At 40.2% G+C, this 69,542-nt stretch overlaps 7 protein-coding genes across 14 annotated transcripts in view; 4 read left to right on the top strand and 3 right to left on the bottom strand.

The window, feature by feature from the left end:
* Window positions 1–1,486, bottom strand: part of LOC139196498 (uncharacterized) — a 4,659-nt gene extending 3,173 nt beyond the window's left edge. Inside the window, exons 1-4 of one of the 2 annotated variants that reach the window (XR_011581486.1) lie at window positions 1,157–1,475; window positions 937–1,035; window positions 414–841; window positions 1–94 (exon numbers count right to left, since the gene is read on the bottom strand). The exon at window positions 1–94 is cut by the window's left edge and continues 114 nt beyond it. Coding sequence is in view for 1 of the 2 variants with exons in the window: in XM_070822574.1 (XP_070678675.1) it covers window positions 1–94; window positions 414–841; window positions 937–1,035; window positions 1,157–1,324 (789 nt within the window). In the remaining variant the exon portion in view is untranslated. Of the gene's footprint in view, window positions 95–413; window positions 842–936; window positions 1,036–1,156 lie in introns of both variants that reach the window. The other variant, XM_070822574.1, reaches the window with a different exon arrangement.
* A 141-nt stretch (window positions 1,487–1,627) lies between these two features.
* LOC139196499 (uncharacterized) lies at window positions 1,628–3,298 on the top strand. The gene is made up of 3 exons (XM_070822575.1): window positions 1,628–2,424; window positions 2,677–2,926; window positions 3,014–3,298. Exons 1-3 carry the CDS (start codon window positions 1,628–1,630, stop codon window positions 3,206–3,208), a joined length of 1,242 nt encoding a protein of 413 aa, XP_070678676.1. The 3' UTR covers window positions 3,209–3,298.
* Window positions 3,264–9,267, bottom strand: LOC139196497 (probable inactive histone-lysine N-methyltransferase SUVR2). 2 transcript variants are annotated; one of them, XM_070822570.1, is made up of 12 exons: window positions 9,116–9,267; window positions 8,752–8,791; window positions 7,930–8,165; window positions 7,769–7,813; window positions 7,529–7,645; window positions 7,055–7,436; window positions 5,610–6,814; window positions 5,146–5,411; window positions 4,956–5,022; window positions 4,798–4,848; window positions 3,879–3,975; window positions 3,264–3,657 (listed from the first exon to the last, which is right to left on the bottom strand). In XM_070822570.1, the coding sequence occupies exons 3-12, from the start codon at window positions 8,110–8,112 to the stop codon at window positions 3,629–3,631; spliced, it is 2,442 nt and encodes an 813-aa protein (XP_070678671.1). In that variant the 5' UTR covers window positions 8,113–8,165; window positions 8,752–8,791; window positions 9,116–9,267; the 3' UTR covers window positions 3,264–3,628. The 2 variants fall into 2 exon arrangements, with proteins under 2 accessions (XP_070678671.1, XP_070678672.1); XM_070822571.1 differs by lacking the exon at window positions 9,116–9,267 and adding an exon at window positions 8,929–9,104.
* A 28,812-nt stretch (window positions 9,268–38,079) lies between these two features.
* Window positions 38,080–40,254, top strand: LOC139195738 (plasmodesmata-located protein 1). Its single transcript, XM_070821111.1, has 2 exons — window positions 38,080–39,263; window positions 40,013–40,254. Exons 1-2 carry the CDS (start codon window positions 38,492–38,494, stop codon window positions 40,156–40,158), a joined length of 918 nt encoding a protein of 305 aa, XP_070677212.1. The 5' UTR covers window positions 38,080–38,491; the 3' UTR covers window positions 40,159–40,254.
* An 8,177-nt stretch (window positions 40,255–48,431) lies between these two features.
* Window positions 48,432–57,574, top strand: LOC103435758 (pre-mRNA-processing factor 39-1-like). Of its 5 annotated transcripts, none has more exons than XM_070821108.1 (14): window positions 48,432–48,606; window positions 49,511–50,001; window positions 50,678–50,781; window positions 51,508–51,737; window positions 52,351–52,518; window positions 53,152–53,515; window positions 53,994–54,137; window positions 54,837–54,989; window positions 55,077–55,193; window positions 55,528–55,608; window positions 55,726–55,875; window positions 56,556–56,864; window positions 57,001–57,111; window positions 57,204–57,574. In XM_070821108.1, exons 2-14 carry the CDS (start codon window positions 49,548–49,550, stop codon window positions 57,321–57,323), a joined length of 2,505 nt encoding a protein of 834 aa, XP_070677209.1. In that variant the 5' UTR covers window positions 48,432–48,606; window positions 49,511–49,547; the 3' UTR covers window positions 57,324–57,574. The 5 variants fall into 5 exon arrangements, with proteins under 5 accessions (XP_070677209.1, XP_070677207.1, XP_070677210.1 ...); XM_070821106.1 differs by having other exon boundaries at window positions 57,201–57,574; XM_070821109.1 differs by lacking the exon at window positions 48,432–48,606 and adding an exon at window positions 48,629–48,770.
* A 2,199-nt stretch (window positions 57,575–59,773) lies between these two features.
* LOC103435760 (nuclear transport factor 2) lies at window positions 59,774–64,661 on the top strand. 2 transcript variants are annotated; one of them, XM_008374170.4, is made up of 9 exons: window positions 59,774–60,241; window positions 60,347–60,481; window positions 61,176–61,485; window positions 61,584–61,840; window positions 62,054–62,240; window positions 62,612–62,736; window positions 62,809–62,874; window positions 63,383–63,464; window positions 64,180–64,661. In XM_008374170.4, exons 1-9 carry the CDS (start codon window positions 60,203–60,205, stop codon window positions 64,323–64,325), a joined length of 1,347 nt encoding a protein of 448 aa, XP_008372392.1. In that variant the 5' UTR covers window positions 59,774–60,202; the 3' UTR covers window positions 64,326–64,661. The 2 variants fall into 2 exon arrangements, with proteins under 2 accessions (XP_008372392.1, XP_028958399.1); XM_029102566.2 differs by having other exon boundaries at window positions 63,586–64,661.
* A 136-nt stretch (window positions 64,662–64,797) lies between these two features.
* LOC103435761 (uncharacterized) lies at window positions 64,798–67,188 on the bottom strand. The gene is made up of 4 exons (XM_008374171.4): window positions 66,963–67,188; window positions 65,614–66,490; window positions 65,245–65,417; window positions 64,798–65,110 (listed from the first exon to the last, which is right to left on the bottom strand). The coding sequence occupies exons 2-4, from the start codon at window positions 66,436–66,438 to the stop codon at window positions 64,978–64,980; spliced, it is 1,131 nt and encodes a 376-aa protein (XP_008372393.2). The 5' UTR covers window positions 66,439–66,490; window positions 66,963–67,188; the 3' UTR covers window positions 64,798–64,977.
* Window positions 67,189–69,542: the final 2,354 nt, after the last annotated feature.

Raw genomic sequence — 69,542 nt, 5'->3', positions numbered from 1 at the left:
CACCAACCGAATAGTTCTCTTATCAAGAAAATAAGAGAGATTCTTTGATTTCCAGCGGTTCCATGTCATGGAACCAAGCAACCACTCTACAATCCTGAATAAGGAGCCACAAGATATTAAGTTCAGGCCCCAGCATTGAGACATCCAACAGTAAATTTTGATTTTGGGTGCAAACTTTTCTAAAAATATAAAAGAAAAAAACGTAACTCAACTAATTGCATCTTAGAAAACAAATTTATGGCAGACACACTACCTTTACCAAGAAACTAGCCACTTACTCCTTAAACCAGACATACGACTCTACCATAACTCCTCACACCATACGGTACACAAAGGGAACAATTCACTTCACTCACACACATTACTAACTCTTCCACAAAATACAAGTTTGTGCACACACATATCCCACTTACTCTGGAGCATTTTCATGCTTTAGTTGTTCCTTAAGCAAGTTATCATCAAACTCGCTCCAATTGCTATGTCTGACACTTTGAGAAAGAACATCTAAGCCTGCTTCAACCGATGTTATGAAAGACGCAGCAGACCACCTCCTCAAGAGCTCTTGGACCACGTACCTTGTGAAACCATCACTGCCACAATTTTCAGTCGTTGTAGCTGGTGCAATTCTTTGATCAAGCAATGTGTTCTGCGATTTCAATTTGTTGAAGTACGCATTCAGAAAGTCATGCTCAGTTTCCGATAGCTCCTCGAGATCCAACTCCACGGTTGCCGTCAGCAAAGCTCGTAGATGTACATCCCTCAAAGGCAATGTATGAATGAGATGTTCTAATACAAAGCGCCGTGCCTTAGCAAGAGTATCAGACGACAGATGAGCAAGACCCTGGTTTATCGCATATAACTATGACTTAACAAACAAGTTCACTGAAAAAATTTAAGGTGTCAAAACAAAAATTTTTACAAATTTACAAAACAAACCTTAGGGAAAGAGGCAGCTGATGTCATTTCAGATAGAGCTGCATCAAGTTCCTCCACAGAACTCGCATAATCATCTGAGCAGCTAAAACTTCCGAAAACCTGATAATAACACCGAAACAAGATCTCATCTTTCAGTACCCAAATGAACGGACAATGGAATTCAGAGATACCCTTATCGCTTAAACGAAATAAAATTGGGAAAAAGTAGTGAAAATTTGACCTGCTCAAAGAAGAGACCCCATTGGAATGCTTTCTTGACGTTTTGAGAGTCCCAGTGCGCAATTCGACCAGACGATTGGTACCCAGAAAGCAGAATCAGTATATCTACGAACCCTTTGATCAGATTCACGACTTCTTCCATGGAGATTTGTGGGTGCCTCCAACCCATAGTCTTCTTCCTTCCGCCTCTGAAGTCCAAAAGACTCAACTGCCCAAGCTCTTTCAATGTAAATGTTCAATGGGAGATACGAATTGGAGGATACGATTGTCAATTTCATCAAAGAGGCAGTGCGGCGGCCTCTGGCTGTTTGGGTTTCTGATTTTCCCGCCCTCTAAATGTCAATTTTTCTCCATATGGACCGCACGCCGCCGTTTTACCCAGTTCGCGCGCTGACAATGACGCTGATTCCGAACGACGTGTCGTATAGAGGGGACTTATCCTCGATCAGAACTGGAAACCCAGCAGTCGAAGATGTCCCTGATCAGCACCCCCCAGCTCCCAACTCCGCCGCTCCACAGACCCAGCACCTCCAGACGGACCAACCACAAACCCAGCATCTGCCACGTCAGCGCTAAAATGTCCAGCAACAGCCAACCGCCCCAACCGCCGGACCCGACTTCCCTCCTCTCCTCCGTCACCAAGCTCCTGTGGGGTCCGTCCCTCCCGCCAGGCCTCCTCATCTCCACCGTCCGAACCGCCTGGCACTCCACGTGGCGCATCATGATGTCCCAGCTCGCCCCCTCCGACCCCACCCTCGGCTACACCAGACCCCCCTCCAAATTCCGCGCCGTGCCCAACCAAATCCCCCTGCAGTCCCAAACCTCCCTCCAGCTCTACGTGGGCCTCCCCTGCCCCTGGGCCCACCGCACCCTCATAGTCCGGGCACTCAAGGGCCTCGAAGACGCCGTTCCGGTCTCGATCGCCGCCCCGGGCCTCGACGGCTCTTGGCAATTCAACAACTCCGCTATTTCCAACCCGAATACCATTACTCCCGGCCCGGATAAAGCAAATGGTTGCAAAACTCTAAAGGAGGTGTATAAATCCAGGGCGGGAGGGTACGACGGAAGGTCCACCGTGCCGATGCTTTGGGACTCGAAGAGGAAAGAAGTGGTCTGCAACGAGAGCTATGATATAATCCAATTGTTCAACTCGGGACTCAATGAGTTAGCTCGTAATCCGGGTTTGGATCTTTCGCCACCTCCATTGAAGCAGAACATTGAGAAGTGGAATAGCATAATCTACCCCAATGTCAACAATGGAGTTTATAGGTAATTAATTACCAATTAATCCTCTAATTCTTTATTATTTCGACTATAAACTACTCTTCTAAACTACTGTGATCGTATATGGTGATCCGAATTTGGTGAAAGAAAAAACCAACTGACTTAACTCACGTCCGAATTGAACCGGTTATCAAACGTCTAGTGTCGCTAAGTTATATTTTTTATTGAAAGTTTGAAACCGGTTCTATTTGCGTTTGCATCCGTTTTTGCTCTTACAGTTTGTGCCGATTTGTGCAGATGTGGGTTTGCTCAGTCTCAACAAGCATACGACACAGCGGTGAACGAGTTGTTCGATACACTGGACACGATCGAAGATCATTTAACCAGTTCGAGATACTTGTGCGGAGGCGAACTCACACTTGCAGATGTTTGCTTGTTCACCACGTTAATCCGGTTCGATCTCGTCTACAACGTGTTGTTCAAATGCACCAAGAAGAAGCTAATCGAGTATCCCAACCTTCATGCTTACATACGTGAGATTTATCAGGTACTGCTGCCTTCTGAACCTTCACTCCGACGAAGTTACTGGTTTTGTTTTATCAAGCACCGATGAGAGTTTGGTGTTTTTCTACAGATTCCGGAGGTTGCAGAAACTTGCAATTTTACTGCAATTATGGAAGGGTACTACAAAACCCTATTTCCGCTTAATCCGGGCAGCATTCAACCCGTCATGCCCGCCGGATCGGAGCATGAAGTCCTCTTAAGACCTCACAACAGGGACTCGCTGTTGCTTCAAGGCAAAAGCAAATCGGCGCTCTATGTTTCTTGAGCCATACAACAACTCAGTTCGGATGTGTATTTTGTATATTTTGGTGAACCAGACAGGATTATAAAGATAGCATAGGCATTTCCGAGTACATAGTTTTCTATTTACACAACGCAAAACGCAACCGAGGACAACGCATTATATAGCATCGCCATATCGGCAGCCATATATAGAACTAGTCATTTAAGCAGTACCGCTAGCCTCTGCAAACACCGCACGCAGGCGGTGTCTGACCAAAAATTTACCATCAATGGCATAGGGCACCAAATGGGACATATATGTATAAAACCCTGTACAAAAAATCGAAAAGATCCATCCTCGGCTTGATTCTGCACCTACGCTTGATGTTCGACGAAAGACAAAACTACCAACTGTCGACGCACTGACCCCTGACATAAACTACTTGAGGTACATTCCCGGCGTTCACCTTGCAATTGATGCAGATCTAGATCCTATTGCGAGTAGAAGAGAAAAAGGTTAGCATCAGAAGCAACATGTCATTACAAGAACAATCAAAGAGTGCCCCAATTATTGATTAAATCGGATGAAACTTTGAACTCGGACTAATAAATATCAACCATGTATAGAGATAAGTTGGGCTGGAAAATCATCATCGCAGACAAACAAGGGATGTGCAACTTTGGTGCAAGGGACAAATGGAAAATACACTTACTATTTGAACGTTTCATGTTCCTGCAGAATTTGCTGCCACATAGGCACTGGAACACCTTAACAGGATGATCATGGTCGTCGAAGTCAATGCCATAATCCTGCAAAAGCATCCCGAATAGTGCAGTTAAGAGGGGCACTTAAATCCAAAAGAGTCATTTATACAATACTATACACGTAATGCAGTCTAAATAGGAAATTGATCTGCCCATACTAAGGTATCATTTTGTGCTTGAACATTTTTAAAGGATGAAGCTAAGTGTTGTCTTCGGGATAAGCGCAAGTCAGCAGACCATATTTGGATACATTGATCTGTTGTGTGGTGGTAGGTTCAAAGTAGGTACTCGCGCATCAGGTATGTTTAACTAAACCATATCAATCAACCGTTCTCCTTTATGCATTTTTTTTTCAATGAGAATGAGACCTTTCACAATCAATAGATAAATGATTCTACCGAAAATCAATTCACCGTACAACTTCTAAGAAGTAGAACTGGCTTCGTGAAGTCAATTGAACTATAAAAAGTAGTAATGAAGATCACTTGTAGATATGGCATTGTACGTACATATTCCCATAACCAATCGAGCACCCTTACCAAAATTAGTTATGAAACTAAAATCAGAAAAATACTTTTACAACTCATCAATTTGGTGAAATTTAAAATGAAAACATTTGATTGAAATGGAATTACAGTGGGTTTTATCTTGATAAAAGATCGTGGTCAGACTTGGCTCAATAAATACTAGACTAAACCAAGAAATAAACTTCCTAAGCCGCCTAAGGGTTTCAGCATTTTAACTTGCCACAGAATAAAATAAATAAATAAATAAATAACTGTTTCATTGATAATTCATTCGTGTTTAAAATGATTCATAAAAAATTCATTAAGATTATGCTAAAACTTATAAGATAAAATTTCTCACCCAAGTAAGTTCTTCCAAGGCATTTACTTTTCTTGTTGTGAAGAAGGCAAGCTGCACAAGACGACATAACAATATTTATACTTGGTACGTTGAAGAATTATGCGTGCAACAAAGTAGATAGCTATAACTACGCAAACGAAGGATCAAAGGTTCCATACATGATAATAGCAATGATCTGGGGTTTCCACTTCAACTGGGATTTCAGCCAAGTTTGCATCCAGACATCTAGCATAATATGCAAAAGAGATCCCATAGTAGTAAATATCTTAGTAAAAGAAGCATAAAGTATCACATGAATGGAGGGCATGACTAAACCAAAAGTACAGGCAAAGAAAGAAGTGGCATTACCTGTGATTAATAAACCTGGCAACATTTCCATAGTTTGTAGCATCCAAACAGAGAGCTTCTTCATCCCTCAAATCTGCTTTGGAAGCCCAATTTGCATCCAGTAGCACTGGATAGGGTCGCTTGCCACTTCTGGAGCTTTTAATGTTCCTCTCATGTAACTCTTTGCTGGTTAAAACTTCTCCAACATACTCGCACACAAAGGCACCTTTCGGCAGGTCCTCCAAGGTTCGGAGACCCCATCCTTTTCCTTCAGAAGTGAAAAATACCTGGAATACAGCGCAAATCAAACAAAGTGTTACAAAAAGTATTATAGATGAAAACTTTGTATTGACATGTTATCTTTCGAGAATATAACCACTAAAACTCATGAACAATATATGCACAGATTTACATCAATAAGAAAACAAATACCCCACTCCATCAACTAACAGTAATCAGAAAGAGCATTTTGAATAGATTCCAACCTGCAACTTCCAATTTAAGCCTCTCTGGACTACTCGATTTCCACACTGTCTATGGCAGCCACACTTGCTCCAGCATTCTTTAATAAATTGCCTCCTTAAGTGGCCCTTGCATGGTTCTAAACAATCATCATTCTTGACTCTTTCAAGTGGGCAGCTTTTACAATAGAAAGGACGGTGTTGTTGAGGGTTGCGAGTCATAGAGATACACTCTTCCAAGAAATCATCGTTTAGAAGGCCTTCTCGGGTGTAAGCAAAATCCCCCTCAGTCTGAGATGCACAAACACACGGTACAGATGCCAATAGGCAATCACCAAAGCAAGTTGGGCAGCAATTTGCGTCCCCAATACCAGAAAGGCGGAAGTTAATAGCAGCATCTTGGAAAACAAGGCTTTGGGAGATATAGAAGAAGGATGGTGGACATTCATTGTTTTTTTCATTTACCCATGGTATTTTGACTCTTTCTTCTCCTTTGGTTATGTCATTTATGTCATGATAACTCCTTAAATCATCAGAAGGTAGATCACAATGTTGTACAACAACCAGACCACGAGAGTCTTCCAGTTCACCTTCCTTATCAACCTCAGCAAAACCATTAGAATCAGCTCTCTCACCTGCTTGTCTGCATTCACCAACACCATTCAAAGACAAGGGTAGTCTTGGAACTTGAGAAGCAGTAACAGCAGTAGGGCATTCAATACTAACAGGCCCATTCAAAGATTCCTTAGTTCCATGCACAAAATCGCTAGCGGTAGTTTTTTTCAATGCATCAAGATTTGGTGATACACTTACAGATCCATCCTGTGATTCACCATTGGAATTAGTTCCCAGTTCCAAGAAGCTCTCACACATGTGCCCCAACAGATTCTTTAGAGAAAAGTTTGGGTCAATGATTTTGTATGAATGCAGATATTTTTCCTCCGTCAATTTTATGACGGCATCTAGCTTAGGCATATGAAAATCTAGTCGTCCAACAGCTGAGCTGCAACTGAACGAAAGCTTTACCTCTCCCAAGGGTGAAGACGCAACTTCTAAGTTTGAAGATTCCTCTTCAACGGTTGCAAACTCAAAGTTCGTATTCCTTTCATTACTTGAAGCTATGATATCACTTCTTGTACTTTCTCTCTCCTGGAATGCCACAGGTTCTTGATCATTTTGTTCCCGAGTTGCACCATTTTGGATTGGAGGGTTTTCTTTACTTGAGGGATCTGCAAAAGACCAAAACAAAAATTATTGTACAAAAAGATTATTGAAGGTAATAATCTAGAAAAGTTTATGCCAGTGTTATAATACCCAAAAAAGTTTATTCCACAATGTATTATTTATGTTAAAATTGGCATTCATAGATATATTTAATTCATGGTTAAAGTAGTTTATTTTGGTTCCTGGTTCCAACTATCCATCACGTGAGATATCAATGACAGCATACTATAAGGCGAACAAAGTACCTGGAAGGATGACTGCTATAGGAACCTCATCTTGTGCCATGTCATCAGTGAAGGGCTCATCTTTAGGCTTCATTAATTGATGAGTGTCAACCCTCTGTTTCGGCAAAAAAATGATGCCTGACTCGGTACTTCGCTTTCCATGCTGTGCCAAGGGATTAGACACAACTGGTTGCTTGCCCTTATTTTTGTTACCCAGATGGGGTGAAACTGGTTGCTGCAATTCAGCCCTTGAGTCAGGTGACCGTGTAATATCCCGTGGCAACATAGGGTTGCAGGTACTTGGGGATGGTGAAAGTACACCCCCATGAGTTTTTCGCAACCTTTTCAGGGGACGTTCAGGTTGATGAGGCTGTGTCAATGCTTCCCCCATATTATCCTCCGGCTAGAATATAATAGACCAAAAGGTAAGTTAGCAGATATAGGTAAAAGGGTGAGAATGTGTGAAACACAAGCAAGGGAGTTAGGTGTACATACATCAGCATTTGTAGATTTCTTCTTCTGTGATGAACCCTCATCACCACTTGAATGTATTCTTTTCGAGGGACGGGCAGGTTCACGACGCAGCTGAGGCTCTTCTTCCATATCTTCCTCCTGATAGGTAACAGGACATAATATGTCAGGAAATGCAGCAACAGATATGTCAGAAACTATAGCCACAAGGTTGAGAAAAACAAGAAATGGAGCAACAGAACCAACGTAATTCAAATTACATACATCATAGTTCTTGCTTTTCTTCTTCTCCTCCTTCTCTTCCACCCCCTAACAGAATAAATCAAAATCAAACAGACATAAATAGAGAGACAGAGAGAGGACAAACAGATAAAGAGAATGGAAATGGAATAAAGAATGCCTGACCAAAGGGAAAAGAAATGCACCTGAGTATCCTCCGCGTCAAATATAGCATCTAGAAGAACTCTATAATTTTCTTCTTCAATCAGCTCCCAGTTTCTGTCAAATAATCTTAAGAGATTTTTCAACACTGGTTTGACCTGTTTTTCATTAATACCAAGCTCTGCCATTGCTTTAAAGGCTGCGCTCACTCTTGGATTCGGCGCCATCACTGTCCGCTCACCACTTATTTCAACTGTGAGCTTCCCAATGCAAAATGTACCTACATTTTCCAACATAAGTGAGAAATGATGCCCAAATAGGAGTTTAAAAAAATAGATATGCCAGTTCATTACACAATAGAAAGTCTACCACCATGAAACCCTTGAAACCAAAAATGCAATCGACATAAGAGTATTAGAGGTTTCACCTTGACACTCAACAACAATCAGATGTTCCAATATCTTTAAAACACTACACACGCAACAGTCTTTCAAAATCCAGACGGACGATAACAGATTTAACTGATAGTTCCTAGCTGTATATATGCTAATTTCATCTTTCACTTCCCACCCTTCCAGCATAAACTAAAGTGCCCCAATTTGGAAATTCGAAAACAACAGCACGTTTCTACTAGAAAAGCACCAGAGGAAGACAATATGAAACCGAATCGTACATACACATGCATCAAAAGGGCCAAAAGACTAACATTAGTTCAGGTATCTATAGAATGAACACAGAAAACTCTCCCTCCTCCTCTCTCCCATACGAGGGGGGAGAGAGAACGAAAGAGCTCACAAAAACAGAACTTGTAGCAACAAAATCTACATGTATGCAAAGTACAGCACTAATAATAACAAAAATCTTACCAAGAAAACCGCTTTGGAGCTTGATTCAGTCTACCAACACCTGAAAATCACCCAAAAACAACAAGTGTAAGAAACCACAAGATATTTTCTTTGACCTGCATTTTCTCAGTAATCAAACAGAATTTCCACAAATATACTCCCAAAACCAAAAGCGCAAACAAGCTTCAATCAATGTACCCAGAAATTAGCGAAATGAAAACCCAGAACCCAGAACTTGAAAAGGTTTCCGGAACGCACTGTACAGAGCAGAAAAATGTTTCGGAAAACCCCCCAAAAAGAAACGCGAAATTGGAAAACGGAGAGGTTTCAAGGATCGAAATAGTTTTTGAAAACCAAAAATTTGAAATATGGGTAGCGAGCTTACCAGCATTTCTGAAGAAATTGGGGGGAGTGAGAGTGTTTAGAATTAGGGTTTTCGAAATTTGATCCGATTTTACCCACTATTCGCTCTCAGTGGACGTGTAACTGCGTGAACACTTGTCATGTCCTGGGGGCGAGTACACGAACGTCTGGAATATTTTGTTCAGAATTTAGTAACTTAGTTTATGTGTTGTGGCAGCTGTGCTATCATGCGCCTGAATGGTAAAATTCTAAATTTCTTTTTATTTTGTCAAATGATAAATTTGTTAAATCAGAGAACTGATGGATTCGGATTCGAACTTAGTTCGTAGTGCAAGGCCAACACTTTTCTTTTTGTACATCAATTTCTTAGATGGTAGATTCTCACAGAAAACAGGTTAGAAGGTAACTAACTACTAACTAAATCAAACATTTTATCTCTAATTAGAAAGAATAGTCTTTTCCAAACAGGAGTTTTGTTGATGATTGCATTCGCGTAATTACAGTTTTATATGCATTCTCATAAAAAAGTCGAAAAAAGAGCGTGTAAAGCCTTTTTAAAATTATCCTTAAATTTACGTGTTATACAATCGTTTTAATTTAATGCAATTTCTCACCTTTGTTACATGAAGGAATACAATTAAATGAAATATACATCAGTCACCGTTTTATTCTAATTGAAAAGATGTTCGTTTATATCAACATATCAACGTTTGGGAAATTGATCATTTTCGGATCCATTCCTCCTAATCTACCAAATTAAGGAATTCGTATCATTGAAAATTGATCCAACGGTTACAAACAGGAGCCCACTTTAAAAGTTATAATAATTTTAGCCATTGAACCAAATTTCAACTACATGGATTCCGTAATTTGATAATTAGGAGGAAGAGATCCGAAGAGGATCCCTTTCCATTTATTTGCTCGCTAAAACAATTGAGTGCTACAACATCAAATTCTAAAAATAACTCACAAAATTCCATTTGTGGCCAATTAGTAATGTCATGTTTAGATATTAAAGCAGAGTTTATGGAAGTCTATATATTACCATGATAAAATATAAAAAACAAGGTGACTTAATGGTTGGGAACGAATTCCACACCTATATTTCACATGACACATCTTGAGATCGATTTCTGGTGTTGGTGAATCGTGTGATGATGGTCAGGGAATGTTGAAATGCCTCTGTAAGTCTTTTCACCCTGAATTGATGAACTGCCATGGCGAAGCTACCAACTGGTTCTCTTAAAAAAAATAAAGGGTTACTACCCACATGTTTCGTGGTATTCAACATTTAGTACATCAATTTTTTTTCGTCCCAGAGTCATACTTAAAGTGTAAATTTTGGGAAAGTCTCATACATCTGTTAGTCAAACTGTTAAGTCTCCTGTTAAGTAATGACGTGGCGCCAATGTGGACAATGACTGGGCGTCACGTGTCATTTTATTTTATTTTTTCTTTCTTTCTTTCTTCTCTTCAGAGGTGATGTGGAATTTTTTTTTCTCTCTCTCTTTTTCTTCTTCTTCTTCTTCATTTCTTCTCTTCCTTTCTCCCAGAATCCCTACCTTCCACCCGCCGATTTGCCTTTCTAAACCAACCAATTTCCGAAACCCTACCAACACACCATCACTCCACCTCGTCGTCGCTCGACCTCTACCCATATGTTCAAATCCTAAATGTCAGTTGACTCTTCACCCTCTGCTGCAGCCACCACACCTCCATCATCAAGCTCCTACCTTCCCTCAACCTTTTCCCTTCCCTTTTTCCTTTGCAACCCCCACCATCCCTCATCTCCTCTGCATTCATCATCATCTATCATCCATTGTCAAATAATAATTTTCTTTTTTAAACCTGGGCCTCGCCTACCCTCACCCATGCTCCCACACAACCTTCCATCCCGACCCTTCTCTACGCCACCCAACCTTCCCTCCATCCTTTCATCCCTCTCTTTCCATGGCCGCTGCCGACGTCACTTCTTACCGTCCCCAATAACCCGATTATCACCCCTCAGATCTAACATAATGTTCAAAAATACACCGCTACACATCAAGCACCCACCATCGTAGGCGGTTTGCGCGGTGCCCGAAACTACACCGTTGCATTTCCATGGCGGTCGTTGCTAGGCTGTTGGACAGCGTCGAGTTCCCGAACCGCCGGAGCAACGACGATTTTAGCAAATCTGAGGCTGGCTTCGAATTTTCTAGGTTTTGTCTTCTTAAAACCAAATGTGAAGGTTTCAAGTGGAGGATCTGAAGGTGTCGGGGTTCGATTTAAGGGATACGCAGGTGGGGTATTCGATGACGTACAAGTTCGACGTGTAGGTGGACAACAAGGTCCTGCCTTTCAAACTTCTGAAGGACGTCGACCGTTGGGACTACGCCCACTTGCCCATTTTTAGGGTCGAGGACGAAAATGGGTTGGTCTAGAAAGGCAAATCGGCTATTGGGAGGTGGGGATTTTGGGGAGAAAGGAAGAGAAGAAAGGAAGAAGAAGAAGAAGAAGAGAGAGAGAGAGAGAGAAAAAAAAAATTCCACATCACATCTAAAGAGAAGAAAGAAAAGAAAGGAAAAAAAATGCACGTGGACCCCTTAATGACATGTGGCACCCAATCATTGTCCACATGGGTGACACGTCATCACTTAACGGGATACTTAACAGTTTGACTAATGGATGTATGAGACTGTCCTAAAATTTACACTTTATGTATGACTCTGGGACGAAAAAAACTTGATATACTAAATGTTGAAAACCACGAAACATGAGGGTAGTATACAGAGTTTAACCCTAAAATAAAATAAAAAAGATATAAAAGAAATTTTACGCTTGGCACATGTTCTCCTGCAAATCGATGACAAAATATTAACATAATGCTTCGTGGTGAATGCTGGGTTTGAATTCATTGTTCCTGACTGAATGTCATCATCGTCGTCAACTTTGCAATCTTTTACTTCAACATTTTCAACCCATATAACCTGCATTGCATGGACGCACATAAATGGTCAAAACCCTTGCGCTTTATATCCTCATTTTTCGTAATCTATTCAACTATTATTACAAGCTTTGATTTCCTTCTAAACACTTCAACTTCTTCTTTTATGTAATTTGGATAGTTTCATACATCTTCCAATGTAATTAATAAATACCATTACAGATCCTAGTCATGTGTTCATTGCCATGCGGATAATCGTCCCAAAACACCAGTTGGGTCTTGGCCGGATCCTTGATCAACAATGTGGGAAAAGGTTAAAGTCCATTTGTTCTGGAGAGAATGGGGGATGGGGGGACAACCGACAACATAAGCATGGATATGAAGGTGATGAAAAAGAAAGTTTTTTTTTTGCCAAACTTGGTTTTTTTCTTTTGTCAGATTTACCAAGCGTTTTCAGTCTTTCTACAAGCAATTTGATGTGATATAAACTAGCACACAAATTAAATCCTCTTATTGACAATTGTAGTAAAGATGTAAGTAGGGATCATTTTAAGCCGGGGATTAGGATGGATTGCTAATCTACTTAAAACTGACTCAAAAACATAAAACTAGGCTTGAAAACACTTAACTAGACTCAAAGAACTCAAAACAAATTAAAAAGACTCAAAACAACACAAAACAATCAAATATACTCAAAATAGACACTAGAGGGTGATTTGGACGAAAATTGATTTTAACTTGACTCAAAACACTTAAAAACACAAATTAGACAGATTCTAACTAACTTGACACAGCAAAGTAAATGGGGATTGGGTTTTTGACAAATTTAAAGTAAAGACAAGTAAATTAAAGGCTTAGACAAATTTGCACGAATTTGGGGGAAAAGTATGGGTGATTGGCTAGCTAGAGGGTCCTTCTCCACACATGACACACTTGCACACAAATCGACTTCCAGTTGCTTTTTCAATAAACCATGAACCTCAACACCCAGATTAACCGTGTCATCACTAATTAACCTAACATTTTCCTTAAGTCATTAAATTGGACGGACAACGCATCGACAACCAAATTATTCTTCCTAAGTTCCCTACATGAACTGCATAATAGAGACATAAACAAAGATCATTAAGCTATGTGAAAATCATAAGCATTGACAAGGCATTCGTAACTATGACATCATGATATTTATGCCAGAAATTTAACTTAACACGATCGTGACCAGCGACCTTCACTACTTGTGAATATAAATTTGTAACGATTATGTGAAACTCCCTTATATTCTAGCATCAAATTCATGCATGCAAACTAAGTGTGCACCCTTAATTAACAAACAAGAATAAGTTCTGAATCAAACAGTTAAGTAAATTGCATTCACGATTTATAGAATCACAACTGGAAGTAATCTATTCATATTGCAAATATATTCATGGCTTTGAATTTCCCCTGGCTAAAACGAGTTTAGCTCCTCATGTTCACAAAACAAAGATAAATTAAATTAAACATTGGAACAAAGGATGGATTACACCTAAAAACGTTCCAGCAATCCTACTTGAATGGCAAGCACGTCCAAGGGCCCTCCTTCTTCTTCTTTGCTACGGCACAAGGTATGGGTGTAGGGTTGGGATGGATTGTATGAAGAGATGTGTGTTTAGAATGGGATGCATTGATGGATGCGGCAATGGCCTTTATTTATAGGGGAAGTTAGCTAAACCCTAATTAATTTTGGAGACAGATTTGTACACCAAATCCTCAAAGAAAAAGGTAATTAAATGTCAGAATTCAAGGGATAAAGGGAAAGAAAGGTGCGGTAAGATCTTAGAAGAAAAAGGGAATGCCTTGCACAACAAGGGAAAGGGAAAGGGAAAGGGGTTTGTGCGGCAAGGAAGAGGAAATGGGGAAATAGGCGACAATGCAGCAAGGGCTTTTAGGAATGTAATTAGGTTTGAATTTAAGTCTCCTAATTTAATTAAAGATCCTCCTTGCAGCTGGAAATTAAGTGGTGAAGGATTAGGAAAGTTTAGGACAAAATAAGGTAACTTTGGCTAACATTCCTTCTTTCTTGCTTGCATCCTTTACTTCATTTTCTTGAATTAATTTCTTCATAACTTTAGCACAATCCTAGCCTCTTTTGGTCTTCAAATTCGTCCATCCACCATGCTCCATGCATGTGTTATCCATTCTAAGCTCAAAACTGCTCCAAAAGGCACTAAAATGCACTTTCTTGCTACTTTAGCCCTTTGAACCTACAAACACAAGAAAATAGCTTAAAATACTAAAATAACTAGGAACTAATAATATAAATGAAAGAAAACAAACTAACTAAGTCGCATAAATATGCTCCTATGACAATCTCAAACAGGACTTAAATGACATGGCAGGCTTAAGAAATCTCACCGTGTCAATCATAGTAGTAATCAAAAACCTTGGAGAGGAAGAAGAAGAATGGCGCACTCAACGAAGATTCAACTTTCATTCCGGGTGAAGGCAGAGTCTTGAACATTTGTTCGATATCCTCGATTGAATCGAGTGGTGGAAGGCTCATCTTGCAAGCTTTTTCGTTGATAGCCAATGTCATAACCTCTTTGTAAGCTGCAAGACAGAGATAACAAGAAAAGGAAAAATAGAAAATTTGAAGGAATCAGGTTGAGATGAAGATTAATGCTTCAAAGTTTATACCTGATAATTAGCTATCGAATTCGCTATTTGTGGATCATGTAAGTCAAACTTGAGACATACAAGTAAAAGGAATATTATTAAATTATAGTGCTAGTAACATCATCTGTTGTTAATTACTAGCATAGTTTTTTGAGACAAGGAAAAGGTTTATGATGAGATGTACTTGTCACTCTTTTATAACTCAAATATTTGGTGAGCAAAAGGCAAATAGTGTAAATGAGTTTTTCTATCTCTATAATTACGTGATGTGCAGAAACAAATAAATAAATAAAAACTGATATAACCTTCATTGTATGGTATCAAAAATGCATTTTCAAACTTTTAGTCAAAGCAGCGACGGATTCTGTTCATAATCATGGATATGCTAGTAATCCCTAAAAAGGAGTAAAGAGAAAAGGAAACAAAAAAATCTCAAAAATTTGTTTCTTGTTGGCTAAGCAAAAGATGTCAGCTTTAGTGAATCATTAATCGATCTGTACAATACTAAAGGGTACGATCATTAACCATGCATCGATGCTTCTGAATATTTCCTCTTTTGCTTCTTCTAGGAAGCCTGTCGAGTTTCTTCATATGTTAAAACCTTCAAACGAATTAGAGTGCCACCTTGTCGCTGCAGCCTGTCTTTTTTTTTTTTTCGTGTGTGTTTCGCGAATTCTCGCAATGTCTTCTTTAACATGCTTATCAATTTCATTTTCTCTTTGTAAATTTTATTTTCAAAATTTTAATAAACACATGCATAGCATATGTACAATTGCTAGTTCTTAATTAGAGAAAGACAATCTTAGGTATTTTGAATGATTTATCAAATTGAGGTGCTCTTTTTATATATAGAGAATAAAAATACTCAAAATATTAAAATATGATTTGAACCGCTAAAGTCTAAACTGTGGATGCAAATTTTTTCCTCCTTGATCTTGGACAAAATTGCACCTACAAAACAAATAACACCTTAGGTCAAGGCCAAGAGTCTCACGCACCACGATGAAGGGGGCTTTGGCCAAAGAACCTCTGATGCCAAAGTTAGAATATAGAGAGAAAATTGTTTAAAGAGGAGAATTTTAGCAAGAGTCAAGACCTAGGTTTTTAGAGAAAAGTGGGTCATATTTATAAGGCATGGTCGGTCCTCTTTGGAGAAAGAGTGGCCGACCCTTTATGTGTATTTTGGGTGTTATTTGGTGATTTAATTAGCAAATTAATATATTGATTAGGAATAAATATATTAATTGGCTAATTAACTTAATAAAAGGAATGTTTTTTGGGAGGTTATGTAGTGAATAAATAGCTAATTGATTAGCTAAAAAAGGGAAAATGAGGTAAAAGATATATGAAAAGAAATAGGTTTTGGGAGTTACCTTGTAGAAAGGATTTGATGAGATAGGTTTTGAATTGTTACCTATTTTGGACATTTTTGATTTAGTTGACTCGCGCGTAGGAGCCCGTTGTACCTCAAGGGTATTTTTGTCCTCTTTTATCCAAAAATCCACGTGTCACCTTGTGATTATTTTTTGCTCCAAAAATGCCCCCACACATGTTGGGCTGCTTGTAAGAAATGTCAACAAGTGTAAAGATCTTCTTGCTTTAGGAAACATAGGACTGCTTCATTTTTTGATGTAGATTCTCTCTTTAATAGGAAATTAAATCATTCTAGGAAAAGAAAATAAATTTCTCTCAAAGTCTATTTAAGTCCACCTTAAGTGGGTTATTAAATCAACTTTGGAGAGCGATTTACTCTACCTTACAAGAGAGAGAGTTTAGAGGATATTGTTCCCCATCCTCTAGCAATCTTCTACATCTTACCCGTGCAAATGACCGTCTTTCGTTGATTTCTTCGTCTTCTCCATGCCACACCGATGTAAGAAAAATTTAATTTTTCTTGTCTTCTTCTTAGGTAGTGGTGTCGCGGGGCAACCGTCGGGGTGGTGCAGCGCGTCGGCTGGCAGGGGCCAGGAATCAGCTTGGCATGAGCCGATAAGGTGTTGTGGCAGGGACCACTGCTTTAGGCTGCTCAACTTCGCTAGAGCCATGGGCAGCTTGTGTGGTTGGGATCGCGGATTAAAGCGCTGAAATGTAGTGCTAGGTGAGCCGCATGACTCATGTCCTTTGGGCTCTTGGAACTGATGTGGGCCAGGCCGACGATTGAGAGAAATAAGGAGGTCGTAGTCCTCATGAGCTGCTGGAATGTTGGGCATGCAGGCCTCCTGCCTGCTGGAATGCTAGGTTGAGCTCCCTTGCTGAGTACCGTGAATGGCATTGGTTGTTTAGTTCTCTTCGCCAGAAGAAATGTGGACTCCTCCCGAAATATGAGGTAAAGAGGATCAAGGTGGATGCATTGGCTCGTCTGATCGCTGTCGTAGAGCCTACTATGAATGAATGTGGAATGAAGAGATTTTCCCTGTCTGCTCAAGAGATGTCAATTGAGAAAAATTGAAGACTTCCTCCGCTGCTCATGAAGGTCTGTTGCTGCCAAGATGCATGTGATTGACATAACTTCTTCCAATAAGAAGAAAAAATGAGGTTGTTATATCTGAGTATGTGGCGCTTGCCATGTCGAGAATAGCTAGTACGATTGTTGATAAGATTGCTTAGCGTAAAGGTCATGTCATGCCCCCAGTGCCGAAGTCTATGCCAAGATATCTATTGGGAGCTAAGTCATGTTCATCTTTGGAGAGGCTTACTACTATGAATAACGATAAGGTGGACTTTGTTGCTAAAGTGGCGCCAAGGCCTACTTCCTTTGCTGTTGAGACTGATTCGCCTGCTAGGAAGGAAGAGACTGCTCATGTGGGTAACTATGAGAAATCCACTAAGCCTGCTTCTGGGTGGCTGCTGAGATCTGTGTGCTTTTGAGACTAGATCTGCTTGAAGACATGGACGTTTATGCTAAGTTTGTTGATGGCGGTAGAAAGGTTGTTTGCCCAAGTTCCTTTGCAAAGCATACGGCCCAATATAGAATGGTTGCTCTGCTTGCTATAATGCATATATAGCAAGGCTGCCAAGAAGGTGGCGAAGACTATGGCAACTGAAGCTTATTCCTCAGCCGAGGAGATCAAAATGTTGGATTCTAAGCTTGTTGCTTTGAAGGGGTCTAATATTTCTGCCTCCACTTCTCCGCAGCTTGAGATTGCTCGCCACGAGATCATTGACTTGAAGACTAGGCTTGACGCGATCCAAGTTAAGTATGAAAGTGCCTAGAATGAGATTGGATGTTACATACCTCACATTCAAGATCTTGAGTTTGCAGTTTCTGAGCTTCGTTCGATACTTATACAAAGGATGAAGAGTTGATTGCTACTTATAATCAAGTGATTCACTTTGTTTGTACCATACTTGACCAATCCCGAAACTACCGAGCACCGGCCAACGCTATACTGTCAAGGACCCAGAAGAGTTCCCCTCCAACCAGGAGGCCAATCACTACTCGACACGTGTCAAGATTAGAAGCCAATCAGAGCGCAGCACGTGTCAACATCAAGAACCAATCATAACATGACACATGTCAATGTGACAAAGCTACAAGTTTTTCTATAAATAGGGGTCATCCCCCCACAATATTGCCTAATGCCATTTTGTGTTAAATCATTCACAAGAACTCACTAAATTGAGAGCTTGATCCTTTGTACTTGTATAAGCCCTTCACTACTAATAAGAACTCCTCTACTCCGTGGACGTAGCCAATCTGGGTGAACCACGTACATCCTGTGTTTGCTTCTCTGTCTCTATTCATTTACGTACTTATCTTCACTAGTGACTGAAGCAACCAAGCAACCAAGCGAAGGTCACAAAACCTGACACTTTCTGTTGTACCAAAGTCTTCGCTGATTTTGTGCATCAACATTTTTTGGCGCCGTCTGTGGGAAACAACACTTATTCCCACTCTCTTCAGCTGTGTCAAGCTGGTTTCTATCATTCGTACACTTTCTTTTGACCAGGCATCCCTCTCCAACATGGGAAGCGAAGGAAGCCACAGCACACAGAATGACACCCCCCTTGCACATAGTGCGAAGCAACGAAAGAAGGAAGGAAAACGAGTTCTTCTTCAAGCTAAAGTCGATGAGTTGGAAGCTCAGAACAACAAGATAGCAATGAGGAATGAGGTCCTCCAGGAGCAATATGAGAAGCTCTTCGAGACACTTCACGAAGCTAGGCAAGCTCAGACACGCGAGCTTGTTGCCCCCGTGGAAGTCAACCATCAACTGGGTGCCCTCCAACATGGAGGGTCACATGCATTCGACATAGATATCCCTGATAGGGAACAAATTACCCCTCGATTTGATAATCAACATGAGGCTTCTCTTAACCCAGTTATTTCGACCCGAACCATGAGAAGTGGAGGGAGACACCTCTTTGCTGAAGGGGCAGAAGGATCGAAAGCCGTCTTTCGCGATTGTCGGGATTTCCTGAAGCAACGTCGAGAGAATTCCATCCATATAAGCTCAAAGATCAATGACCCAAGGATTTCTGAGAGACTCGGTCCCCTGCCACGGCCCGAGCCGGCCACCAATTTGGGGAAGGGGCAACAAGTCCTAGAGAGACATGAGGGTACAGGGGACTCAGAGGTGTTCCGACAGACATACCCTGGAAGCCAGTACAGCGAGTCCAGGGAAAAATCACATGCCCTTGATCAAACCTTCCTAATTCCAAGAGGAGATGGAGATTTACGAAAGAAAGCTCCAGTGGCACATAACTCCGCTCAGGACCCCCTTGTCCTACAACTTCTTGAGGAAGTAAACAAGTTGAAGGCTGAACGTCAGGCTGAAATACCTGACTGGAACCAACCCAGGCCTGGCCCTCTTACAAGGAGGATCCTCAACACCCCCCTTCAAGCAAAGACAAAGCAGAAGCTTGGCTTGCAACTTTATATTGGAAAAGAGGACCCGATTGAGCACCTTAACCTCTTTGAGTCCACCATGGCATACCGGATGCACACCGACGAAGAGCGATGTCTTCTCTTCCCCTCCACCCTCTCTGGCGGAGCTCTAAATTGGTATTGTCGTCTTACACCTGAGACGGTAGACTCATTTGAGGAATTGAGGAAACTATTTGTTTCCCAACACATTTTCCAAACCGATCGCTTGCACTCTGCAGATGACCTGTACACTATCCGCCAGAAGCCAGACGAGTCATTACGTATGTATGCTGGCCGCTTCAGCCATGAATACTCCCGGTGTGCCGAGGCAGACGACAAGACTGCCCTCAAAGCCTTCACGGCAGGCCTACGTGATTGTTTCTTTAAATACATGATCAATGCCAATACTTGGAAGACTTACTCTGAGGTGATGGCGCAGGCTTATAACCATGCCTCCGCCGAGGCAAAGACATATCAGGAGAAACCCCCTACAACCATCATTTATCAACAAGTGGGAGGTGGAAGCCAGACTCACCTAAATGAGAAGACCTCGACTTTCCAAACAGCAGTGGCACCTCCCCATGCCTTGCATAATGCTTCGCCGAATCAACAGACATATCAATTTCAAGGCAAGAGGAAGGATTTCCATCCTCACCACTCTCCTTTCAGTAAAAAGAGTAAGGGACACTATCCCGATAACCAAGGGTATCGCCACAATAACGCTCGCCCCCAGGCAGTCAATGCAGTGGGTCAAACCCGCGTCAAGATACCCCCTACCCCAAGGTATGAGACATACACGCCCTTGAATGCCACATGCGCGGCCATTTACCCCAGCATAGCTCACCTGATACCAAAGCCAAAGCCGAGGCACCCAGATTACACGCCCCCGAATAACGCGGGCATGTTTTGTTGCTACCATGAGCATAACGGCCATGATAGCGAGAAATGTATCATCTTCCGTGATCGTATTGAAGCTTTGGCACGAGAAGGAAAAATTGATCAATTCCTTCTTCACCCTCAAAGGGATAACCGTAACCAACGCCAAGTGAATGTCATATATTCCATAAGCGGCGGCACACCCATATCTGAATCTTCCAATAGGGCCATGAAAAACAGTGAACGAATTCTGAGGCCTGGTCACCAAGTGTTTCACGTGGAAGACATCAGAGGAGGGAAGTATCAAAAGCCTAACTGGGATCCGATATGTTTCTACCCTGAGGAAGAAAGAGGCATCATCTACCCTCATAACGACCCATTGATCGTGGAGGCTCACATAGCCAACTTTGATGTTCGACGAATCCTCGTAGACACAGGGGCTTCGGTCAATATCATGTTTGCCGAAGCTTTCAGGGCACTCAGTGTAGCTGAACACTTGCTCGATCGCTCGATTTCTCCTCTGATAAGCTTCTCCGGTGATATCGTGCAACCCTTAGGGAGCATACATTTACCCTTTACTATTGGTACAGGCCCTTACACGGCTACCATTACCACTAACTTCCTAGTGGTTGACTGCCCAACGGCATACAATGTCATCTTTGGGCGCACAGGCATCAATGATCTCAAGGCTATGGTATCCACGCATATGCTGTTGATGAAATTTCCAACCCCCCATGGCAACGGCTACATCAGAGGAGATCAGCTTAGTGCACGATCATGTTACAACACTTCAGTTAAGCAACAACACTTGCCCGGACCCAAGGAAACCCTGTCTGTACATGACCAAGTCACAAAGACCAGCCTAGATGAAGCGACCTTGGATCTTCCTGATAGCAACAATCAACCCGATGATCCTCGAGATGACTCTTTCACCCAGCAAGCCCAACCTGCTGAAGAGTTGGAGAAGGTACCTATCTCAAGAGATCATCCAGACCGCATGGTGAATATTGGCACCACATTGTCACCACCCCTTCGGTTAGCATTGATATCTTTTTTGAAAGAGAACACTGAAGTCTTCGCCTGGTCATACGAGGACATGCCAGGCATCTCTCCCGATGTCATCTGTCATCGTTTGAGTATTGACCCCAAGATCAAGCCGGTGAGACAGAAGCGAAGATCTTATGACGCTGAACGATACGAGGCAATGAAAGCAGAAGTTGAAAAACTCAAAGGCATAGGCTTTGTCCGCGAAGTCAATTACCCGACATGGGTAGCAAATGTGGTCCTTGTTAGGAAAAATCCGACCAAAGAAAGTCTTTCGCTTCAAAAGGTCTTGTGGAGGATGTGTGTTGACTACACCGACCTAAACAAAGGGTGTCCAAAAGATAGTTTCCCTCTTCCTCTTATTGACAGGCTTATAGACTCTACGGCAGGGTGTGAGCTCTTGAGCTTTATGGACGCTTATTCAGGATACAACCAAATCCTCATGAACCCCTCAGACCAAGAACACACGGCCTTCACTACTGACAGGGGACTATATTGCTATAAAGTCATGCCTTTCGGCCTAAAGAATGCAGGAGCAACTTATCAGAGACTGGTCAATTCAATGTTCGCCGAACAAATTGGGAAGAACATGGAAGTTTACGTTGATGATATGCTAGTCAAAAGCAAACATGCTGACCAACACATCACCGACCTATCTGAAACTTTCACCATTCTAAAGAGGTATCGAATGAGGTTGAACCCCAACAAATGTGCCTTCGGCGTGGGCTCTGGCAAATTCTTAGGCTTCATGATTAGCCAACGAGGCATTGAAGCTAACCCTGAAAAGATCAAAGCAATCCTCGACATGAAATAGCCAATAACTTCAAAAGACATCCAAAGCCTTACTGGCAAGGTGGCAGCCTTAACCAGATTCATCTCTAAGGCCACAGACATATGTGCTCCTTTCTTCAAAGCACTCAAGGGAAATAAGAAGTACATTACATGGACGGAGGAATGTGCCAAGGCATTCAGGAACCTCAAAGAGTACATGAGTAAAGCCCCTCTGCTCTTCAAACCAGAAGTTGGTGACACTCTCATCATCTATCTATCGGTTTCGGCTTCAGCAGTCAGTTCTGTTCTTATTCGAATGGACAGTGGTGTCGAACGGCCCGTCTACTACGCTAGCAAGGCCCTACAAGATGCGGAGACACGATACTCCAACATTGAGAAATTAGCTCTAGCATTGGTCATGTCTGCTCAGAAACTTCGCCCTTATTTCCAAGCACACGCCATCATCGTGCTTACCAATCACCCTCTTCGACAGATACTCCAGAGTCCTGACACGTCTGGACGAATGATCAAATGGGCGATAACATTGGGTGAGTTTGACATCTCCTACCAACCAAAACCAGCCGAAAAAGGCCAAGCAGTAGCAGATTTCATCGCCGACTTCACATATCCTGTTGACATTGCTTCTACACCTGAAACAGTAGCTTCATTACCATCGGAAGCTCAGAAGGTAGAATCAACGACCTCAGCATGGAGTTTGTATGTTGATGGCTCATCCAACCAACAGGGCTGTGGAGCGGGACTAGTCTTGACTACGCCCGACAAAGTAGCAATGGAGTATGCTCTTCGTTTCAAATTCAAGGCATCAAACAATGAGGCCGAGTATGAAGCCCTTCTAGCAGGATTACGTTTGGCCAAACACCTCGGGGTTAAACAAATTGATATTTTCAGTGACTCCCAATTAGTGGTCAACCAGGTTACCAACAACTTTGATGCTAAGGACAGCTCCATGGCAGCATATCTTGCGCAAACACAACTTTTGCTCAAGCACTTCCACTACCAGATCACCCAAGTTCCTCGAGCGGCAAACAGTCATGCAGACGCCCTGGCTCGCCTCGCCTCAGCTGTGGAAGACAAGATTGGAAGAAAAATTCATGTCGAACTGTTGGCAACACCAAGCACCATGGCCACAGAAGTATGCAACTTACAACAGGGGGATAGTTGGATCACCCCGATCTATAATTTCCTTGCTCATGGCACCCTCCCAAATGATAAAGTCCAGGCTAAGCAAATTTGATACAAGTCTACCCGCTACCTGATCATCAATGATCAACTCTATAAGCGAGGTTTTAGCCTGCCATACTTAAGGTGTCTTACGCCTGCCGAGGCGGAAATCGTCCTTCGGGAAATACATGAGGGAGTCTGTGGAGATCATGCTGGATCTCGGTCCCTAGCACACAAGACTTTTCGCCAAGGATATTACTGGCCAACACTCCACCAGGATGCCATCAAAGTATCCCGCTCATGTGACAAATGTCAACGATATGCAACTATTCCTCATTCCCCTCCAGAGCCTCTTACTCCTATGATCAGCCCTTGGCCCTTCGCCCAGTGGGGACTTGATTTGATCGGCCCAATGCCGGCAGGGAAGGGCAAAGTCTGTTACGCAGTCGTTGCAGTGGACTACTTCACAAAGTGGGCCGAAGTAGAACCCTTGGCAACCATTACTGAGGCAAAGATAGAAGACTTCGTGTGGAAGAACATCCTTTGTAGATTCGGCATTCCCAATGCGATAGTCACTGACAATGGGCGACAGTTTGACAACAAGAAGTTCAGGTTGTTCTGCTCTAAGTTCAACATCAACTTATGCTTTGCCTCTCCAGCTCATCCCCAGTCTAATGGACAAGTTGAGGCCATCAACAAAATAATCAAGCGCACTTTGAAAACCAGCTTGGACAAAGCTAAAGGCTGTTGGCCAGAATTTGTACCCCAAGTTCTTTGGTCATATCGCACTTCATATCGGACTTCAACAGGAGAAACTCCATTCTCACTTGCCTTTGGCACAGAGGCGGTTGTCCCTTTTGAGCTCGAGCAAGCAACATTCCGAGTCCAGAACTACATTCAAAGTGAAAATGACAAACAACTCACCCTCAACTTGGATTTAGTCGAGGAACACAGAAACCAAGCTCACTTGAGGAATGTCGCCTACAAGCAGCGCATCTCCAACTATTATGACTCTAGGGTCAAGCCTCGTTCTTTCAAAATAGGAGACTGGGTCTTAAAGAAAAGATTACTCTGCGACAGAGTCCCGAGTGAAGGCACACTTAGTCCAAACTGGGATGGACCGTATGAAGTCATTGGCATCAGTCGCCCTGGCTCTTACACACTTAGAAGCTCCGATGGCAAGACCCTTGGCCATCCATGGAACGCTGATCACTTGAAGTACTACTACAAATAGACTCACGATGTACAAGTGTTGAGCTATAGCCGTTCGGCATCCTATGTAATGAAGGCCATTTGGCAATGAATTCAATAAAGAGGTAATTTAGCCAACTCAGCCCTCACTCTTTTACATTCATAGCAAGCGATGCCGGAACCCTTCTCAATCAGAAAGCAATCCGTCTTCCACAGTCACTACAAAACAAGCAAATGAAGACCGTGTCAAGCGCCAAAAAAAAAAAAAAAAAAAAAAAAAAAAACAGCTTCATCCAAAAAGCTTCACCCGAAAAGCTTCACCTCCAAAGCTTCACCCACAAAGCTTCACCTAAAAAGCTTCACCCAAAAAAGCTTCACCCGAAAAGCTTCACCTCCAAAGCTTCACCCACAAAGCTTCACCTAAAAAGCTTCACCCACAAAGCTTCACCATCAAAGCTTCACCTAGAAAGCTTCAACACCAAAGCTTCACCTACAAAGCTTCAACACAAAACCTTGCTCCAAATAAACAAATTTTGTTCACAAAACCCAAGATGCCCTTGAACTTGTACAAAAACACTTGGGTAAACATAAACATTTTTTGTTTTACACCCACAAGGGCCCAAAATTTTCCTTCTTATTTATTCACTTATATATGTTCCCAAACATATTATAATAGATCCAACAATAAGCCAAAGTCCCAAGTTTCATAATGGACAAAAGTACAAGCAATTCATCAATAATGAAGGTGCTACAAAAATTGGAATCTGCCCCAAAATAGAAATCCAACCCAAGAGACTTTTTCTCTCTCTCCCTCTTCCGCCTCCTTTCATCTATCAAATTTCTGCAACCTCTGCTCTTCTCCAATGGAGCTGAATTTTGGAAACCCTATAGTTCTTGAGCATATGAACAACTTTCAAGAAGGAACCATTTCTGTTTGAGCGACGGAAATTAAAGTGTTGAAGCTCCAAACATGATAGTCGGCTTCTTGCAGATTTCGAAGCTGTTGTGATGTTTCGAAGATCTGGAAATATTTAACCGTTAGTTCATCCTGAATTTTTGATATGTTATGAAAGAGTCGATGAGGAACAACTTCAATGAAGAAAGCATACCGATCTGAACAAGAGAAAATGGAGTTTCGAAGCTCACAACAAATCTGACGGGTTGACAGAAAAATAATAACCAGTCATTCATCATACCTGGATTTCTGGAGTCATACTGCTCCGAGGGATCTCAAATTTGGATATGTTGTAGTTCACGAGCTGAGGAACAACGTCAATGAAGAAAGCATACCGATCTGAACAAGAGAAAATGGAGTTTCGAAGCTCACAACAAATCTGACGGGTTGACAGAAAAATAATAACCAGTCATTCATCATACCTGGATTTCTGGAGTCATACTGCTCCGAGGGATCTCAAATTTGGATATGTTGTAGTTCACAAGCTGAGGAACAACTTCAATGAAGAAAGCATGCTGATCTGAGCAAGAGAAAATAGAGTTTCAAAGCTCACAACAAATCTGACGGGTTGACAGACAAATGATAAACAGTCACTCATCATACCTGGATTTCTGGAGTTATACTGCTCCGAGGGACCTCAAATTTGGATATGTTGTAGTTCACAAGTTAGGGAACAACTTCGATGAAGAAAGTATGTTGATCTGAACAAGAGAAAATGGAGTTTCGAAGCTCACAACAAGTCTGACGGATTAACAGAACATTGATGAACAGTTACTCATCATACTTGAATTTCTGAAGTTGTACTACTCCGATGGATCTCAAATTTGGATATGTTGTAGTTCACAAGATAAGGAAAAACTTTCATGAAGACGACTTTGCAATCTGAGTATAGAGAAAGGTGTTATCTTGCATCCACTCAGGTTGATTAGTGGAAACGAAAAGCAATTCCACCAAAGAAAAGATGAAAAAGAGAGAAAAGCTACTAATTGCACTTGATCTTGTCTAGTCAATAGCATGCAGCATCAAACACACAAAAGTTGGAAATATTTTTAGATAAAGCATATACGAATGTGTGACATCGAAACAAGAATTCGTTACTTTGACAAATTAGTAACACGCGAGACACCTCATTCGGCAACTCTCTTCGCCAGAAGACTTGGGGGACTCCCACCATATGCTACTGCACCTTGATACTCGGCAGTCTCACAACCACTCAGTGACTTGGATTTTTTAAGTCTCCAACCGAGAAGTTTTCCTCACTCGGGAAATTAAGGGAACACTACCTCAAACTACATGCTTCACTCACAAAGCTTCAACAATACAGGTTTCAACAAAAGAAAAAATTCAAAGAACTTTATGAAGAAGGCTTTGGTGTATTTAACACAATATGTTGAAATGAAGCAAAGCTTATTTATTAATATTTTCGATAAGCCACAAATATGTACATATACATGAGTCAAAATAAACAAACAAAAGGGAGCCTTCACAAAGGTTGCTTAGGGGAAGTCTCAGCAGTCGGTAGAGCCCCAGAAAGAGAAAGCACCGGAAGGTGGTTATCCGGAGCCTCAGTACTTGACAAAACCCCAGAAGGAGGAGGCATTGGAGGTTCATCATTTGAAGCTTCATTACCAGGTACAACCCTAGAGGACGAAGGCAATAAATGCCTTTGGAACAAACCCACAAACCGCTGATGATCAAGTAAAACCTTACCATCAGATTCCTTCATCTGGTCAAGCTTCCTCTTCATGTTTGTAGCATAGTCATGGGCGAGCCGGTGCAACTGCTTATTCTCATGCTTGAGCCCTCTAATCTCTTGTTTGAGACTCATCACTTCAGCAGCCAATGATTCAACTTGGCGGGTTCTAGCAAATAGGCGTTGGGCCATATTAGACACAGAACCTGCACACTGAACACTAAGAGCCAGAGAGTCCTTAACAGCCAACTCATCAGACCGTTTGGAAAGTAGTCTATTATCTTTGGGAGTAAGAAGGTTCCTGGCCACCACTGCAGCGGTCATATCATTCTTCATCACAGAATCCCCAACGGTAAGAGGACCAGTAGGGGATATGAAGGATGGGCGCCATATGTTGTCTGGAGAAGGCGTGGCTGTCTCTTCTCCAAGGTTCAAGTCAAAACGACGGTCGGAGGGTCCAGACATTTTCAAATGTGTTGAAGAAGGAAGAGGTCAGACAAATCAAGATCTTAGAAGTGCAAGAAATGAGCTTCTACTGGTAGAGATTCAAGTGTGCTGTGGAACTTAATGCCAGCCTCTATAAAAATCTGCACTCGACGGAGCTTCAGAAATCGAAGAGGCGTTTGCTTTCTCAAAAGCTGGGCTGCTCAGAGACCACGAGGGCCGATCTCAGAAATCGAAGAGGCGTTTGCTTTCTCAAAAGCTGGGCTGCTCAGAGACCACGAGGGCCGATCTCAGAAATCGAAGAGGCGTTTGCTTTCTCAAAAGCTGGGCTGCTCAGAGACCACGAGGGCCGATCTCAGAAATCGAAGAAGCACCTGCTTTTTCAGCCTCGTCAGCACCTGTCACATGCACACTCAGCTTTGCGGAAATTACGGGCAATCTGTCGAAGATTTCTGGTGAGGTAGAAAGCACGTGAATCTTACTGTTCAATCACCGCTCTCCATATGCACCATCAACTCCTCGGGTACCACATATAACTTTGTCAAAGATATCTGACAAAGTTTAGGCACGAGAATTTCGAAGTTCCAGCTACCCTACTATTACCCATAAGGGTAAAGGAACAGCACCACTGCTTGACAACTGGAAAGTCCCTATGTGTGTCGACCTCCGGGTTTTGCGGCAAGACAGGTTGGCAAGAACGTCCAACCTTTACTCACATTCGAGAAAAGACTCCCAACATAATTACTTTCTAAAAAACCGGAGTAGCACCGCTTTCCGAATCTCGAGAGTCAGATCCTCGACGGGATTGCTTGTTCGAAAACCGAAGAGGCACAACTCTCAGAACTTCGAGAGCCAGATTTCCTTAGATAAAGCTTGTCTGTAATCTTCACACGTAACATCAGCTTTCCAGATACCACATACCACTTTTTCAAAGTGCTCTGACAAAATTAAAACACGTGAAGCTGGCAGCTCCCACTACATTGCTGTGACCAAGAAGGGTAAAGGAATAGCATTACTACTTGTTATTGGGAAATCCCTATATACATTGACCTCCCTCCTCAACGGACAGGCAAACCTGCAAAAATGCTCAACCCTTTCTCGCATTCGAAAAGGCACCCTCAACATAACCTCTCGAAATACTCAGCTTTATTTCCCCCCGATAATACCTCAGCAAATAAGCCACACCAAGAACAAGAGTATCTCATATCATCAGGGTCGAAAGCAAGAGTATCCCATATCATGCTTTCTCCCTATCTTTGTCTTTGTCCTTGTCCACACCTGCAGGACAAGGAGAAAGAGAGCAGTCAGTCGGAACCTGAAATCAAACCTCCAATTTGGAACTGACTGCCTGGAGCCTTTGCCTGGTTGCTTACTTAGCATTGCTCTCGAGTACTCATCCTCAACTGCTGTCAAGGTCACGAATTCCACCGGCAAATACCTCATGACAGTTGATCAGATATTGGCTCTTTACACTGAAGCTGCCAAGCGTGGATGAGTCACTATGAAGGAATGTTCTGAATGACCATTTAAATGCAAAGGTTGCACACCACTTCTGCCATGCAAAAGATTGAAGCAGAAGGTTCAACGGTGAGCTGAAACAGATCACTACAGCACGACACCTTTCCATACCACATTCATTATTCCGTCAACAGCAAAAGTATCCCATATCATCAAGGTCGAACGTACTCTAGATTTGATGGACTTGTTTTGACCCTCAAATTTTTGAGTCGGCCTTATACTCTGAAGGGCACCAGAAAACCCTCCAGCACAGTTCAAGAATAAGCCTGTGGAAAGTTACTTCTTCAAAAGCAAAAGTATCTCATATCATCTCTTATCCATTTGCTTCTTCTTATCCTGGCAGTTGAATGAGAGACAAGGAGAATGAGAACAATCAACCGGAAGCCGAAGTCAAACCTCTGATCCTGGGTTGCTTACTTGGAAGTTTGACTGCTTACCTTGTCTGTCACCTCTTTCGGCAGATCTCCTAGCTCGGCGACTTGGGGGACTCCTACTATAGGGTTTGTATCACACTTGACTAAGCCCGAAACTACAACTAAGCTTCAAGTGAAATTGATACATTACCTTGTGCGTCAACATCAGCTAAATACACCATTCCCGGATGGAGGAAAGGTACTTCCAGAGAAGGGCAGATGAAGATCAGACCACACTTCGGTACTTAGAAGTTTCGTGATTACTCAAGGGATTGGATCTTGCAAGTCCCCAACCGAGGAGTTTCCCTCACTCGGGAACTTAGGGGAGCACTGTTTGTACCATACTTGACCAATCCCGAAACTACCGAGCACCGGCCAACGCTATACTGTCAAGGACCCAGAAGAGTTCCCCTCCGACCAGGAGGCCAATCACTACTCGACACGTGTCAAGATTAGAAGCCAATCAGAGCGCAGCACGTGTCAACATCAAGAACCAATCATAACATGACACATGTCAATGTGACAAAGCTACAAGTTTTTCTATAAATAGGGGTCATCCCCCCACAATATTGCCTAATGCCATTTTGTGTTAAATCATTCACAAGAACTCACTAAATTGAGAGCTTGATCCTTTGTACTTGTATAAGCCCTTCACTACTAATAAGAACTCCTCTACTCCGTGGACGTAGCCAATCTGGGTGAACCACGTACATCCTGTGTTTGCTTCTCTGTCTCTATTCATTTACGTACTTATCCTCACTAGTGACTGAAGCAACCAAGCAACCAAGCGAAGGTCACAAAACCTGACACTTTCTGTTGTACCAAAGTCCTCGCTGATTTTGTGCATCAACACACTTCAAGAGAATCGTCATTAGGCTTGAACCCCAAATGTTGGAACTTCAAGGTGTACTGAAAATCAACGAAAGTTTGAAGAAGGAAGTGGATGAGCTACAGCACATCTGTGTTGGTCTGCTTGAGAAGAATGAGCAACTGAAGGGTGAGAATGATGAGCTTGAGTTTTCGAGACCTTTTCTATTTCTCTGGAAGACTTACTTGATTTTACTTTTGAGGCTTCCATTGGTAAAGTAGTTGGAGAAGTTAGTGTCTAGGCTGGGGTAGCTGGGGGTGAAGCGCTGGATGATGTCGCTGCTAAGAACGTCGCGGCTACTGAAGGTGTGGCAACCGAGTAGTCGTGGGATGTCCAAGCTGATGTAGTCTTCTAGGTAACCTTTAGGATTTTATTTGTTTTTCCTTGTAGCTCCTGTTTTTCTTGAACTTCTTCGGCATTTGCTAATTATTTATAAACATACTTCCTTCGATTTTCTTCATCTTCGCTTCTTTTATTCATGCCCTAACTTTTAAACTTGATAGACCAGTGGCAGACATGCTACTTTTTTTTTATAAGCAGACAAGCTCGTGTAGCCTATGCAGCTGTATGTGTTGGTGTAGAATTTTGCAAAGTTGTTAGCCATAGGGTTGGCAGCCAAATGCCTTACTTACAGAAGCAGACAAGTCCGCGTAACCACTAGGTTGTTAACCTTGGCTTTCTTCAATTATGTAGGTTGTGTAGCAAGTATCACAACATTTTAGGACTTGGAATAGGTTGTTCCGTGCTTGGCAGATGATGAGCTTATCGACTACGTAGCATGTTGGCAGTGGATAAAGCTTTGTATATGCGCACTAGCTTGTTTAACCTTTCACAAGAATGTGCGGTTGTATAAGTCTACCACAGTTTTACTGCTCGAAGGGTAAGCCATAGGCAGTCTTCCAAAAACCGTAGGCTACCTTAGTGCACTCGGTAGCAGCTTTAGGGTTCCAGGGCAGCCGTCTGTAGGGCATACTGCGTAATATGCCTCATTCGTCTCTAGCGCCCGGTTCCTCACGGATTAGGCCAAGAGACCCAAAATCCTTCAGTTAGCTAAGCCTTGAAAAAGACCATTATGGCTACTTCTAGGAATCTCGACGCAAGCCATTGTGCATCTAGTTATGCTAGGGCAGCCAGACTCATCCATGTCTGGATATTCGGAGTGCAAAGTGTATCCTCTCGTCTTGGAGAGCTGACTCATGTGGGTGTCGGGGAATTGGTTTACCCTCGCACTGGAGAGCAATTCGTTTACCCTCTAGCACTAGAGAGCATGGTTGGTCCATCGGGGGGAACAATTCCTGCGATGAGTCCCTAAGAAGGGTGCAGTCTTCTTTTGAAGTACATGAGTGATCAATTGTTGTAAGCATGCAGCCGAGCTAAGTTGTGATTACTTCTGAATTCCTCATTGAAAAACGAATGAAACGAACAAGAACTTAGTTGTAAGGTAGGAACTGCATAACAACTGGATAATCCTCGGCTTGTGAGGTGGTGCCTGTCGACCTTCTTGAGTCTTCGGGCTTTGATGTAGTGGGAGATCACACATGGTACTTCTTCATATTGTAGGCGCTCAACTGTTTTTTAATCTTTTTATTGTTTCATGGTGGCAAGGGTGTAATTACTCTTACCGCCTACTCTGCTGATCTTGTACGAATCTTCCCAGATGGGATCCATCTTTTTGGAGCTTTCTCTGCAGGCATTGATGAATGTTTTTCTTAGGACTAGATCTTCGAGCTGGAACTGCCGGATCCGGACCCTTTTGTTCTAGTTGGAAATGAGTTATTGCTGGTAGGCTGCGATGTAGGTGATGGTCTGCTTGTACTTGTCCTCTACCAAATCTAAGTTTGTGGTCATCTCATTGATATTCTACTTAATGCTTAGTAGTAGTGCGGTGATACTTGGCTTGATGACATTGGGATGAATGATTATTTCTAAGCCAAATGCCAAAGAGAAAGGAGCCTCACCGGTTGCTCGTCTTTTGGTGGTGTGATATGCCCATAGACATTCGGGGAGTTCATCTGGCCATTTTCTCTTCTTGTTGATGAGGCATTTCTTGAAGCAATCGAGGATAATCTTGTTGGATGCTTCGGCCCGCCACTGCCTTAAGGATATATTGGCATGGACATGTGCTGCTTGATGTTATACTTTTGGAAGAATTTCGCCACATCTTAGCCCACAAGTTGCGGGCCGTTGTCGGTGACGATAGACTGAAGGACGCCAAATCGGCAAATGATGTTCCTTCATATGAAATGTTATATGTTCGTCTGAGTCGTGGTCTTCTTGGGCTCTACTTTTATCCATTTGGTAAAGTATGCCATGATCATAATGTTTCTGCCCCCAGTAGCAGGTGGCATAGGTTCTACTAGGTTGATTGCCCACTACATGAACGGCTAAGGACTCGTCTGCGGGTGTAGCTCACTGGTAGGTAGTGCTGGTACCGACTTGTAGCTTTGGCAACGGTCGTACTTTTGTACTAACTCCTTAGCGTCTTGGTGCATGGTAGGCCAGTAGTAGCATGCGTTAAGAGCCTTATGTGCTAAGGATCGACCTCCGGAGTGAATGTATTCGTGGATTGAGCTTAGAACCTTCAAGTCATCGGGAGACGCTAGGTAGTGGAGATGTGGTCCGGTGTAGGATTTTCGGATAAGAATGTTGTTCCACATGTAGTAGCGTGTTGCTTTGATTTGGAGTTTCCTAGACTCTAATCTTTTCATTAGGAATGTGCCACTGACCAGGTAGTCTATGATGGAATCTTGTCAGTTTGAAGTTGTATTAACCTGTGACACCTTGGCTGCTGGCTTCGCCTTTATACTCGGCTCGTCTAGATACTCCACCGGAATAGAGCGTTTGAGTTGGTAGTCAAGGGCGGAGCCTAGGCCGACTGGTGCGTCCACCTGAGCATTGTATGCGTGTGGAACTTGAGTGAGGGTGTAAGTCTGAAACGCTTCAAGCAGTCTTGCTAGTGATTAGCTGGGAATCAGAATGAATTGCAAGCTTTTTCACTGCCAAGTCTGTTGCCATTCAGAAGCCTGCTAGTATGGTCTTGTATTCTACTTCGTTGTTGGATACTTTGAAACCTAGGCATTGAACCGTCTAGATGACAAGGACTACGCCTGCTCTTATACCTTTGTAATTTGATGCGCCATGGACATGCAAATGCCAGAAGTCTCCATTGGGTGGAGCAAGCGTGACTAGGGCATACTTGGCTACCTCTAGGGCGTCGTTGGGCCATTCTGCTGCGTCATGAATGCGTGGTAGGGAGCCGTAGAGCTGGGGCCATGTTACACGCAGCAGAAGGCAGAAGATGCTCAATTGCTGGTATTTGACCACTCTAAGGTTGAATTATAGAGCAAGTGTCGGCTGGGACAGTGTAACACGTAGTGAGAAGTGGTGCTGAACTGCATGTACATTTTGCTCTATGTAGAATCTTTTGGGGCGACAAAGACAAAACTTGCTTTCAAGTGTGTCCTTCCAGTGTTTATTTGCCTTTGGCGTGTTTTTTGGGTCGAGTTGTTGCGCTCGTCAGAAAATTTTGCATCCGTCAGGGTCTACACCTTTATCATTGTGCGTCTAGATTGGGCGAAATAATGTATCATAAGGATAACTACATGTGTTTGAAGGTAAAACTTGAGCTTCCGGGTTGCAACAACTATTGCCAAAGTTAGCTTTTGAATTTCTAATAGCATCGAGGAGAGCTTTTGAACTGTAGAATACAGGTAGTCGGGCCCCCAAATCTTCTCGTATGATGGTAGAGCTTATTGCTGCTTTAGATGCCATCAAACATGCGAATAAGTCATCTGCCGCTTCCGATTTGGATGGTAGGGAGGTAATGTCGGGTACTTCTTCAAGTCTTTGAATGTGCATTGGCGAGCCTCGTCCCAAAGTGCATGTTTCTCTACCAAAGTGAAAGAGTCTGCTAGAGTTAGATCTTCTTTCATGATTAATTTTTTAAATAATGGGTGGTCTTCTGGAAGTCCTTTTTAGAAGGTTGTTGGTCTTCTGGAAGTCCTTTTTGGAAGGTTGTTCTAGCTATCGAGTCGTTGCATCCGACTATCCTTGCCTTGTCTGCTTTAAAACTCCTCACATAGTTACAAAGTGACTCTTTTAGGTTCTTCTTGATGCCGAACAAATGGTCGGACTTCTTTTTAATCGAGTGATAAGATGAATATTCTTTGGTGAAAACCAAAGAAAGTTCGTCGAAATTCTGGATGGATTGTGGCGGTATGGTGTAGAACTAATCTTGCGCCTCTCCTTGTAGAGTGGTGGCGAGTATCTTGCACATAAGATCATCGTTGTTTTGATAGAGGATCATTGCGCTTCGGTAGTGCTTTAAGTGTCTCTTCGGGTCTTCATCCCCTTTGAAAGATGCGAAATGTGACCTGCTGAACTCACGTGGAGGCTCTACTTGCTTGATCTCGTTCGTGAAGGGTGACCTACTTATGTTGGTCATGTTCCGTCATAGTGCCTCGTCAGTGACCTCGTTTCGTTGGAAATTGCGCAATTGCTTGGTCAAAAGTCTATCCACTTTTTCCTGAATTTGCCTTTGTTGAAGTAGTGGAGCTCTCGGCTACCCCCAACCATGACTTGCTGGTCTAAGCTGCTCTTCCATGTGTTTGGCTCGTCTATGCTGCGGATGAGGTGCGTGTTGCACGTTCCTAGCAAGCGAGCGAGTTTTTCGCAGACTGTCAGTTGAACTTGAGCCAGATTTAGTGGCTATTTCTCTCCGTCCGTCGTGCTGCCTACTCCGATGTGAGGTGGATGATGCTCATTGCGGGCTTAGCCGTGGATGATGCTCATTGCGGGCTTAGCTGCGAATGATCATTTCGGCTGGAAAGTTGCTTATGTTGACTATCTAGTGTGACCCCAACTATGAATGTATGCTCGTTTGTGGGTATAGTCGAGAGTGCACGCTCATCCGCGCTATAAGACGGGAGTATACGCTATCTTGGGGGCCTAATCGGGAATGTACACTGCATGAACACTTGGTTCGTGGCTGCTTGCCGGGACGCTGCTGAAAATGTTCTTTGTCTGCCCTTGTCCTACTTAGGGACACCTCGTCTAAGGCACGTTGCATCTCGGTGCGCTGCAAGAGCTGATCACCAAGGTCGTCTGCTGTGCGAGGGCACTCGTTAACTCTATGACTTGTCAAGACAAGTGTTGTTCTCTGTTTGGGTTGGAATAGCTTGGAATGAATACGTTTTCTTGAGTAGTGGAAGTGTGGTAAACTCTGGGCGCGAGATTTGAGTTGGGAAATGCCAAATCCGTAGAAAAATGTGGTGAAAATGCTCCTGGTTCGATCGTCGGTCTGGAAATTTGGAGCCAGGATAGTTAAACTAATCTTGGATCGATTTGGGTTACTTAGAAGGCCATGGGAGTAGATTGGGCCGCGGAAGCAGGTTGGGCTATAAGAGTAGGCTACTTGACTGAAACAGGCTGGGCCACGGGAGTGGGCTGCTCGGTTGGAGCATGTTGGGCCAAGAAAGTAGGTTGCTCGGCGGGAGCAGGCTGGGCCACGAGAGTGGGCTGCTCAGCAGGTACAGGTTGGGTCATGGAAGTAGGCTGCTCGGGCGGAGCAAGCTAGGTCATGAGAGTGGACTGCTCAGCGGGAGCAGGCTGGGCCACGGGATTGGGCTGCTCAGCTGGAGCAGGCTGGGCCACGAGAGTGGGCTGCTCGGTGCGTGATGCATGTGAGAATGAGGCTTGGGTCGTGGCCTTAATGACGTAAGCTGCCTTGGATGACACGACTCAGGCCGTGGTAAAGGCACCATGGACCTCGCCACGAATGGCTACCAAGGTAGCCACCGTGGTGGTTCCCATGGTGGAAACTCGTTGTGGTGGTGCCGCTCCACTTATTGTCGCATTTAGCCTCGTGGATTGCCGATGTCCCATTCCTTGGATATTGGAATTTTCACTTGTGGAATTTTCTAAACTTCTAGCCATTGTATTTCTCTTTTACATTTTATCAAAGAATCTTTGCAAATAAAAAATTCTAATAATAAGAACGTACGAAAAATCTACAAATGGACAAGAAAATAGAAAAACTTTTTGATGTGGGAGTCTTCTACGAGTGTGTCACTCTTCTCTCAATGAGATCAACAATTTGTGAATGCAAATTTCTTCCTCCTTGATCTTGGACAAAATTGCACCTACAAAACAAATAACACCTTAGGTTAAGGCCAAGAGCCTCACGCGCCCACGATGCATGGGGGGCTTTGGCTGAAGAACCTCTAATGCCAAAGTTAGAATTTAGGGAGAAAAGTGTTTAAAGAGTTTTGGAGAATTTTAGCAAGAGTCAAGACCTAGGTTTTTAGAGAAAAGTAGGTCATATTTATAGGGCATGGCCGGTCCTCTTTGGAGAAAGAGTGGCCGGCCTTTTATGTGTATTTTGGGTGTTATTTGGTGATTTAATTAGCAAATTAATATATTGATTAGGAATAAATATATTAATTGGCTAATTAACATAATAAAAGGAATGTTTTTTGGGAGGTTATGGAGTGAATAAATAGCTAATTGATCAACTAAAAAAGGGAAAATGAGGTAAAAGATATATGGAATAAAATAGGTTTTGGGAGTTACCTTGTAGAAGAGTTTGATGAGATAGGTTTTGAATTGTTACCTATTTTGGGCATTTTTGATTTAGTTGAAGGATGATTGTCCGTTGCTCCCACGTAGGAGTCCCGTTGAACCTCAAAGGTATTTTTGTCCTCTTATATCCAAAAATCCACGTGTCGCCTTATGATTATTTTTGGCTCCACATAAACAACCTTAAATGCCCAAAATCCATCTCATGTGGTGGCAAGGTAATAGTTTATTTCGTCACGTCATTTCCTTTCCAAAAAGGTATCTTAGGTCACAAACAAACTTTTAAAACTCCAAATTACCATTCACCGGACACAAAAAACACAATATTCACTCTAAAAATTTTCTATATTCACATTGAAATTTGGCAATTTGTGGTTGGATTAAGCACTCAACCTGCTAAATATAAAGAAAAGTTGAAGGTAAACTTAAATTTTATTGTCTATGCTTTATATATAGAAGCGTGTTATATCTCAACAACAATCTTGTTGCTCACACAAAGTCACTTTAGAGACTAAAACCCTAATTCCCATGTGGATATGATCTTCTTTCAGGTCACTGCTGTGCTGCACACACACACTATGCATGGTATGCGAGTACGGCTCATCAAATGTTGAAAAATGTACGCGTTCTTAATTGCAGTCAAAGTGTCAAACCAATATATATTCAAAAGCACGGGGTCAAAAATGATATACAATCAGTGTACTCCAAAGTCCAGGTTTTGCAGCAAAAGAATCACATCAGATCATGAACCCAAACGAAATTTGTAATTTGACTTGAATAAGTATTCTGTAACTTGAACTGAATAAACAGCTTAATTTAGTTTTGCTAACAACGATATGATCTCAAACACATCAAATTAATGAGGCATATCACAGTAATTATGGGACCAAACCGAGTTAGATCTGGATTTGGTTTCACCGTACAAGAGGGCCGAAACGAGATACTCATACGAGCAAAGGAGTTGATAAAAATTAAGGTTACTGAGGTTAACCAAATAATGTTCACGACAAAACATGTCTTCGTATTCTTTAAAATTGAATTTTTTTCAGACAACTTCGAACACCGTCTGTGCTCATAAGGAAATAAATGATTAAACACAGCAAAAACGACTATTCAATTTAAGGATGAAGATGCAAAAGTAGTTACTATTTATTAAAAACGGTTAATGTTAACTGGAAGATATTCAATAATGAGTTGCTCTAGGGCTTTTGCAACGCTGGAGTTGCTCTTAGCAAAGCTACAAACACAAAGCCGGCCCAAAAAGCACCCCCTCCAAAAAAAAGCCGAGCTCCTTCCTTGTTTTTCAACTAAACCCACCAAATCTCTACAAATCTCCGAAAGCACCCCTCCAAAGAAACTCCAAACCCCTTCTTAAACCTTTCCATGGTGTGAACAAATTTCAAGTCCCACAACCCAAAGATGGTTTTTCACACTTCCAAGCCCTCCCCTTCCATCTTATCTGCTCTGTTTTTCGTCACCCTCTTCGCCTCCTTTCCTTTTTTCACCATTTCTGCTGATCTCACAAACTTGATCTACAAAGGCTGTGCGAACCAAAACTTCCAAGACCCAAATGGAGTTTACAAACAAAACCTCAAATCTCTGTTTGATTCTCTGGTTTCTCAGTCGTCGCAAAAGACTTACTTTTCCACCACCTTTGGCGACGGCCAAAACGCAATCTTGGGGGTGTACCAATGCAGGGGAGACCTCAGCACATCCGACTGCAGCCTCTGTGTGAAAAAGATTCCAGCTTTGGCCAAGAAACTCTGTGGGGAAGTCGTAGCAGCTAGAGTCCAGCTGGGTGGGTGTTACCTGAGGTATGAGGTTGCTGGGTATAAACAGGTTCCGGGGACAGAGTTTCTGTTTAAAATTTGTGGGAAAGATCAGGCAAGCGGGGTGAGTGCTGGGTTTGCGGACAAGAGGGATACAGCTTTTGGGATGGTGGAAAATGGGGTGAAAAATGGGAGTGGTGGGTTTTATATTGGGACTTATCAGTCACTGTATATTTTGGGGCAGTGTGAGGGGGATTTGGGAAGTGAGGATTGTGGGGATTGTGTGAAAAGTGCTGATCAGAGGGCTAAAAGTGACTGCAATGGTGCAATTTCTGCGCAGATTTATCTGCAGAAGTGCTATATTAGCTACAAATTTTACCCCAATGGTGTGACAGGCATAACTTCTTCTCCTTCTTCATCAGGTAATGTCTGAGACCAAAAAAATAAACTTTTCTTTATCTTTGAAGTATAAATTTTGAAAAGTTATTTCCGCACTGCTTATTTTCCTGTGCGTTCTTCTATTTTTATTTAATTGTAGGATTGAACAAATTAAAGAGAATCGAGGGCGAAAACAAAAAAATAACCGGAAATAAAAACGGAGTGTGAAAATCACTGTTTCTCTAGAAGGGTTTATACGCTTTGTGTTGATATTTGTTTTGAGCATTTAATTCCAAGTTGTTTTTGGCTGGACACACTTTGATTTTTATGTGGGGTTCTTAAATTTTTGGAGTGTGATATCCACACATCCCATTTTACTTCTCACACATCTTTTTAATTTATAGACGTCGAATCAGATGAATTAAGGAATATCAACAAACAGAAATCATCAAGGGGTGTGTGAGAAATAAAATGAAATGTGTGGATAGCACATCCCAAATTTTTTATTTAATTTCTCTTTGAATTATTTAATTTCTGTTGGAGATGCAAGTCAAAATATGATGTGGGATCTCTTTAAATTATTTAATTTCTGTTGTAGATGATAATAAATTGGTATGACGATAGATGAGAGAGAGACAGTTGTATGGTGTTTTAGACTAACTTCTTTTGACATTTAATGCCTTTTTCGACGTGCGTTTGATAAATCACTTCTATTAACAAATCACTTCTATTAACAGCGCTTATGAATTAAAGTGCTTTGAAACGAATGCTCAATTGGTGTATGAACTTGCAGAGTCTAGGCACCATACACAGAGGACAGTGGCAATTGCAGTGGGAGGGATAGCTGCTTTTGGGTTTTTAGTTGTTTGTTTGATGTTTGTCAAGCAACTCATGAAGTCTATGAAGAAACATGGTGGGAAGCATGGAGATTACCGCTGAAGATTGAATTAGTGCCTTTAATTAAGACAAGTAAGCGTTTTGTATAGCTATTACTATTATATTAGAGAACAAAAAGTCTAATTAATTTACTGCAAATTACTGAGGGCGTGAGATGGGTTCGGATTGAAACGCTTTTTATGAGATGGGTCAGTGGCAGAGCCAGAAAATCAGAGGCTGCCCTCTGTGTTGCTCCGTCACTGAGATGGATGGTCTTTAAGTTTTAGAAAAATTAATGAAAATAGCTTGGAAGTTTTGAATTTTAACGATAAGGACAAAATAAATGGTAAAATAAATAGTATCATGATTGATTTTTTTTAGTGTAAGAGGGGGTGTATTCAATTGGGATTTTGAGAGATTTTAATTCTTTTAATGAATCTAGGAGTATTGAATCAAGATTTTAAGTGATTCTCTGAAATTAAAGGTGTATTCAATTAGAATTTTAAGATAGTTTATTAAAATCCTTAGAAATCCGGATGTATTCAATTAGAATTTTAAATAAATTTATAACATTCTAGGGGTGTTCAATTAGAAATTGATTTTAAAAAATTTGAGGTCGTACCTAGTGCACAAGGCTCCCGCTTTACGCAGGGTCTGGGAGAGGTGAATGTCGGCTAGCCTTACCCCCATTTTATGGAGAGGCTGCTCCTAAGTCTCGAACCCGAGACCTATCGCTCATGGGCGAAGGCACTTACCATCGCACGACCTCTAAAAATTTGAAAGTTGAAAAGATTAGAGGGAATTGAAAAGATTTCATAATGTATTTTAAGCATCCACAAATCTCACATCTCCCCATGAGATTTCGAAGGAATTGAATCAAAATTTTATATGGAATTTCTACAAATTAATTAAATTTCATAAAAATCCATGGATTTATTAATCCATTAAAGTTTCTTAAATTCTCAATTGCATATACCCCTAAAAATATGATTTGTCATTAAAATGAACAGTATCAGAAACATTTCGTTAAACTTCTCTTTAGTTTTAGGGCTCATCAACTTTTGATATGATAGAAAAGAAAAGCTAGTTTGCTAACTTTGGTTGGGATTTTGTTTGTTTTATGCAGATCTATAGGGAGCCTCAAATTATTTTTCTTGGTTGAAGATATGCTTTTTGGCTTTTGATTTCACTCTCTCTTATTTTGTTTGAATATTTTACTTGTTTTGAATCAATAATTGTGATAAAGAAGTTGGCATGATCCACTTTCTTGGTCCACTTTCCTCCTTTTTTCTATTTTTGCCATTTGGCTCTTATTGCTTAACGACATTTAAAAGCGGAAATTGATTAGCTCCTCACATGTAAACACGTCAAAATTATGGATGTGCGCGAAGAAAAATAGCTCTTTCCGAACAAGGAGGTAAGTGTTTTCCTTTACAAAACGTTTGCGCCCAAAATCACAGGGAAAAAAAAAAAATCTAAGTTGGATGGTGAGGTGGGGAGCATTTAGTGGTCAGTTTCCTTGATCACGCACAATAAAACACATGTGCAGGATTAGGTTGTCCCCACGTAAGTGTGCCCACAGGAGGTATGATATGCAGCTTCCAAAAAGTATGTTGCTTAAATATTAGTTTGGTTTAATTAATCTTAATTGTATTGTTTATGGGCTCGTCTGGGAAAAAAAATTAAAATGTCTGAAAGTGTTTTTAGAGAAATACTTTTGAAATCAATATTTAGTTAGAATGTAAGCATGAACCTCAAAAAAAAAAACAAAAAAACACTTGAAGCACATAATTAGTGCTTCTTATATGAATCACTTTTTAAGTGTTTTTAGAACTTATAAAATATTTTCAATCATTTTAAAAGCATTTTTAAACAAGTTCTATATCTTTAATTTCTAGCTAGTTGCCTAATCATGCAAGATTTGGGACCCATTTAACAAGTGCTAGTGCTACATGCTTTTTTTTTTTCTTTGTTTTTTTCAATTAGCTAAAGCTTGTTTTATGCATAAATTGTGATCGGGAACATTGTTGCAAAGTACTTCATGGCATTATAGTAATTTAGCAGTGCTTTTGCATGCTTAGTTGGCATGTTGTGATTGGATGTTTGTTCGTTCTCAATTATGTAGATAGTTATATACAGAAAGATATCCTCTCTGGATCCCTTCCACCAAATCTACCAAATTCATAAATCAAATTCTTGAAATTTGATCTAACGGCTAAAAACAAGGAGGTTCCTTTAAAAGTTATAATAACTTTAACCGTTTGATCAAATTTCAAGGGCTCGGATTTATGAATTTGGTGGAAGAGATCCGGAGAAAATCTCTTTCCGTTATATACTTCTTAACTAAGCAATGAGATGGCCCATATGGTCTTTTTACTTGTCTCTTTGTTGATATCAAGCTTGAAAGTAAGTAACCAAAACTCGAGAGTAACACGTAACTTCAGATGTAAGAATGAATGTTCATAATGAATCAAGCTTTATGCATCGAAAAATACAAACCTGAACCTCCTTCAAATATTTAAGGGACCATTTTTACTTATCACCATAATCTATGGTGTATGCTGACTATATTATTTATTACTATTATATAAGTTTGAATTTTGAGATTCGTGTAGTGGATAGGCACAAATCTCAAAATTCAAACTCATCTAAGTGATAAATATGATGGTGAACATTACCACCATTTGAGGATGGTGAGCAAAAATATACTCAATATTTCATCATAATCAATTAAATAGGTAGGCAATCTTAAAAAAAAATCATAAATTAAATTATTATCAAATGTTGAGAATTATTTGATAAGTTGGATTTGTATTATTATCAAATACACCGCGACCATTTTACCACACTGCAGTTCGAGCTGACTGATGGACTGACTATCAAATCGACCATATCACCCAAAGAAGAAGAACATCTACACAACGGTAATGCTATTGTAACAATTATCTTAAGCGAGTCACACAGTGTCATGTGTGAAAATTAATATATATGCAAGTGTCGAATGCGCTTTGGGATAGCACCACAGTCACATCCTTAAATTATTCACGAACGTTTGATGTATCAAATTCTGAATTCCTTCTACTTTAGTCTTTCCTCCTCTCAATTCTTCTTCCCCAACATCATCATCAGTTTCAAATTCTGAACCTGTATCGGATCCTGTAGCTGCAATTATACCATCTTGTGCACCTGCACCTAGAACTACCTCTCCCATCTCATCCATTCCTTCTTCTCACACTAATACTCACCCCATGCAAACTCGCTCTAAGTCTGGTATAGTCAAGTCCAAAGCTTATGCAACAACTAATCATCCAATTCCTTCTCGTATTTATGAGGATTTCATACCTTCCACCTATTTACAGGCATCTAAACACCCTCATTGGAGGCATGCTATACAAGAGGAGTACAATGCTCTCTTGCACAATGGAACTTGGTCTCTTGTTCCTTCACATTCATCTCAAAATCTTGTGGGATGTATATGGGTATTCCGAATCAAAAGGAAAGTTGACGGTATTATAGATAGGTACAAAGCTTGGCTAGTTGCTAAGGGTTTTCACCACCAAGAAGGTCTAGATTAAACTAACACTTTCAGTCCAATTGCCAAGCCTATTACAATCATACTTCTTCTTACCTTGGCTGTTCAGTATGATTGGTTTCTTCACCAATTGGATGTCAGTAATGTTTATTTTCCATGGTTCACTCTTTGAACAAGTGTTTATGCAGCAACCACCCGGTTTTCAGGATTCCACTAAGCCTACTCATGTCTGTCACCTTAATAAATCTCTTTATGGTTTGAAACAAGCTCCCCGAGCTTGGTATGAAAAGCTGCAAGGTGCCCTTTCCTTTTTGGATTTCATTGGTTCTCAGAATGATCATTCTTTGTTTGTTAAGAAGACTCCTACTTTGGTGTTTGTTTTAGTCTATGTAGATGACATTCTGGTTACAGGCCCATCATCTTAGGCATGCAAGGAAATCATTGCTCAACTCAGTGCTTTATTCCCCATCAAAGATCTTGGCCCATTACACTTCTTTCTTGGCATAAAAGTTAAAAGGTATCTTCTGGAATTACTCAAGAAAGCTAAAATGGATGAAGCAGAGCCTTGTGTTACACCCTTGAGTACATCAAAATTGGATCATACTTCTCCTCTGCTTTCTAATCTAGAAGAATATAGGTCCCTTGTGGGTGGTTTACAATACTTAACCTAGACAAGACCTGATCTATCTTTTGCAATTAATCTTGTCTGTCAATATGCACAGCCCCAGAGAATCTCATCTTCAAGTTGTAAAAGAACTTTGCGATATCTTAAGGGCTCTCTTGATTTGGGTCTATGGTTCTCCAAATGTTCTAAACCTCTCAATATTAATGCATTATTTGATGCCGATTGGGCTGGATGTGCTTTAGATAGATGATCAACAGGTGGATATTGCATTTTTCTGGGCAATTCTCTTATTAGCTGGAGTGCAAAGAAACAACCAACAATGGCTAAATCATCCACTGAAGCTGAGTACAGATCCTTAGCTAATACTGCAGCTGAAAAAACTTGGTTGTGCTAACTTTTGGTTGATGTTCACTTGGTTCTTCCTTGTTCTCCCAAACTCTGGTGTGATAATATTTCTGCTTTATCTTTAGCTAAAAATCCTATCTTCCATGCTAGAACTAAGCATGTTGAAATCGATTATCACTATATTCGGGAGAAAGTGCTTTCCCATGCTATCTTAGTTCATTTCATCTGTTCTTAGGACCAAGTTGCAGATATACAAAGTCCATATCAAAGGCCAGACTTCTGCTTCTCAGAACCAAACTATCTCTTCGGTTCCCTCAGCTCAGTTTGAGGGGGGATATTAAGGACCATAGTGTAAAAGATAAGACTTAGAAGTATCATTTTGTAAATATTTCTATAGTCTGTTATAGTTTGTTATTTGGACAGTTTGGATCTGTTGTTAGTGAGCTATCAATCATCTATGTGTGTGGTGATGCATTGTATAAATACTAAAGTCTGTAATCTTATTTGGAAGAAAATGAGAAGATATTTTTCCTATCACTAAATTCACAATCTTCAATACAACTACCACACCATATCTCACCACATATAATTCTTTTTCCAAACTGAAAAACCAAAACCATGTAATGCGTACGCTAACTGGTCACTTCTTGTGACATCCTTCATCATGTTGTCATTCAAAATAGCAAGCGTGGCCAGCTAACACAAATACACACGCCAACCATAGATCAAAGGGGTTGAAATGAAAAAGGAGGTAGCTTGTACAATAAAATTGTGCACAACCAACATATCACCAATGGACTCATATAGGGGTCAAAACGCAGAGCGCAATGGTTATGACACAATGTTCACAACCAAGTAGCCAGATAAAGGAATATCTAAATCAAAAGTCTGTGCACCACACTGAACATTCTAATAGAGTGATGACCAATCAACTCAGCCAAACCAGTCACCGATCCATCATCTATGGATAACAGGCATTTACCGTACCATGTACTTGAATAAAGTCAAATGAAAGACCCTTGACCAATTCCAGAATGGATTTGGTGAAAATACGTACACTTAGATCATGCATTGTATAGTTCAGATACACAGTAAAGAAAAGTTCTTGGTGCTAGAAAAGGATATCACTCATCTGTATTGCACTATGAAAGACACCCTAGATTTGTTGACCGTGCCAATGCAACTGACACCCCCCTAAATGGAGCCAATTTAATGCTGAGTTCATTGAGCCTCATGCCATCAATAACTAAAAATCCCACTCAGCAAACATCCATACATAAAGAGAGAACGCTGATAATACTAATCATGCTTCACCCCCTACCGTACTCATCTCCAACAAAAGTTCTATCACTAAAATGCTGCCATAAAACTCAAAGCCCCACCCCACCAAGACGCTTGCCATATGGAAGTTTATACCAGAACACGAAACAAAAACCGTGATCTTTAATCAGGCATAAAGCTCATCGCTCAAGGAACAACATATGTCGAAGAAAACTCAAACTTTGCAAGCGTGCAACTGAATTTTCATTGAATGTCCCAACTCATTGCACATCAAAATTGTTCGAAAAGCTATGAATTGAACAAAGCAGAGCACATAGAACAAGGCACGTGTAAATCCACTTCAAATATCAATATTATCAACACTGAATACTGAATCAAGCAGCACAAAATTTACTAATCTGAAAACAAATTCGGCTCTAATATTTGTTATTCTCAAGTATGATTCATACAAACGCACCGCCGGAAGTTTCAGTAATTCAATCTACTTTCAATATCTCAAAATCAAAACACCACCCCTAAAGATTATTGTAATCCCAAATCGAATTTTACTAAACCCTAGGAAATTACGGAATCATCACAGAAAACCCCCTCCCCCAAAAAAGATTCACCAATCTCGAACCCTAGCGATACAGAAAGGTCAAAAGCAAAGGAGGAAGGGTACCGATGTCTCAGACTCGACCCGACCCGGCTCGACTTACTTCTGGGGCGGCGCAGCGCCGAGGATGTTGGCCTGCTGGAGCTCGAGCTCGTTCAGCTGCTGCTCGCGGTCCATTGCTATGATCAAAGGCACCACCAGTATGAGGAAAGAGGTTCCGGCGATCCAGGCGGCCTTTCCGGTGCTCTTCATGAGCTTCTTCGTGACAAATGCAGCGTCGTTTGCGGCCTGCTTGCCCCGGACGACAATTTGGGACTGCGCGAGCTTCGCGATCACGCCGTCGTCTTCCTTCTTAGGGTTCCTCCGTTCGGGAAGGGAGATTCCGCCTTTTCGAGCTTGGGCCGCCATTGGAGAGGGAGAGAGATAAGAGTTCGATGTGGGAGACTGAGAGTGGAGGACTGGTTGAGAGGAGGCGCGGTTTGGTTGATGTGGTGGACGATTTTACTTATGCAAACGACGTGTCGTTGCTAGCTTCTGTTATTGCTGCAGAGTTGCTCATTCAACTTTTATCTTGAAGAAAATTTTCAATTTGCGGAAACACATTCCGGTGCATCAAGTGCCTTAATACCAGTAATTAGATATTTAAAGAAAAAAACCCTTGAATCACTTGTATTTGAATGTTAATGTTCTGTCTTTTATTCGGACAAGGATTGTCTGCCCTTCCACTTCCGGTGCCCTCCTGTTTTGTGTGGTCACGGTTAAGCCACGTCAATATTATATATTGTTTTTTTTTATAGAGATTATAAGACAAAAATAAATAGTAATATAAAATGTTGACGTTGCTTAACTGTCAAAGATAAACGGGTAAGTTATATTGACTACAAAGTAAGCTATAGCCAATTTGACTATGTCCATGACCATGTCTATCATATCCAATTTAATTGAGGGTAAATTGTAGCTATGGTCCCTTAACTTTAACTCAATTGGAGCAATGATCTATCAACTAAAAATCCATTTCCATTGGTCCCTCAACTCATCAAAACATGCAGTTATGGTCCCTTAACTAAAAATTCATTACCATTGGTCCCTTAACTTTAATTCAACTGGAGAAATGATCTCTTAACTTTAACCCAATTGTAGCAATGATTCTTCCAACATAACTCGTTTTGACAAAAATTTTGACGTAGGTGACGAAAAGGACCAGAATTACACTCTTTGATGAGTTGAGGGACCCTAATTATACAAATGGTTATTTCAACATAACTTATTTTGACGAAATTAATGAAAAAGACTATAGCTACACATATTTTGATAAGGCGTCAAAGATGAATGCTCGTTTTAGAACAGAAAAAGGATGTTAGAAAAAATAAAGATTTCATCATGTTTCTAGTGAAAACACTTCTAACAATAATTCATATCAGTGTAAGTGTTTTCTATGTAACAGTTTATCCTGTCACCCATTTGTTCAATTGGGCTAGTCATGACAGAAAGCCCAAACCTAACATACACAAAACTTGGATGGCCCAAATCCGAAATCAACTTCCTAAAAGAGCTCCACGTCATTTAAAACAAAAAAAAGAAAAGAAAGAAAATTAAAATAAAAAGAGAGCAAACGTGCCCTACGCTAGATTTTCTCCGTGGGGATTGAATGGATTCTTTAATTGTGTTTACATGATAAAAAAATATTTAAAATTATTTATATAAAATTAAATATAAATAGTATATGATTAAAAATAATTGCATAATATACTATAAATGAACACAATTAAATAAAAGAACTTTACCGAAAAGCTCATGGTATTGTTTACTTTAACAAAACCCATATTTTTACACTAAAAAGTCAATCCTGATACTATTAATTTTAACTTTTATTTTATCATTTTTTGTTAAAACTAAAAAATTTTAAACTATTTTTCATTAATTTTCCTATTAAATAATCCCTTGAATCCTCACGAGTTCTGTCTGTCTGTCTGTCTGTCTCTCTTTTCCGCTGCTTCTCGTTTTACCACTAAAATTACCGTTTACTGAAAGGGCTTTAAAATAAATAAAACTCTCTCTCTTTCTCTCTCTCCATCTTCCTCGAGGCTCCAGTTCCAGAACTTTCTTCAAAACGCCGCCGTATCTTTCCCTCAGGTACCTCTTCTACTTCCAATCCCTTTCGTTTCCGTTTCTTACTGTTATGCTTTTCAATTAGGATTTATCTTATCCTACCAAACCCTAGGCCTGTTCCTGGTTAGGTTGTTCTTTGTTGCTTTAATTTGACTACATATTAGACGACATGTTATTTAGTTTTCAATGTGAGTTGTTTTCCCTTCCTGTTTTGTGTTGTTAGTATTTCAGATTGGAAGTGCAATATGTAGAAATTTTGGGTGCAATTTGTTTTAGATTTTTTTGAAAATTTAGAATTTTGACGTTGAAATTAAACAGGTGGGAATTACACCCAGATGTAATGAATAGTTGAAAACACATCAGAATTTTATCGAACCCGCGTTTTATTGATTCGTTAGTGGTGTCTGGGATGATTTGAATGCATTTATCTTGAAAGGGTTTTTACACAGTTGCTCTGTCAAATAGTGCCCAATCTGTAGTTTTGATGGTTAATTAGTTGTCGTAATTCCGTTTTATGAGTTTGACCCTAAGTACATTTTTACACTACATAGTATGAATTTAGAAATTAATCAGTTTCTTTACTAACGCATGTTTAAACGTGTTTTTAAGAACTATTTTATTAATTGACGATATGTGTGATGGATGCTTGAGGACGTTAGTCAATGTCCATCTGTGTCTGACCTGTTTTTAGAGGCTTGTACCTAACTTCTTTCCTACTGTTCCATGATAACAGCTCTAGTAGTACCCAGAGGTTACAGTTTTGCCAAAAAAAAAAAAATAGTAGAGAACATTTTACTCTACTTTTTAAAGTTGGTTAGTTCTTAATTACAGTATGTTTTGGATTGCATACCTAATTGTAAGTGGGACTCTGTCTCGCTCCTCTCGAATGGTTGTAGTGTTTATAAGTTTATTGTTTATATTCTCGCAGTTGGTACGGCAGTAAGGCAAGAATTTGATTGTCAAGTATGGCAGACAGTGAGACAGTTGTTGCTCAAACATCTGATGTGATGGGGTATACATCAGCGGGATATAATTCAACGGGATATGCTGATGCCAGCTCAAATACTGCTCCTGATACGGGTGCGTTGCATTCTGAGGCTACCCCAGAGTTTTCTACTACGCCTGGTGGTTCTAGCATAGGCGATGGAAATGCATATTCTGTGGATCTCAATTCTCATATGCAAGAATCACAAAGTTACACAACATATGAGACCAAACCGGCTGTTGGAGTGACAGATGCTAGTGGGAATGTTGCTAGTAATGAAAATGAAGTCTTGGAGTCATCTCAAGTTGCTAGTTATGATTCTTCTATGAATGGTGTCATTGCTTCTGGAGTGGGAACTGTTTCTTCAGTTGATAATGGAGATGCTTCAGATAATGCTAAACCTCCTGATCCGCAACAATTTGGGGATGCTTCTGGTATGTTTTCTTGCATGTTATCTGGGTGAGATTAATTGACTTTTATTTAGCCACATGAAATCTATACCGTTCAGTAGTTGATCTCAAAGTTAGCTTGTGATGATGTAACAGTAGTTTGTTAGACAAACCTCATATTCTTGTCTGAATTGGACATTATTAAGGATTAGTTTAGTAAAAGATATGCATTCATCATGTAAGCGCATCTGGAGAAGTTTCTAACAATGTACAAGTTATCTTGTTGCTGTCATGGTAGTGGGATTTAAATGTGTGGTAATCCTATTGTTTGGTGTGTGAATTGATAATGTCTTATTTCTGGTATATCCATAAGTTGTCAGTAAGCCAATAGAGAGTACTATTTACGGATAAAATTCTGAACATGTCATCATATGCTTTAAGGTTACAGTAAATACATTATGATGCTTGTCCTGTCGGATAGTAACTGTACCCTCAGGAACAGATTGGTTGTTTTGTTCATTATGTTCCTTCAACGACTCTACCATTTTTCAAAACACAGGGATATTAAATTTTGGGATTTCGATAGGGAGTTTGTAGTTGTATCTACTAATCTTCACATGTTTGCGATTTTTTATTCCTTCTAGATTATGCGTCTGGATTTACTTCATTTAGCAGTTTATGTGTTTTCTTACATTTATTTCTTCCCTTTCTTTTGGTGCAGCCATGTCTGTCGAAGAAGATAGACTGTGGAACATTGTGAGGGCTAATTCCTTGGATTTCAATGCCTGGACTGCTTTAATTGAAGAGACAGAGAGGGTTGCAGAGGTACGTTAGCTGATTTTTGAGTCATTAGATGAATCTTTTGGGTGAGTGTGAATCATCTGAGGTTGAAAAAGATAAGGTTTTGGCAGAGAAATTGTTGTTATTTAAATATGAATCATATGAGGTTGCAAAACTTTGAATTTCACTGTACCTTGTACCGTTGTACATGTTCTTAGATATTTCTGTGATTGTCAGCTGCCTTAGCATACTATGGTGTTCCCATGGTTTTGCATTAGTGGGTAAATATGAAAGTAGCAATCTTTTGAAATAGCTGCAATTTATCTGTATAATCTTAGATCTTAGTTTTTTATTTTATGCGGCATGACCGATGGTATCTAACTTTAGTCAAGAAATGCCCTTAGAAGATAGAGGGTAAGTTTTAGTACTAATTTTTCGGACCAAGAAAATAAATTGATAATAGTACCAATTGGAAAATGAAATAAATGTAGTGGTAATAATAGTAGTGAGACAGTGAGGAAAGGAGGATTTCCAAACTAGTAAGTTAGTAACTCAGTCTGCCCCCTTATATTATGGAAATGGTAATATGCGATAAATTTTGTGGTTACTCAATCATATTGTTGTTCTTATAAGTGAAATCTTTGTTGGTGTTTGCAATCAAATTGGTGTTTGCCATAACTCTTGTTGTTGGAATCTATCTACTGACTATCTGAATATGATTCATGCGTTTACTTAACAATTCTTTTTAAATTGCTCTACGTTTATATGCAGGATAACATATTGAAAATTCGGAAAGTTTATGATGCATTTTTAGCAGAGTTTCCGTTGTGTTATGGTTATTGGAAAAAGTATGCAGATCATGAGGCACGTCTAGGATCTATTGATAAAGTTGTGGAGGTCTATGAACGAGCAGTTCAAGGTGTTACCTATTCAGTTGATATCTGGTTGCATTACTGCATTTTTGCTATAAACACATATGGAGATCCAGACACTGTCAGAAGGTAATAGATCTTCATTTATGCATTGTTGGTGCTGGTCTTTGCTTTGCTAGTTCATGGTCACATGGTTTCTCAGTTGCAACATACTGGTGTTCTTGCTTTCTAACGTCATTTCAGTATGATTGCAACAGTGATTCCTCACATGTATTTCCGAAAAGGTTTGATGGGAATGCACTTTTGAAATGCTTTTCTGATGTGCAATCCCTTGGTTTTGAGGCTACAGTATGAGTGTAGCTTTTTGTTTTTTGTTTTAAATGATCTAATTCCATTTTTTGACCTCAAATATATGTTCTACCGTACCTTGAAGACCTGCATCTTAGTAATTTAGAAGTCAATGAATTATGGCTCTATGTAACTTTGACACTCTGAAGTGCATCATTATGCAAATTGCTGCTGGGAAGATCTCGTCCAGTTAAGGGCTTAGATGGCCTCTATCACTGCTCCATTTGACGGACATAGTATGGTTTTATTCAGGAAGGTAAATGCAGCGTTCAGAAGTGTCATATGGTGTTAGAATGAATTGTGCCGGTGTCTCCCTTTCATGGATGTGTTTACCTCAGCTGTATTTATGTTTGTACTCATCTCACCACAATACTGCATGTTAATGGCATTTCAGGCTGTTTGAGCGAGGACTTGCTTATGTTGGAACAGATTACCTATCATTTACTCTTTGGGATAAGTACATAGAATATGAGTACATGCAGCAGGAGTGGGGCCGCCTTGCCATGATCTATTCACGAATATTAGAGAACCCAAATCAGCAATTGGATCGGTATTGGAACAGGTGACCACCAGCTGCAGATTTACATATTTGTTTAATTTAAAATTTATTTTCTGGGTTTTTTTTTCCTTTTCTCTTTTTGGACACAGTGCTTTAGTTTTCAGTTTGTGCATTTATATCTCACAATAGTATGGCATTGAAGATAAATGTCAGCGGTGATTGCCTATGCTTGTTGCTGTTTTTGAATTATTTAATTGGTAGGGCAAGGGACAAGTGCATCACTGCGTGCTCGGCTAGTATTATTTACTCATTTGAAATTCAAATATTTATTGTCTTATTTCTGTTTGGGGTGCCTGGTTCCAATTTTTTGTCCTGGAATGCATGACAGTAGTTGATGGATGTACCATGCATGCGGGTAACCCTGTACCTTTGAAGTGTTCAAATATAGTACAAATATATTCTACTTGTCATCAAGTATGGAACGCCCCTTATAATATTTGGTTATAACTTATAAGTATATATATGTGTCTAGGATTTGTGGTTCTCATAAAATTATACCAAATCTACAATTTTGTACGTTTACATGCAATTTTGAATGTTTCTCTATGGGCATGAACACTTGTATGGGTAGTGCACCATTACTTGCATAGTTTTGAAATTTGCTTGTATTAATCCTAGTGCCAATGGTTTTAACAGTTTTAAGGAGTTAGCTGGAAGTCGGCCACTCTCAGAATTGAGGACTGCTGAAGAAGCTGCAGCTGCAGCAGGTGCACATTCAGAGGGCAGTGACAAAGTAAATGGGGAAGAGGTTCAATCTGATGGTGCAGAACAATCTCCTAAACCTGTAAGTGCTGGTTTAACAGAAGCAGAGGAGTTGGAGAAGTATATCACCATTAGAGAAGAGGTGTATAAGAAAGCTAAAGAGTTCGATTCTAAGATCATTAGTTTTGAAACAGCTATTAGGAGGCCCTACTTTCACGTGCGGCCTCTCAATTCTGTAGAGCTTGAAAATTGGACCAGCTACCTAGACTTTATAGAAAGGGAAGGCGACTTGAACAAGGTATTTTCAGTGAATTTGATTTATGGCTTGACTCTTTTTGGTTGCCCTGCTTGTTATACATTAACTCACAATCGAGTAATATTTGCTGCACATATGCTTTATTGGCTAAACCGTTGGATGAAGCATCTTTTAAAACGGGAATTTGAACTGAGACTAAAGCATGGGCCTTCGATTTGGTTTCTTTGAGGCTAAGTATTTCAAACTCTCATTTGTCAGTGCGTGTGATAGGTTCATGATGTGTTGGTAAATTTTATTGTTTTTAAAGTTCCAATGTTATGCATGCAGGTATCTTCTTGTCTTCCTAACCATCTGTCTGTCAGGCAAGGAGGGTCCCTCCTTTCCTATTTGAGGGGCCTCTCTGTTCTACTAATGGAGTATTTCTTGGGCATATCTCTGTTGTGTTTTGTTTATCTATTTCTTTCTTTTATGGTTAATGAATGCACTTTTTTATTATTAATTATTCATTTTTGTGAACCAGGTAGTCAAGTTATATGAAAGGTGCCTAATTGCTTGTGCTAATTATCCTGAATACTGGATTCGATATGTTCTATGCATGGAGGCCGGTGGAAGTATGGACATTGCCAATAATGCTCTTGCTCGTGCAACCCAGGTCTTTGTGAAGGTATTTTCTTGTAATTTATTTACTTGTATGCTATCAACTTAGACACCAAGATCTTTGTGATGAATGAGCTTCTATGATTCTTTATTATGAAAGATAATGATGATTAAAACTATGTCTTCCTTTTTTCTAATCCATCTTGTATCCTCGTAAGTTGTAGTTAGTGGACTGAAATTGAATGTCAGTTAATGAGAGTTTGTGTACAATGTTGTGCATGGATTTACCAAGATTGGTCTAGAATCCAGTATTTGTGACCTGTCACACTAGTCACCACGTGACTCTGAACTTAGATTTTAAGTATTGAAACTATTGTAGATTGTTGACTATGAACCCTCAAAGTGAGCTGGGCTGTTACAGAATATGATCAACAATCAACCATGCCCTTTTTCTTCTCTTTATTTTTTCCCCGTGTTTGTAAGCCTTGCATCTTCCAGTTGAAGAATAGGGTTCTATTTTATTTTTTTACCCCGCATTTAGATACAGATAGATAACAAGAGACCCTTATATGTGACATTACTACCAGCTTTTCATACTGGATGCGCTCGTGTTACTTACATTTAAGTTAGTTGTATATTACATATACTGATTAATTATGGTCATGTGTTGGACTGGAGATATTGCTCATAAATGAACAAATTTCATATTTTTTTTCTTCTTCTGGTAAACGTTGTGTGTGTTGACCTGTTTGTCTTGAAATTACAGAGACAACCGGAGATTCACCTTTTTGCTGCTCGATTCAAAGAGCAGAGTGGGGATATACCTGGTGCTCAAGCTGCCTATCAACTTGTACATTCTGAACTCTCACCTGGTCTTCTTGAAGCAATCGTGAAGCATGCAAATATGGAACACCGTCTGGTAAGATGATGTAAACAAGTTGAACCGTACCAGTTTCATTACACATATTGCATGTTTAAACCTAGTCATTTCTTTATTTTTTCATAGGGAAATGTGGAAGCGGCCTACTCTTTGTACGAACAGGCCATTGCCATTGAAAAAGGAAAAGAGCATTCACAGACGTTACCCATGTTGTACGCTCAGTACTCTCGGTTCACTTACCTGGTAGGTTATTAGTTGATGTCTTTCTTTTATTTTGGTATACTGTTGAAGTTTTAACTTATTTTTTGTATTTCCCTATTCATTTTTTACTTCTCCCTGTAGTGTAATTATGCTCTTTTAATAAAACAATTTTTCGTTTTTTGACAGTCAAAGCTTGGGCTTTTCTATTAATTGTTTTTTTTTTTAAAGTCTTGTGGATAATACTAGAGTTTTTTTTGGTGGTTCTTTTTATATTTATCTGTGCATTTTTCCTCTGAAATATATCAGGTATCACTTACAATTTTTTTTTCAACAATCAGAACGAGAAATTGATGTTATGAAATTCTATTGTCCCTAGGTTTCTTTGAATGCAGAAAAAGCTAGAGAAATTTTAGATGGGGCACTCGAGCAAATACAATTGTCAAGAGCATTTCTTGAGGTTCTCTCTCTCTCTCTCTCTCTCTCTCTCTCTGCATAGATACACTCACATGGATATTTTCTTCTCCCTTGTAGCCAATGTCCTAATTTCCCGCATTCCCTTAATTTTCACATGCAGTCCATGATAGTTTTCGAGACAATACAGCCACTGCCAAAGCGAATTGATCACATAGATTCATTGGTTGTGAAGTTCATAGAGCCCAGCTCAGAGAGCCCCAGTTTTGCTAGTGTTACTGACAGAGAAGAGCTATCTGGCATCTATTTGGAGGTATAGAGTTTATGTTTTCTTGTAAGATTAACTTTTCAGTGAGGTATATATACAGTTGAGTTGAATCTCTCTCTCTCTCTCTCTCTCTCTCTCTCTCTCACACACACACACACACACACATTTAACTATTGAAAGGTGGCCACTAGCATTACGGTCTAGTAATATTCATCTCCACTTGTCATTGGGAGGTCTTAGGTCCAACTACCATTAATCGCGAGTTTGATACCAGATTATGTTTGGCTTAACCCAATTCCCCACCCCCCAATATCATTGTATCCAAAAAAAATTTGGAGAAGGTGCAATGTGCCTGGGAATTTGTATGTTGGTCGAGTATGGGAGTAATATTGACCATCTTTCGTTAATTGGAGGAGTGAATCACTTGTCTTTTTAGTGGACTTCCTCTGGGAGTAGGAAGAGTTATGGTTTCGTCTGCTATGTGATTTTTTTGTTTTGAAGTCTTGTTCTTGCTTTATTACTACCCTCAGTGCATGTTTATGTTCAGTCACTGGTGAAATACTTTAATGGTTTTCGGTAAAGGATGCTGCTCTTGAAGAAGTTTGCATCCAAAGTTAATTTTCACTTGTCCTTTTGGCCTTTTAAATGCCTGAATGTTCCGTTTCTTTCAGATTTTATTTTATTTAGGCCTCCTAGTTCTGACGCTCTAACAAATGACTTTGCAGTTTGTTAATCTCTTTGGAGATGCACAGTCTATCAAGAGGGCTGAGGATCGACATGCTAAGCTCTTCTTACCTCATAGGAGCAGCACGTCAGAGTTGAAAAAACGTCAAGCGGAGGACTTTTTATCTTCCGATAAAGTGAAGCTAGCTAAAGCTTACTCTGGTGTTCCATCCCCTGTCCAGTCGATCATGGGAGCATATCCAAATACACAGAACCAATGGCCAGCTGGTTACAGTGTGCAGCCTCAAGCTTGGCCACCAGCTACGCAAGCTACACAGGGACAACAGTGGCCAGCTGGTTATACCCAACAGGTAGTTTTCCGACATGATTCATTTGATAGAGTAATCTTTTGTTGTTCAACGATGAATTTTTACGTTTGCCCCGTTATTTTGAATCTTAAAAAAGAAATGATTATCTGATTCTTTTGTTCAAATTTTGTTCCAATAGCCGTACAATGCATATAGTGGTTATGGAGCTGGCTACACTAATCCCCAAGCGCCCGCGGTGGCGCCACAAACTGCTGCTTATGGTGCTTATCCTTCTACATATCCTCCTCAGGTATGTTATCGATGAGCATTAGTACTACCCTCATTTACTCTGGTGTTTCGTTTAGTTTCTGAGAGCTGATAATTTAGTTGCAATCTCAGCAGGCCGTCCCGCCTCAAAGTTACGCACATCCAACCGTGGCAGCGGTAGCACCAGCAGCAGCAGTAGCACCGGCTCCGCAACCCGCATCAGCTCCTCAGGCGTATTATGGGAGTTACTACTGATGTGGCTGGAGTAGCCTGCATAGTTGGCCTACGTAGTTTAATTTTCTCCTTTTGGAAACCTGACTGATACTGAGTTATGTTTTTCGGAAACATCGGTTCGTACTTTGTAGCGGACAGATTTTTGGGTGAGACAGAGATAGTGATCAGTTTAATCGTTCCTGGAAATTGTATTCGTATAGAAATTTATCGATCTTGAACATGATATTTAGTTGTTGTTTACTGTAAATTCAACTATATCATTGCCGTCGGAAGTCTCCGAATGCCGACATGGCTCGACCCTTATCTTTACGTTAGTTTGGATCATTGGAGGATCATTGTCAGAAGCACTTCCAGTAAAAAGGCTTTTACTAGGAGCACTTTGGAATTTTAAATAAAAATGCAAGTGTTTTGCTAAATATGATCAAAATCGTTTTTGGTGATCTTAAAATATTTTTAATCATTTTAAAAGCATTTTTAGTCGATGCAAGTTACAATGAAGAACCTGATGGTCAATTCACGTGTGTCATATAATTGAAGTATTTATCAAATATAGTTAAAATTAACCCTTAATTTTAAAAATGTCGTTTTTTTATCAAATATATCAATATATCCAAAATTATACCTAAATAGATACAAATACCCCTAAATAGCCAAAATGATTCGTGACATTAACATAACTCCTTAATCTGGTCCTTAACAATAAATGATAACAATAGTAGTGTTCTTGAATTTGTTTATCGTGAATCATTTTAGTCTTTCTTTGAATTTGTCCATCACTCATTTTAGTTTTTTCGTGAAAAATCTGTCAATTGCTCTGTTAGTGTGATGACGATGTGGCGCCACGTGGGTCTTACAAATATAATCATATAACGACATGTGGATTAACTTTAAAAACTATTTTTATATTTAAAACTAAAAATAATATTAGTAAGAAAAAAGGCGTTGAAGGCATGATTGAAAATATGTTGCTCCCACTTGTGGTAACCGCGGCGACGCTCAATGTCGGTGATGAGGGGGTCGAAGGGGATAGGGTTGTGGTGGTGGAGTGTAGAAGCAAGGGTGAAGTTGGACCGGAGCTTGAGGCGATAGTAGTTAAAAAGCCTTTAATTTATTTAATTGTTAAATTTGAGGGTATTTGTGCCTATTTATATGAAATTTGGGATATATTTGAATGTTTTTATAAAAAGTAACATTTTTGAAATTAAGAGTTAATTTTTTGCTATATTTGATAAATACTTCAGAATTCACATGCATTTGCATGCAGCTTCCTGACGCAACGCACAACTTACATTGACACAATCTAAACAAACAAAAAACTTCTTTGTCAATCCATGTGAGACTTAATAGTCATATCGACCTGCATTTACACGACTTCTTGTCCCAACGCACAACTCACGGCAGTAAATCCCGAAAAGCAAAGTTCTTTTTACCCTAATTGGGTAATTATTCCTACCTTATTTGGGTGGTGCAAAGTCAGTTGCCCAACCCTCACGTTATGGTGAGGGACAGACTTTTGGACGTTTCGGAAATTAACAATCCTTGCCACGTTCCTTTGTTTGACAAAAACCATTCCGAACACATGATTTTAACCCTAATTGGCAAAACCACCCCTCCACCTTTCCTCTACTACCTTTGCACTCGGCCTCACAGAATCAGGAAATTTAGGCGCACGTTTGCAAACCCCCGACCAAAAGATCAAGTGGACCGCATTTGATCACGCTCTCGTCCACTACTTCCTCCCAATACACCCCTTGCTACCATCTCAGCCGTCCATTTCATGACTTTATTCCATCTGGCCCCTAACTTTCAATTTTATTCTCTAAGTCTAATCTTTTAAAATGTGCCATTCTTCTATTATGGTTACGTAGATTTGATTCTCGTAAGTAAGACTCATGTGATTTTTATCTGCCTTTTTTATAATGGTCTGAGTTTAATAGTTGTGAAAGTCATATTCTGTAACAATTAAACTCATAAAACCTATATATTATAGCCCACGATCGACTCGACCATGATGAAATTAGACTGAAATTTTCCACTTGTGAAAAGTCTCGCTGATTTGGACTTTCCTGTATTAGTTCATCTTAATGGAAAAAAAAAACTAAGAAAATATGATACATGTAATAGATACTAGAAAATTGACACGTTATAAAAAGATTAGAGATTCAGAACCAAGTTGAAAGTCGATAAGGAAAATCATAAACTTGTGGCTGGCTCGGTGAATATGAATGAGGATCCTCTCCGGATCCTCTTTGTGAGGAGGATCTCGGAGATTCTCTAATCACATCCGTTCACCGTACATCGTGCAATCAGAAATCATTATCAAATTTTTATTTAAAATTAAATATAAATAATAACTGATAAAAAATAATCATACAATGTACGATAAACAGAGAATTGTCTAAAATTCTCACAAAGGATCCGGAAAGGACGATCATCCGGTAAATAAATCCCCAAGTGCATACCTTTTACGCAAGCTTTTGCTTGGGGTTTCGTTGAACGGCCAAGATTCGAAGCAATCGAACGGCCACAATTTCCTGCCGCAAAACCCTTTAAAATTAGCGAATCGGAGGCTCACAAGACAAAAGCCGGAAGCAAGCAGCAGAAGTAGAGCCCTTTGGAAGATACAAAGCCCCCCTCTCTCTCTAAAAATCTCCGAATCATTTCTTCTTCCGAAGATTTCTCGCCATTTCTGAGCTTCTGTTTACTTCCGGTCATCGGAAAGCGAAGACGGAGACGAATCCGGAGGTGCCCTAAAACCTTTGGGGGTTTAGGGTTTCGGATTTGTAGTTGCCTCTCTGTGTGTGGATCTGCGGCCAATCAGAGTGTTGAAGGACATAACCGCGAGTTGGGCTTTACAGAGTTCGCCGTCGCTGCATGTTTTTCTGTTGAGAAGGGAGGCAATGGCGAGTTCTTATCCGGGAGCTGTTAGTGCTGTTCAGGTCAAGATTCAATCTTTATACTATTTCCGGTGTGTGTTTATATGTATTGTGTGTGTATAGGTGGTTTTGTATTGTGTGTAATGGATGGTTTGGGGGTTTTTGTAGGTGGGTTCGTACTTTGTGACCCAGTACTATCAGATTCTTCAAAAGCAACCCGATGTTGTTCATCAGTTCTACTCTGATGGAAGCTCCATGATTCGTGTCGATGGTGATGCAACGGAATCTGCTGCCGGTATACTGGTAATTGTTGCCTTGTTACTCGCACGGATTTGAGTTTCTTGGTCAATGATAAATCAACATATGTTTCTGAGAAATGATAGTCACTTTGTATTGGCATGCTCTGATTTTTTACTGTTTGGACTATATGGTGTTTCCTAGACCAAGAAGCGTGCCCCAGTTTGAATATAAAGCTACCTCTCTATTATTATGTCAAGCTACAATTAAATGTTTGTGGAAGTCTAATTATAGGGGATTGGAATTGACTTACCCTGCATATGTACCGTTAACAACCTCTACTACATGCTCCCGATGTTTATGGCCCCCGATGCTTTCCTTTAGTCATGGATAACTTTAAGTAGTAGCTGATGAGGTTCATCCCAATTATGAACCAAGAATAAATAAAAAGGGAACTTTAGATGTATGGAAGTAGGAATTGACTATCACCTTAAGTTTAGTGTCGTTGATTCCGAGGGAAAATTTAATATGTAACCCCTGCTTTAAGACTTATAACTTATGGTTTGTATCTCCATTATTTGATCCTCTGTCAAGTGGTGTTGAATGTTAATGCACAACCCTCTACATTCATGCAAGCATGTTTGTCATTTCAGATGACTCATTTGTATTTGTAGGTTGGATAGTTTTAGACCCTTGTGTTGTTTACTTTGTGCCCCTGTTATGTCATTAGCTCATGTGATGCTTTTTTTTTTCCTTGCAGCAAATTCATTCACTCTTAGTATCTCTAGGTGTTACCTCAATTGAGATCCAGACAATCAATTCCAGTGATTCTTGGGATGGAGGTATTCTTGTGATGGTTAAAGGTTTTGTTAAAACAAGGGAATCAAGTGGAAAGAGGAAATTTGTCCAGACTTTCTTTCTGGCTCCCCAGGACAAAGGTTACTTTGTTCTCAATGATATGCTTCAGTTCATTGAGGATGAAGTTGTTTTCCAACATCCTGAACCCATACAGTCAGAAAGCAGATTTGATATGCAACTTAGCGCTTCTAGCCCCCTTCCGGAACCACCAGGTGCTGTGACACTGCTGATGTTACTTTGCTGGAGAAAGTTGGTCTGTATGTATTGGCTATAACTAAGGTTTTATTTATTTATTTTTTTTTTTTTGCAGTTTCTGACTATGTTTATGAGGAAGAGCCCAGGGAGTACGTGAACTCCGTTGATGTAGAAGATGATCCAGTTGATAAGTATAGTCTCCCAGAGCAACAGGTGCAGCAAGATTTTGAGACTGAAGTTGTGGTGGAGGAAACTCCTGCAGAGGAGACATATTCTTCGTTTCAAAGTGCGGTAAACAATGTGCAAGACGAACCTGCTGCTGCTGTGGAGGAACCGGTGGGAGAGCCTCAAAAGAAAACTTATGCTTCTATAGTATGTGCCTAAACCCATTGTTGTGTGATCATGTCTTTATGGCCTTCTCTGCATCTTTGCGTGAGTGAATTTTTCTTTTGTGCATCAGCTGGAAACTGCTTCGACTATACTGCAGTTGCACAACAATCTTACACTCCGTTAAGCTTTATTTTGTTGATTTTGCTTTTATAACTTGTGCTATATATTTTGTTGTATATGACTGAAAAATAATAGTTGAGGGTTGCTAAAGAACGGTCTGCACCAGTAGCAGCTCCACAACCTTATAATAGAAGTGCTCAAACTTCATCAGAGTGGAATTACACACCTCAGCCTGCTGTTGAACAATCCAACTCTGCTCAGTCATTTGTGCCCGAGTCTGGGGCAGAAGCAACAGAGGAAGGTTATGCACTGGAGGAAGAAGGTAGCTTTTGAGCCATATTTTACGGTTTATGACATCAGCGAACTAAATTATCCATTGTTATTTTGTTGACCATGCTGGTTGTTACACCTGGTTATATTGCATTCTACTGTATTATAAATTTATTAGATTATTTTCTTTTGCAGAATGAAACCGATGGAGTGATCATGCTATTAATTTTTGTATTTTAAATTGTATGACAAAGATTCATAATTTGATTTTTAAAATGAGAAATTGGTTGGTGAGCTTCATGTATGAGGAATTTAGGATTGAAATTTTAGTTTCTTTGGTATGTCGAGATGTAGTTTTATTAATTTAACTTAGTACATTTTAAGCTTTTGTAAGTTGAACCTCATGTTAAATTATTGTTCCAGGTGAACTTCTGAAATCTGTCTATGTAAGAAATTTGCCACCTACGGTTTCTGAAGATGAGATCGAGGAGGAGTTTAAAAACTTTGGTCAAATTAGACCTGATGGGGTCTTTGTTAGGGCTCGCAAGGTGAGTGTCTCTACAATTACTGCCAGTATCTATGAACTGGATTGGAGCTAAAGTAGAAATTGGTGCATGCAGGAAATTGGAGTCTGCTACGCTTTTGTTGAATATGAAGACATTGCTAGCGTTCACAATGCACTCAAGGTTTGATTTTTTTTGTTAGAAGGATTTGAGTTCTTTGTTTACCTTTCAAAATGTTCATTGGATTAAGGCAAATTTCCTTTTATTTGATGAAAGTCTTCTCAGTCCTCATATGTGGTCCTGCATCTGTTGCGGTTTCTTAGGGCATAATGCATTTGTCTTTTGGGCATTCAATTGTTTAAAGAGTTCCCATACTTGCACTTTGTCAATGTTGATGATCTATCTGCCTTTGTATTTGCTTTGTTATTTATTTTTTGGGCGTGCTTGTAATTTGCACCTCTATACTTAAATATGTGTGGGCTTTGTTGTTGTGGCGTTTTGGCGTTTAAGGTCATTGGTTGCAGATGAATGGTTCAATCATTCAATGCAAAGTGTAATTTGGATTTCTTGTGGGATATGGTCGGTTATTAGACAATCTCAATGGGATTCTTTATCAAGAGTTAAATGCAAAGTATTATTGTGATGATCTGTATATATTGTGCATGGCCTGAAAGCATGTTTTTCCCTGTAGGCATCTCCAATTCATTTAGCTGGAAGGCAAGTTTACATTGAGGAGCGGAGACCAAACAGTGCTGGAGTGGCAGCTCGAGGAAGTAAGTGCTTAATTTCATTATCCTTATATTATTAAAATCTTTGATGTGGCAAAGTTAAATGCTGTCAGACCATGCCTGCATTCTTTGAATACTGTATCTGTTGGAAAAACTTGACTGTTAGGGGATGTACCGGGGATGTTGGGTGGAGTCCTGGAGATGCCCCTCATGGTTGTGTTTGTCCTCACTCCTCATGTTGCCAGCTGCTGCAAGGAAGTGGTGTTGCCATCATATATTGTGGAAATCTTTGATGTGGCAAAGTTAAATGCTGTCAGACCATGCCTGCATTCTTTGAATACTGTTATCTGTTGGAAAAACTTGACTGTTAGGGGATGTACCGGGGATGTTGGGTGGAGTCCTGGAGATGCCCCTCATGGTTGTGTTTGTCCTCACTCCTCATGTTGCCAGCTACTGCAAGGAAGTGGTGTTGCCTTCATATATTGTGGAAATTTTTTGTGTTAGGGATAGATAACATGCTTTTTCTCAATCAGTCTCGGAATCAATTTTGCATTACTCGTATAATCTATCAGTATGATGTGCATGTCAAGGTTTTTCGTGGAATCACATCATTTCTGTTCATGAGCTTAGTGAGTCTATTGGCATTGCCAGCATTTAGAATGTGATCTACCAAATTATTAAGCATCTGTTTTCATTAGAGTTAACTGGTTAATTTGCTCAACTTTTGGTCTCATTATGTGCATTTTGATTTTTCAACCAGGAGGAAGGGGCAGAGGCAGAGGCGGTTACCAAACTGACGCCACAAGGGGGCGTTTTGGTGGCCGGGGTTCAGGCAGGGGTAGTTACCAGGATGGAGATTACAACAGACCAAGAGGCAATGGTTTCCATCAGCGTGGCACACGATAAACCAGCAAGGATTTTAGAAGTTCCATGTCCACACGGACAGAATATCAAAGGAAAATTTACGTGAGGAGTGATTGAAAGCTTTTCGAATGCAGAAGATTCCCGATCGAGTATTTTCCTCTCCAGATAGTTTCATCAAATTGTATTTGTACTTTTTGAGTGTCACATGAAAGTTTATTTGAACTTCCGTTTACAATTACAAGTTTTCGTACCCCTTGGATAGTTTTTATCATGCAATTCAAGCGGGGAATTTTGGGCCTCTGACGCCCCTAGTTGTGAGGGTATGTGTTAAGATGTTTGTTTCCAGTTTTCTATATGAAGGTATTCCGATTTCGTTAATCTTTCCTGTTTCTGTTTTCTCGTGCCTTTGTTTCAAGACCTATGATTCTGTTTTTCCGGTGATCGGATTTACTTCCGTTCCCATTCCGAGTATCGTCACCAACAGAAGAGGTAAAAAATTAGAGGACAAATCATCTGGCAAAAATTTATACCATTTCGTCTCAGAAAAATGTTACATGAGTATTCATCGTCTACAAGGCTCTCTGGTCATTGCTTGCTATTGTTCTTCAGCTTCAAAATTATGACTACAACAACAGATGCAGCCCCCGCATAGGCTTTACAACCTAGTCACCATACAAAGCTATCTAAAGATGTTTTAGGCACGTGTGGATGCCATGATTCTCTCATGAAGATAAGATGACATGGCAGGAGGATCGTTCTCCGCTTCAGCTTCGTCCTCGTCTTCCTCTACTTCCCAGAGAAAACCGGCGTATGCTGCGTGGACATAGCTGCAATTGAAAAATGGCAAGTCACGTCAAAACTTGAGGCCTTAACATTCATGCCGGATTAAACTGTTTATTTCAAGACAGTAAAGGGTGTGCGGAAATCATTTACGTTAATTTAGACCTAAAATTCAACCTACCTGTCTTGAGGTGCAGCTTGGAGTGCTCGTTCATAGCAGCTTAAGGCTCTCTCTTGGTCATGGTGTAGCTCCCATATTAGCTTAGCATATTGAGCCATAACTTCACCATCATCAGGATCTGCTAGGATGGTTCTAGAGTAGTACTCCTCTGCCCCATGAAGATCTCTCTTGGTCTGGAAACAAACATTTGATTTTAGTATACTCAAAAAGACCGGAAATTAAAAATCGAAAACACATCAGACGTGGGTTAGGTCAGTTTAGCCAAGGCAGTGTGTCCCCTCTTACACCCGAGTTTGATTCTCATCTCCGTATATTAGAGTAGTTTTGAAAGTTGAAGACACAAAAGTTATAGAAGCAGTGGAGGTTCACCTTATACAAAAATTGAGCATAATTTCTAAGGAACAAAGGGTTGCCTGGATTTTCCTCAACCAGCTTCTTGTGATGCCTCTCAACCCCATGGTTGTCATCTCCTCCATCACTATCATAGCCATCCCAATTAACATCTCCACCACCGCGGCTACCGCTTCCACCACCACCCCCACCACCACCCCCACCACCAGACCCTAGCCCCCTTGCAAGATACATTTCTTGACTCGCAAGCTCTCTTTTTTCCTCAAACCCTGTATTCCATATTTTGTCCAAAAACTTCACATCCCGAGTTAAGCTCATGTTCTTCACCTTCTCCTCTAAACCAACATTTTCACCTTCCATCGCCGCCACTCTCTCCACATTCTCCTCCTCAAACTCTTCTTCTTCTTCCTCATATTCCACATCACTATCGTCCTCGCCCTCGTCGTAACCGCCCGAGTTATGCAACGAAGGAGACGGTATAGTTTGCAGCATCGTGCACTTGGATCTTGCGGAGAACATGTTGGGTAGTTTTGAATCAGAGAATTGATCCTCAGTGTCACAAGAAGCATAGGCCAGTCCTTCCAAGTTCCCATCAGACTGAGCCCTTCGGAACCCGGTTAGCGAATGCCGGTCCATATCAAGGGAGGAGGGAGAGATTGGTGAGGAGTTGTGTGAGATGGTGAGAGATCCAGGTTGGTGGAATGAGAACTTGGTGGGCGTATGTTGGTGGAAGGTGTTTGGTTTGGGATCTGAGTGATGATTGCTGATGACGTTAGGGCTTTCTGAGGCGTATGATGCAAGAACAGATCCAATCACTGGCGTTGATGAGCTCCTTAGCAACATGATTAAAAGCTTTTGGTGATGATTTTGCGTGTTCTGTCCGGATGACGAAATTCTGTAAATGTCGGCAATAATATATATGAGTTAGCGGAGTTGTATCAGGAAGCTCAATTATTACAATATGCAGCCAATAATTCAATATAGTTAATTTCTATGGTTAGGTTTGTTCGGAAGTGCTTTTGGAAGAGCCAAAAACACTTTAGAGAACGTTTGGTAGAGAAACATAAAAGTGCTTCTTTGTCATTAAAGCGATGGTATATCTAATAAAATTTTGAGATGCTTCTAGTAAAAACATTTCTGGCGAACGTGCTTGTGAGCATAAATGCTTTCTACGTAAATAGTCTTAAACATGCTTGAAGTGAATTGTGCTTAAACCTAACGCATACGAAACTACAAAATTTTCTTTCAAAAAGATGAATCTTGAAAAAAGAGAAGAAAAAAAAGGGGCAACTAAAAGAAGAACAGACCCATAAAAGCATTTGAAAACATGAGAAAATGAATACCAATGAAGAAGAAAGAAGCATTACCACTTTTTGGGATTCCAATTCCAAACACTTCCAAATTCCAGTGCCTTAAGGGAAAAAGAATTATTGAACTTAATTAATTAGTTTTTGTGCTCTTCTGCAGACTTTGCTTCTGATATATAAAGGGGCGGCTGGTATCTGCAGACGTGTGTTCTTATTGAATTTGACTTCCTTTTTTTCCTTGGAAAATGATAAAAATATGATGATATTTTAATGGTTGTATTTAGTTGGTGCAAAATATCAAGTTTTGTTTGTTTTCTGTAGGCTGGAAAACGTACAGGATCTTTCTGGAAGCTGATGCAAAATGAAAGCTCTGTGGTGCAGCATATCCACCGTTGAATGCTCTCTCTCTCTCTCCCCCTCTCTCTCTCCACCAACTTGCTTCAGAAAAATCACATGACACTTAACCCTTACAAGTTTTGGTTCTTTTCTTAGGATTTGGATTCTTTTCTTAGGATTTAGATCCTCTCCTGAGCCAATGGAGAGGATCCTTCTGACCAATCATTGTGGACCGTTGAATTTTTATCTAACGGTTATAATTATTATAATTTTAAAAGGATCTCTTTGTTTGTAACCGTTGGATAAAAATCTAACGGTCCACAACGGTTTGTCAGGAGGATCCTCTCCATTGGCTTAGGAGAGGATGCAAATCCCTTTTCTGGGCCTGCCTTGGAGGAGAGGAAAGGTATCTACAGTTAACTAATAGGAATAAACACACGTATTTCTCAACTTTCAGTACTTTTTGTAAATTGAGTAATGTTTATGAGACTAAATTTAGAGATAAAATTTGTAAATCGAATGATATGTCACTAATAGGAATAAGCATGTTTATTAACTTTTAAGTAATAAATCAATTATCAGCTTCAATGTAATTTAATTTTCAAAATTCCGTCTATAATTTTAGTCTCCCTTACATTACCCTATTAGTTAACTGTAGCTAGCTTTCCTCTCCTCCAAGGCAGGCTAAGAAAAGGGATTTGGATCCTCTCCTGAGCCAATGGAGAGGATCCTTCTGACCAACTATTGTGGACCGTTGAATTTTTATTTAACGGCTATAATTATTGTAATTTTAAAAGAATCTCTCTGTTTGTAACAGTTGGATAAAAATCCAACGGTCCACAATGGTTGGTCGGGAGGATCCTCTCCATTGGCTCAGGAGAGGATCCAAATCCCTTTTCTTGGCCTGCCTTGGAGGAGAGGAAAGCTCGCTACCGTTAACTAATAGGGTAATGTAAGGGAGACTAAAATTATAGACGGAATTTTGAAAATTAAATGACATTGAAGTTGATAATTGATTTATTACTTAAAAGTTAATAAACATACTTATTCCTATTAATGACATATCATTCGATTTACAAATTTTGTCTCTAAATTTAATTTCACAAACATTACTCAATTTACAAAAAGTACTGAAAGTTGAAAAATACGTGTGCTTTGTCCTCGTTGTGCAAGTAACTTTACAGCCGTCCACGTAGCAGCGATTGGACCGACGCAGCGGTCAACTGCGTGCCTTCCATAATTTATGGTCAATGAACAATATTCATGGTGACAACAAGATTCATTCGATGCATTGTATTGTCTTTTGAAATGCATTTGAGCCTTGAGGCATCATAGCGTTTTTCCTAGAACATTTTAATTTGAAATTGATACGCTACGAGTACTACAATTTAGTTGTGTTTCTTCTCATTTACAAGTGGTAACTTTTTCTTTAAAATTTCAATGACGCTTTGATATAGGTGACTCAGTTTTGAATTTTATAGACTAAACATCTATGTCTTTTAGAGATTTGATTAAAATTTTCTTCTCACCATTTTGTTGGCACATATATTAGAATTAATCATTTTTTTATACCAAAATTACATGACCTATCACTACTCCATATTTCTTAATCTCACGCCAAAAAAAAGCACAACATATTGAACCAAACTTCTTATATCTAGCATTTTGATTACCTTCTCCCCCTTTGGAGATAATTGTAAACAAAAAAACCCTAGTTAAATACAATTTATTTTCACAATACTTCCTACAATTTAGCAATGAACATCTACGATTTAATATATTATTCCCAAAATGGTTGAAAATATTTTTAAATCTCACGAAATCGAACATACCAACATAATTGTTTATATCAATACATTAAGAGAAAATGGGACTAACAACAATGTAAACATACCAATAAATAATGTGTATGAAATCGAATGTACCAAAATCAAAAGTATTGTACCAATATCAACAATATGTACCAAATTAAACGTACCAAAACTGCAAATAAATGTACCAATCAATGATTTTTTACAAATTAAAACATACCTAATGGCAGTATACACATAATATATTGTACCTAATAATAGTTTGTCAACAACTATAAGTAAAAAAAAAAACAAAAAAAAAAACAAAACAAAGAAAAATAGTTTGACAAAAAAAAATGGAAAAATTACACAGTGCTTTGTTGCATCGCCAACCATTTGAAAAAAAAATATCAATAAAACGAACCATTTGAAAAAAGAGATTATATTTAATGTTTGTAGAACAAAAAAATTATTTTGATCGAAAACTTATAATTGGAAAAAGAGATAATAGAGT

The sequence above is a fragment of the Malus domestica genome, chromosome 05 (genome assembly GCF_042453785.1).
Source record: "Malus domestica chromosome 05, GDT2T_hap1".
Taxonomy (NCBI): domain Eukaryota; kingdom Viridiplantae; phylum Streptophyta; class Magnoliopsida; order Rosales; family Rosaceae; genus Malus; species Malus domestica.
Note: the sequence above shows the minus strand (reverse complement) of the source record. Positions and strands in the feature narration are given on the sequence as shown.

Bases quoted from the DNA above. Each gene is read 5' to 3' on its own strand.
- LOC139196499 (XM_070822575.1), top strand. From the start codon at position 1,628: ATGTCCCTGATCAGCACCCCCCAGCTCCCAACTCCGCCGCTCCACAGA. The intron at 2,425-2,676 runs GTAATTAATTAC...CGATTTGTGCAG, and splicing joins GTCAACAATGGAGTTTATAG to ATGTGGGTTTGCTCAGTCTC. The intron at 2,927-3,013 runs GTACTGCTGCCT...GTTTTTCTACAG, and splicing joins ACATACGTGAGATTTATCAG to ATTCCGGAGGTTGCAGAAAC.
- LOC139196497 (XM_070822570.1), bottom strand. From the start codon at position 8,112: ATGGCGCCGAATCCAAGAGTGAGCGCAGCCTTTAAAGCAATGGCAGAG. The intron at 7,437-7,528 runs GTATGTACACCT...ATTATATTCTAG, and splicing joins AGAAATCTACAAATGCTGAT to CCGGAGGATAATATGGGGGA. The intron at 3,976-4,797 runs GTGAGAAATTTT...ATGCTTTTGCAG, and splicing joins CCTTGGAAGAACTTACTTGG to GATTATGGCATTGACTTCGA.
- LOC139195738 (XM_070821111.1), top strand. From the start codon at position 38,492: ATGGTTTTTCACACTTCCAAGCCCTCCCCTTCCATCTTATCTGCTCTG. The intron at 39,264-40,012 runs GTAATGTCTGAG...ATGAACTTGCAG, and splicing joins TTCTTCTCCTTCTTCATCAG to AGTCTAGGCACCATACACAG.
- LOC103435758 (XM_070821106.1), top strand. From the start codon at position 49,548: ATGGCAGACAGTGAGACAGTTGTTGCTCAAACATCTGATGTGATGGGG. The intron at 50,002-50,677 runs GTATGTTTTCTT...CTTTTGGTGCAG, and splicing joins ACAATTTGGGGATGCTTCTG to CCATGTCTGTCGAAGAAGAT. The intron at 50,782-51,507 runs GTACGTTAGCTG...GTTTATATGCAG, and splicing joins AGACAGAGAGGGTTGCAGAG to GATAACATATTGAAAATTCG.
- LOC103435760 (XM_029102566.2), top strand. From the start codon at position 60,203: ATGGCGAGTTCTTATCCGGGAGCTGTTAGTGCTGTTCAG. The intron at 60,242-60,346 runs GTCAAGATTCAA...GGGTTTTTGTAG, and splicing joins GAGCTGTTAGTGCTGTTCAG to GTGGGTTCGTACTTTGTGAC. The intron at 61,486-61,583 runs GTGCTGTGACAC...TTTTTTTTGCAG, and splicing joins CCCCCTTCCGGAACCACCAG to TTTCTGACTATGTTTATGAG.
- LOC103435761 (XM_008374171.4), bottom strand. From the start codon at position 66,438: ATGTTGCTAAGGAGCTCATCAACGCCAGTGATTGGATCTGTTCTTGCA. The intron at 65,418-65,613 runs GTGAACCTCCAC...GTTTGTTTCCAG, and splicing joins ATGCTCAATTTTTGTATAAG to ACCAAGAGAGATCTTCATGG. The intron at 65,111-65,244 runs GTAGGTTGAATT...TTTCAATTGCAG, and splicing joins CAAGCTGCACCTCAAGACAG to CTATGTCCACGCAGCATACG.